Raw genomic sequence first — 72,089 nt, forward strand, 5'->3', positions numbered from 1 at the left:
CAACAGATAGAGGGCTTATATCCAAAATAGACAAAGAACTCAAGAATTTAGACCGCAGGGAGACAAATAACCCTACTAAAAAATGGGGTTCAGAGCGAAACAAAGAATTCACAGCTGGGGAATGCTAAATGGCTGGGAAAAAAACTAAAGAAATGTTCAACATTTTTAGTCATAAGGGAAATGCAAATCAAAACAACCCTGTGATTTCATCTCACACCGGTGAGAATGGCTAAGATCAGAAACTCAGGTGACAGCAAATGCTGGCGAGGATGTGGTGGGATTGCAGACTGGTACAACCATTCTGGAAATCAGTCTGGAGTCTCCTCAGAAAATTGGACATTGAACTACCCGAGGACCCAGCTATACCTCTCTTGGGCATATACCCAAAAGATGCCCCAACTTATAAAAAAGACACGTGCTCCACTATGTTCATAGCAGCCTTATTTATAATAGCCAGAAGCTGGAAAGAACCCAGATGCCCTTCAACAGAGGAATGGATACAGAAAATGTGGTACATCTACACAATGGAATATTACTCAGCTATCAAAAACAATGACTTTATGAAATTCATAGGCAAATGGTTGGAACTGGAAAATATCATCCTGAGTGAGGTAACCCAATCACAGAAAAACACACATGGCATGCACTCATTGATAAGTGGCTATTAGCCCAAATGCTTGAATTACCCTAGATGCCTAGAACAAATGAAACTCAAGATGGATGATCAAAATGTGAATGCTTCACTCCTTCTTTAAAAGGGGAACAAGAATATCCTTGGCAGGGAATAGAGAGGCAAAGTTTAAAACAGATGCAGAAGGAACACCCATTCAGAGCCTGCCCCACAAGTGGCCCACACATATACAGCAGTCCAGTTAGACAAGATGGATGAAGTAAAGAAGTACAGGCCGACAGGGGCCGAATGTAGATCTCTCCTGAGAGACACAGCCAGAATACAGCAAATACATAGGCGAATGCCAGCATGAAACCACTGAACTGAGAACGGGACCCCCGTTGAAGGAATCAGAGAATGGACTGGAAGAGCATGAAGGGGCTTGAGACCCCATATGAACAACAAGGCCAAGCAACCAGAGCTTCCAGGGACTAAGCCACTACCCAAAGACTATACATGGACTGACCCTGGGCTCCGACCTCATAGGTAGCAATGAATATCCTAGTAAGAGCACCAGTGGAAGGGGAAGCCCTTAGTCCTACTAAGACTGAACTCCCAGTGAACAAGATTGTTAGGGGGAGGGAGGTAATGGGAGGAGGATGGGGAGGGAAACAGGGGGGAGGGGCTAGGGGGACGTTGGCCTGGAAATCGGGAAAGGGAAATACAATCGAAATGTAAATAAGAAATACTCAAGTTAATAAAGAAAAAAAAATAAAAATAAAAATAAAAAGTACCTGAGTTCCATGTCTTTGCTAAGTTCTTCCTAGAATAAAAATTACTCAGGTTCATCACCTGTAGTAGTTAATTGGAAACCAAATTGATCTAGGCATAAACGAAGAGCATTTGAGTTTGGTTTCTATAAATTTACAGTTTCTAATGATTCCATTATGTGTAATAATTATATCTGAACTTCCTCTTTCCTAATGATGAAATTAGAGGTCTAGAGGAAGGTAGTTAGCTACGTGTTGACAGTATGCAGTGGAGTAAGGAGTAAGTAGTGTGTGTAAGATCAGCAGACACACCCTTCTGCTTGCTTTGTAACTTCTGAAAGGGGATTTAAACAGGAAAGATGGCTGTTACTTTTGAATTTGTTTCTGTACTTTCTGTGACAAAATATCTGATGGGGAAAACCAGTCACTTATTTCAAGGAAGGAACAGGGAGGCCTGACTTTTGGCAGTACATTATTGGTTCTCACAGGCTGGTAGACCGGGAAGCAGATAACACAGTACTGGTACCACAAGTAGTCACAGCCATTAAAATCTACCACTGAAAACCTTCTGCTAGCGAGGCCAGACCCCAAAAGTTAAACAATCTCCCAAACAGTGGCCAAGTGTTCAAACACATGAACTCACATCTCTTTGTCTGATCCTCCCATGCACTGCTTAGCATTTGTGTTAATGTTAAATAACCCCGCCCCACACACACACATGCAGAGTTTATCTACTGTTTGTCTGTTAATGCTAACCAAAGTGTAAATCATGCTACAAATGTGATAAACCTACTTGGAAGCCTGACTGATAACTTGAATTTGATACCTGAGACTGGAAACAGAGGAAGGGAAAGATTCATTCATACAAGTTATCTTTTGATACCCACAATTCAACTTACATTCTCCTACTCCCCAAATAAATTAAGAACAGGACGTCCTTGAACTGACAGAGACCACCCTGCCTGCTTTATGAGTTCGTGAATTAACTCTGTACTCCAACATACCCAGCCACATGTTGTGGGCACCCTGCCTATAAGTACTTTGGACTTCAATGGGTAAAACCAGAATGCTGAGGTCCTGTCCAGGAAGTTAAGAAATATCAGAAGACTGACTTCTTATTTCCCCTGATGATAATTTTAATCTTTTTGCCTATCAAACATATTAAATCTGTGTGCTGGAAAAGGGGCTGAGGAGTTTAAAACATTCATTGCTCCTCCAGGACACCTGGCTTTGCTTTGTAAAACACATAATATTGGCTGACAAAGTTCTGGAACAACAAGAACAAAGGATGAAATGACCTCTTCTGATTTTTGTGGGGAGCACACGCACATGGTATACAGACAGAATACACGCAAAACATTCACACACATAAAGTCAGTCAATCCAAAGTAAATGAAACACAACTATGGTGGTCGCTTTCATGTTGACTGTACCTATTTCCAGGAGCATGTACTATTTGGTTTCTGTATTTTTATGAGTTCTCCTCAGTGAGTTAAAAACATGCTCATTTTCTGTTTTTTCTTCTGTTTCCATAGTCTAATTTACTATTATTACATTTTATGACAGTGATTCTCAACCTGTCTGTCATACCCTATTGGAGGAGGGCATAGAACAGTCTCACACAGGTTGGCAAAGACCTTCTGAAAATACCAATACGACATTACAGTTGATGATATTATCAATCTGACACTGATGCAGTAGCAACAAAACAGTTGTATGGTTGGGAATCACCACAGCATGAGGAACTGTATTAAAGGTCACAGCATTAGGAAGGTTGAGAAGCACTGCCTAATGCAGTGACTGGCAAGGAGTGAGGATATGGAGAGTGTGAAGGGAATGCTCAAGGCTGATCTTTCTCTACTCGTTCACTACTTGCACTAGGAAGGCATAGGCACAAACACCCATCACTCCCCTTCACAAAAGGAAATAGGTTACTTCTCACATCAGTGGGGATTACCGTTGCAGATGTATTTTCTTCCCATACTTCAAGAATTGGGTCTACCCGAGAAGACACATAAACTCCAGATTTTCTAAAACTGTTCTGGCTCTTCTTAGGTTTTATGTGGATCTTTCTCCCTGATTCTCCCTGCAATGCAGAGGGGACAGTTAACTTTTTATTTGGTCCCGAAATTAACTCTTTTCTTTTAGGATGCATGCTTTTAAATCAACTTTATTACTTAGGAATTACAGGATATTGACACATGAAAATTAAAATTCATTATTAAATATAAAATATCTTCTAATATGCCTACTTACAACTTAGCAGAGGAGGACGGTAATGGGGGGAGGATGGGGAGGGGAACACACATAGAGAAGGCGACAGGGAGGGGCTAGGGGGATGGGGAGGTTTTAGGGAGATGTTGGCCAGAAACCCGAAAACAGAATAAGAATCGAAATCTAAATAAGAAATACCCAAGTTAATAAAGATGAAAAAAATTGCATGCATTTTCCTGAGGGTCAAGTCACTTAGGAGATTCCTGGATTATAGAAATGTCTGGACTTACTAAGAAGTACTTATTATATATAAGTACACTGTAGCTGTCTTCAGACACACCAGGAGAGATCATCAGATCTCATTATAGATGGTTGTGAGCCACCATGTGGTTGCTGGGAATTGGATTCATCAAGACCTCTGGAAGAGCAGTCAGTGCTCTTAACCACTGAGCCATCTCTCCACTCCAGGAAAACCCGTATGGGAGAGGGTGAGGGGGAAGGGATGGGGGCTCATGGACAGGAAACCGGGAAGGGGAAAAACATTGGAAAAGTAAAGAAATATATCTAATAAAGAATTTTAAAAAAAGAAATATTATGGTCTAGTAAGAGTCACATTTTAAAATCAGTCAAATGTGTACTCATCTCTGCAAACAATACTTGTCAAACATCAGACTTCTTCTATTGTACAAGGACTGTGCTCAATCTTCCACTCACTATGTATTTTGAGTCCATTCTCTTATTGGCCACCACTACCCACAAGGACTTACTGCTCACTTGCAGTTTGTAGAAATCTCCACATCTACAATGTAGACTCCCTTGAGCAATCTTTCCATATAAAACTGATCCCAGTTACACTATTGCTGAATTATAACAAAATTCATAAGAAAATTAATTTCACAAAGAAGCATTTTACCTTCACAGAGGAGGTAGAGCTGACATTATCCACATTCACACACCTAGGAACAACAAAGGAGGGCTTGTCAGGGAGCCTTTAGAATAACAGCATGCAACATTCTTCCAACCTCAGTTAGGTGGCTCAATCCCTTCTTCTTGAATAAGAAACCCACGCAAACTATCCAGTAAACTTCAGGGGATTCTCTGTCACCACCTCCTGCCTCATCGTACGTGCCCCAGGATTCAGATGCACGTGAGATCATCAGACTTCATGTGGATTCTGAGAATCCAACCTTCATTCTCACAGACTCATGGCAAGCACTTTATCCACTGAATCATCTCCCTACCTAAGGATGTTTGTCCATATCTCATGCTGTGTGGGAGATAGGTCTAGTAGTTTGAACATGGTTTGCTCTACAAATAATTGTTTAGCTTGTGATTATAGAAGAAATAAAGAAGCTGAAATCGTTGTACACAAAGGCAAAGACAGTGTCATGTTCTGAACATTATACTTTTTACAGATTAATGTATTGTACAATGCACACATTCTTACCACGGTGATCTTCCTGTAAGTTGCATACCAGCTTCTAAATAGGGAAGCAAAATTTGTCACTAAACAACTATAGGAAACATGACAATAAGTGCAAAGGCTAATATTTGTGACCCTATATCTTTTGGCACCATTTATGAAAAGCATTTAAAGTGAATAATTATTTGTAAATAATAAATATATGCAAAAACCTTCCTTCCCATTTCCTAGTATATTTTAAAGACAAAGAGAAAATTTCATCAAAAGTTACTACTTATAAAAATTGTTGTGCAAATTACCTATGATCCTGATCACTATCAGACAAAGAAATTACCATCTTAGCCTGAATTGTTGTCCCATAGTGAAGGGTTAAAAGGACAGCGTCATGTTGCCACTGCAACTTTTTGCCTCTGGACTAGGGTTGTTTGCAGCGCTCTAAGTGAGCATGCTCATCTCATACAGTAGTGAAAGGGGCTGCTACAAAGGTCGACTTGAACTTCCTTCACTGTGGAGGAACATTCATTGCTACCACCGGGAAGCACAGTCTCTGGTGACTGTCATTGCAGGACAGTCAAGTATAGGAGACCCAAAGAACTTTACAAAACATTTCCAGCTGCAAGTGTGACAAAGCTCTTGAGAGATCAGTGTGTTACTGTAGTCGAGATCTTCTGAAGAAGATGTTAAGGGCCCTCAGATCTAGCATTGACCCCTAGCTCATTTCCAGCAAAAAGAAGTTCAACATCAACTTCCATTGCCGGCCATGGCAAGAGCAACTGGAAAGACTTCCTTAGTAGTTATGCAACATGAATTATTACTCCAGAGAGAGAAGCATGAAAGAAACTTGCAGATAGAGCAGCAATCTCACATAAAACATTTTTAAAATATATTTCCACATATAAACCATAGTGTGTCTCAAGTTTCACTCTCTGGATAAAGCCTGCCCTCGAAACATGCTTCAGAGAATGAACAACCCTAGTTCATTTCCTTTACAGTATGTAAAACTCCACTGCACACCCCTTGGCATTGCCCATGACCAGAGCAAGTTTTTTGTCCTATCAACAAATGGGCTGAGAAAATGTCTCTATGGTGGACCGTATGCTCAGCATGTGTGGGGCCTCTTTCAGTCCTCGACAACACAAACAAAACTCCAGTGCTGAAATACATTTTTAAAAAAGACACCCACATTATGATAATTCTGTTTCCCTCAGGGTTATGTGAAGAGGGTCATTTAGGTTCCTCTACACTATTCTCTGGCTGGCTCTCTCCAAAGGCACAGTAGGTATGAGAGATGCTGTGGTGTAGGTTGCTGAAAGGATAAATTCTGTGGTGCTTCTCCCACTGTTGGAATCTAATCTTATTCAGACTCAATCAAGGGATCATTCAGTGCTGTGTACTGGAGAATGATGTGGTTTTTCAACCTTCCATCTACTGTGTCAATGTTGTTTTTACTGGAAATTTTGTCTTGCAGCATATAAATCAAGTAGCACTATATCTTTTGCTAATTAATAGGACTACAGGGAAGAGGTGCTGTCAGAGTAGCCCATATGGAGGCCGCTTTCATTGAATGCTAAGAATATCAGTTTTTATTCCCCAGCACTACCTACAAATCTCACACACTATTCACTTCTCCAAGGGTTCCTGAGTGAGCCAGATATTTATAATATCAAGATAATTACATTAAATGGAAGACATCTAAAAATAACTATAAGATAATCTATGAATTATCAAATAAGTATGATTGAAATATTATGAAGGGAAAAATTCCAGATTATGCTAAAAACATTTAGTCTCCAAAACATAATGAAAGTAATTGAATATTGTTTTGGTTTGTTTTTTAACCTTATCATATTTTACAGACACTAACACCTATAATACGTAGCATTAATCATATATATATTATATATAAAAACTGAAATAAAAATGTATTTTATTACAAAGTCAACTTACTGCTATGTGTCTAGAGAAGACACAAATCATGGAATAGTGTATTTTTTGTATCATAAGACACTACACGCATGAGTAGTTCAATTTGAAGAAGCTAACACGTCAGACGGTATAATTTGAATTTGACATTTCTTAGAAACAATACCTTAATAAATCTATAGTCTAAAAATGGTTGCCAGCAAGTGAACAAAGAATATAAATATATTCGTATTTGATTTCCTTATTCTTTTTATAGTAAGGGTAGAATCAGTAGAGGACTTACACTTAATCTTACCTGAATTATGCTGGATAGATGTTTTCAGAATGGATTTTAGCTGTCTTGGTGATCTTACTCGACTGTGGGGTATTTTAAGAATGTTATGTTAATATTCATATTAAACATTAATCCAATGCATTGAATTACTTCTTGTTTGATTTCCTAACTTATATTACATTACAAGTCTGGGGATACTTTCCTTTCAACTTTTCCCCATGTGGAAAAAAGGGAAGGAATTTAGCAACACAAATGAAACCATTACACAGTTACACACACACACACACACACACACACACACACACACACACATACACACACCTTTCCAGCTTTTGCTCTCATAGCTATACCAAGTGATATTTTTAATCTGTAGATGCAATGGAATTAGTCCCCTGACTACATTAATCATAACAGTCTCTGCCCCTGATGCAACAAAGCACCTTTTCCCATGATACTTTGTGAATATTTCACTATCTATGATGGTATCACCCAAGTGGTTTGCTTGTCGAACATCAAATAGATTTCTGTTGCTGCTAGAACTCTTCAAAACCCACCACTGCTTTTGTAATGTTCAAGCTGCTCCTTCTTAACTCATGCATGAATGAATCCTGAAGTCACAATATGCCTGTTTCTGTGCCATTTATGCGTTTTTATGAACATAAGAAGGTAATAACAGAAAAAAAGAACAATAAGACTAAGCGCATTGAGACTGTGAAACTGTTTGCACTTCCAAGTATAAGTTAAAATGCATATTTTGCAAGGAGTCTTTGAACAGTTTTAGTATGGAAAAGTTTGAATCTTGATTTTTGACATTAGCTTGTATGATTTAGGAAATTTTAAACATGGAGGAAATAAGTCATTTGATAGTATTTATAAAATGTTTTCCTGATGTAGAGCCCAAATAAAGAGAACAACATAATTGTCTTCTCTTGTGGAGGTAATTACTCTTAATGAGCACAGAATTAGCTTGAAATACACCTTTTAATTTTCTACCAAACCAGTGTCTAACCTAGCATCCTGGACAGGAATGGATGGGCCTTCACCTGTATGTTCATGTCCAACTGATGTGGAAGGCAAAAACCCCTTTTATACAGAGATAAATAATTGTCACATGGTCATTTAGTTCTATACATTCAGCTAACCTATTGAGATTCAAAGGATCTGTTACTGTGGAAAGCAGATCATATGAATGGATAATTGACGGGTGGAACTTTCAGGAAGACATTGGACTTGTGGAATAATTAAAAGGTGAATGATTCCCTCGAGTTCCAATGCCAGGTGGAATCATATGCTCTAGATGTTTCTCTGTCCTCCATTTTCACACACTGTCTCCATAAAGGGTTGTTCCCAACCTGAAACCCACATCACGTTCCGTGGGCCATGCTAGTGTGGCCAAATGTCAAGCTAGCCCCAAGCATTCTATAGCCTAGCACGGCTTCCTGTCACAGACTCTTCTCACACTCCCAACAACCCAGTGAAGTCATGACTCAACAAACTGTAGCCCAGCAACCAGAGTCATATGTTAATTACTTAATGAACAATACATTCGCACAATTAACTTATAACTAACTTATAAGGACATAAACCGCCCACCAAGATAAGATATAGTTTGTTCATCTAGACACCCAAAATCCTGTACATATCCATCCCTTCAGAATAACCATAACACCCAATAAATGTACAGAGAGAATTCTTAACATCCACCTTCAAATTCTCTCAGCCTGTCATTGGATGGACTGCAACTCATGGGTGTCTTCCAACATCTATGATATATGCTACACCTTTGCATTCATAGCTGGTGCCAAAGGAGGAAAGAAATTGTTGCCATCCTCTAGTAATGACTGACTGAGAATCATTCCAAATTATGTAACATGTCAGACAAGATGAATGACTGAAATGATAACTATGAGTGTGGGTCTTAGTGTACAAGTATTTAGTAAGGCTTTGAAAAGCCAAAGAATCTTAAGTAGACACTAACTTGCACAGTTAATCCTAGCAGGCTCTTTTTAAAAACTGTATAGTTTGTTCTTGGAAATGGTGGGTGAGTATAATTTTCATTTTCTTATGAAATACACCGAACAAGTTTTCAACCTAAAATTATATTCAGAATATTGTGGGACCTGTACTACACAAGTCTCAAAGTATACCCAAAATAATTTACTTATTATCTTTGCATTTCTCTAGTATTAATGTATTGTTAAACCTTACCGGGACAAAGGCCTTTCATTGTTAAAAACAAATACTTCTGAAAATAAAAACAAAGAATGTATTATTATTAGTATAGAAGAATATTACGAATAATCAGACTCATTATTAGTATCAATGTCTATAAGAGCAATCTAGAGAGTATTCTAGAGTAAATATTCATTTGTAGCCAATTACTTCACTTAGAACCAATCCATTCCCTATATATTTCAAATCAAGGATGACAGCAATTTATCAAACATTAATGTCTAGAAATAAATAGCCGTAAACAATTGCGATGATCCTAACTGAACTCTCTCAGAATGACAGGAAGCCCAATCCTTACCAGTATGAATATAATCAACTGTGATTCTTTTTACTCTGGGCTAATGATTCTGGAAAGAATAACAGATTGGGTCTGGTGGTGCATAACATGAATACCAACACTGAGGAAGCAAAAACACATTGATCACTGTGATTCCTTAGACAAACAGAACTACAATTTAGTGAGACAATGTCTCAACTTCACCCGTAAAAAGAGAAAAACCCAGAGCCCACCTCAGGACACTGCACCTGAAAAACACCCAGGGATAAACAGTTGGCTGAGGGCCAGCATGAGAATACATTCAACAAGAGCCAAATCAACATGACACATCCTGAGCCCAGATATCCTACTACAGCAAGACCTGGATATCCTAACACAATCAAAGCACAATGAAATTACTTTGAAACCAATCTTATTGATATGATAGAGGAATTTAAAGGAGAAATTAATAAATCCCTTAAAATGTACAGGAAAATATAATCAAACAGGTGAAAAATGAATAAAACATGTCAATACCTGCAAATGATAAAAAAAGAAATAAAGGAAACAAACTGATGGAACCTTGGAGATGGAAAATCTACAAAAGAGAACAAGAACAGAAGCACAGCCAACACAATAAAAGAATTGGAAGAGATGATCTCAGGCATAGAATATATACTTTAAGAAATTAATACATCATCCAAAGAAAAGGTTACCTAAAAAAATGACTGACCCAAAATGTTCAGGTAGTCTGAGACACTGTGAAATTTCCTACTAAGAATAATAGCCATGAACAAAAGTGGAGAGTACGAGCTCCAAGGATGAGAACATATGTTCAGCAAAATCATAGAAGATAATTTATACAACGTAAAGAAAGAATGCTTATGAACATAAAAGAACCTCACAGAACACCAAATTGATTAGTGTTCCCAACACATAATAATCTCTTCACAAAACGAGAATGGTAGGAATTAACACTCATTGGCTATTAATATCTCTCAATATAAGTGAACTCATCTTCCCCACTAAAAAGACACAGCCTGACAAGCAGGATGTGAAATTAGGACCAAATCTATGAAAAATAGGAATGGAAGAAGTTTCCCAGATTAAAGGCACAGAAAATATCCTCAACAACATCATAGAAGAAAACATCCCAAACTTCAAGAAAAAGATGCCTATCTACACACAAGAAGCTTAAAGTACAAATAGTACTTTATTGTGCCAGAAAAGAAAATCCTCCAGCTACATAATAACCAAAACAGTAAATCCACCAAAAAAGAGAGAAAATTAAAAAGCGGCAAGGAGAAAGAGGCAAGTAACATATTACATATAAAGGCAAACCAATCAGAAATATACCGAACTTCTCAACAGAGAATTAAAAGCCAGAAGTGCCAATGAGATGTCTTCTAGAACCTAAGAGACTACAACTGTCAGCCCAGACTACAACACTTAACAAAATTTTCAAACAACATACATGGAGTAAAAAGATATTTTGTGACAAAACCAAATACAAACTATATCTTTCTACTAATCCATACCTACCAGGGATGCTACAAGCAAAACTCCAAGACAAGTAGAGTAACTGAACTCAACAAAACAGAAGAAATTAATAATCACACAGCAAAACCAATAGAAGAGAAAGACATGCAAACCAACATCAAAATAATAAGTAAAAGCAATCGTTAGTCATTAATACCTCTGAACAGGAACAGATTCACTTGCCAAACAAAAAGACAGGGTCTAAGAGAGCAGATGTATAAACAGAATCTATCGTTCTGTTGCATATCGAAACGGAACTCAGCCACAAAGATAAAAACTACCACAAAATAAAGGGCTGAACCAAAGGACTGAAAAGCAAATGGACCCAAGACACAAGCTGAAGCAGTCAATCTAATAACTGGTAAAATAGACCTTCGATCAGAAATAATCAAAAGAGATGGGAAAGGACACTGCATACAAATCAAAGGAAAATACACCAACATGATGTCTCAATTCTGAACAATGCCTGAGATGCAAGGGCATCCTGCTTCATAAAAGAAACATTTACTAATTTGGCTAATGCTTAAACCACACCTCAAACCTCACAAATTAAGAGTAGGGGGCATCAACTACATATTATCACTATTATGACCAAAGGACATGTCACCAAAAGAGAAACTAAACTGAAAAATTATGCAACTCATAGATGGCATGTACCAAATGGACCTAACAGATATCTACAGAACCTTTCACACAAATAAAAAATATGTACCGTCTCAGCATCTCATGGAATGTTCTCCAAAATTGAACATATATAGATACAGATCTACATCAACAGATAAAAGAAAAGGGAAAAAAAGAACCAACAACAATCCCCCCAAAAAACTCTTGCATCTAATAAGGTCACCATGGACTAAAGCTGGACTACATCAACAAGAAAACAACAGAAAGCATACAATCTGATAGAAACTGAACAATGCTATGCTCGGTGACCACTGGTGCAAGAAGAAATCGAAGACTTTCTAGAATTCAATGAAAATGAAGGCACAAAACATCCCAACTTAGGGAACACAATAAAAGCAGTGCAAAAGGAAAGTTCATAGCACTATGTCCCTTCATAAAATGGAGCAATTTCATAAAAGCAGCTAAACATCAAATCTGAAATATTGAAAAAAAGAAGCAAACAGGCTCAAGAGAAGATGGTATGAAAATTAAACATAGAAACATGGCAAACAATACAGAGAACAAAACCAAGGGCTGCTTACTCAAACCCACTGACATGTGATTTGACACCCATCACAAAACAAGGTGACAAACTCAAGTGAGAGTAAATGCTGGCAGGATGTGGAGCAAAGGGAAGTCTACTCCATCACTGGTGGGTGTCAACAATAACTGGATATCAATTGGGTGGTTTCTCAGAAAACTGAGAATAGTTCTACCTCCAGGGCCAGCTATAACTCTCCTGGGTGTAGTCAGAAAGATGTCACACGATACCAAAGAACCACATCTTAAACTATGTTCTAGTAGCTTTGCTATGAATTTCATAAAGGCATTGTTTTTGATAGGTAAGTAATATTCCATTGTGTAGATGTACCACATTTTCTGTATCCATTCCTCTGTTGAAGGGCATCTGGGTTCTTTCCAGCTTCTGGCTATTATAAATAAGGCTGCTATGGGCTGGAGAGTTGGCTCAGCAGTTAAGAGCACTGTCTGCTCTTCCAGAGGTCCTGAGTTTGATTCCCAGCAACCACATTGTGGCTCATAACCATCTGAAATGGGATCCGATGCCCTCTTCTGTGTGTCTGAAGACAGCTACAGTGTACTCATATAAATAAAATAAATCTTAAAAAAATAAATTTTTAAAATGAAAAAAGACAATGTGGGATACCATTCACCTACTAAGGACAAAGATAATGAATTTTGCTGGTGAATGAATAGAACTTGAGAGTATCTTCCTGAGTGACATAACCCAGACCCAAAAGACATGGATGGTGTATACTCACTTCTAAGTGGATATTAGCAATAAAGTACAGGATATCACTACTATACTCAGGACCGAAAGAAGATGAGCAAGAAAGAACCAAGAGAGGATTTTGAATCTAACTTAGAACATACTGTAAAATAGTCAGAGGAGGCAGAGGAAGGAAGGAACTAGGTGGGAGTGGGTAAATTTGGGACAATTGAGTGTTTCAGGATCGGGTCTGGGGAGATACAGAGGAGATGGCTTGACAGCCATGAAAATGAATGGATAGCTGCAGCTGGTAGGGGTGGGGTTATGGAAAAATTTTACTTGATCATCACATTAGATGCTGATAAAGCCATATAAAAACAAACACCCCTTCATGTTAAAAGTCTTAGAGACCTCAGTGATCAAATTTGCATACCTAAACCAGCCAATAGACAATAACAACTTAAATGCAGAGAAACTTAAAACCAGAGAGTAAGCAAAGCTGCCCACATACAAAGGAGACCTCGCAAAATCTACCAAAGTACACCTACACCAAAGGTGATAAACCCTTACAGAAAAGTGTCTGGATACAAGATTAACTCTGAAAACCAGCAGCCCTCCCTCATACAATAGTTAAAAGAGATAAGAAAAAATTTAGCCAAGCAAAACCCTTCACAGTAACCACAGGGAACATTAAATAGCCCAGTACAACTCTAATCAAGCTACTTAAAGTCCTGTCTGTCAAAAACATTATGTCTCTGAAAAAGGAATTAACAGGACATCTGAAGATGGAAAGGTCTCCTATGCTACAGATGGATAGGATTAACAAGGTGAAAATGGCCATCTTATAAAAAGCATCATCACATTCACTGCACTTCCCATCAAAATTGCAAGACAGTTATTTACAGACCTTGAAAGAGCAATTCTTTCAAAAAAAAAAAACCCAAGATCGCTAAGACATAGATAGATAGATAGATAGATAGATAGATAGATAGATAGATAGATAGATAGATAGAGTTAGATATCGATATAGATATAGATCTTGAATAATAAAATAATTCTTGGAGGTATCACCATCCCTGATCTCAAGACATATCACAAAGCAATCATAACAAAAGTTGTATAGAATTAGTACAGAAACAAAAAGTTGATAGGTGGAATCAAATCAAAGAAAAGACACACATATCTACCAACACATGATTATGACAAAGAAGGCAAAACCATACAATGGGGGAAAAATGAAAGTATCTTCAACAAATGATGCAGGTGTAACTGGATGTCTGCATGAAGAAGAATGCAAATAGATGAGTATTTATCACCCTGCACAAAACTCAAGTTCACATGGATGAAAGACCTCAGCATTGAAGCAGAAACATTAATATCCTTGGAACATTAGTACAGTAGACAATTTCCTAAACAGAACACCAATGTCCCAGCCTCTAAGACCAACAACTGATAAATGGGGACTCATGAAACTGAAAACCTTCTGTAAAGCAAAGGAAACCATTAAAGGACAAAACAGAAGCCTACGCATTGGGAAAAGATCTTCACCAGTCCTGCACTTGAAAGAGAAATAATGGTCAAATTATATATAAAAACCCAAGGAGTTAGACACCAATAAACCAATTGGAAAGTGAGGTAAAGTGGTAGATGGAGAATTCTCAACAGAGGAATCTCAGGAGGCAGAGAAATAGTAAATGTTCAGTCTTCAGTCATCACTGAATGCAAATAAAAAGAACTCTTAGATTCCATCCTACCCCAGTCAGAATGGCTAAAATAGAAAACACAAGTGACAGCACATGCTGGCAAGGATATTGAGCAAAGGAAACACTCCTCCATTGTTGGTGGGAGGACACATTTACAACCCCCTTTGAAAAGGAACTTGACAGTTTTTTTTTCTAAAAATTAAGAATGGATGGGATTGGCAAACATCATAATGGATGAGGTAACTGAAACCGAGAAGGACAGGCATGGTATGTACTCACTTAAAGGTAAGGACCTTAGCAGCCATAAATTACAGAATAACCAGGCCACAGTGCACAGACCTAAAGAAGCTAAGTAATGAGGGCCCAAGGGAAGATGCGTGAATCTCACTCAGGAGAGAAAATGAAATAGATATCAGGATTCAATTGAGGGAGGGAAATTTGTGGGAGATGGGGAGGGGAACTAAGGTGCAGAGCAGGTGTGGTGTGGGAGCTGGGACAGAAGATACCAGTGGAGAGGCATCTCTATCGTGAAACAAAGACCAGGAACCATGGGGGCTCTTAGCAGTCTATCTATGGAGCTGAGACTCGCGGAGCCTACTAGCAGCAGGTGATATGCAGCTTTCAGTGGTCATCTTCTGTACACAGGGGAGACTTCCAGGAGAAGGAGGAGAACACCAAAGCACTTAGAAAAACATCAACCCAAAATTTATCCTACCAGCAAGATAGGCAGGTTAAAATGGAACGGACATTAAGGAGATACCAAACCAATAACTGGACCAACTTGAGACCCACCCTGTGGAAGAGAGCCAATCTTTGACTCCATTAATGATATTTTGCTATGCTTGCAGACAGAAACCTTGGCTAATTGTTCTGAGAGTCTTCATCAAGCCCTGGATAGAAACAGATGTGCACACCCACAGCCAAATAAATATCAGGTGGAGGTTGGAGCGTCTTGTGAAAGAGTTGGGTGAAGGATATTGAATTCAAAGGAGGACAGTGCCATTGAAGGTTCAGAAACACAACAAGAAAACCTACAGATTAACCAACAGGGGACCATGAGGGCTCACAGGGACTGAACCACCAATCAAAGAGCACGCAAGGCTGCACATAGACCCCATATTCACAGGTAGCAGATGTGCAGCTTCATGTGCTCTTCATGTGGACTCCTGGTTTACTGAACTGAGGGCAGGTTCACATTCTGTTCACATTTGGATTCCTTTCTGCTAGCTGGGCTGCCTTGTGTGGTCACAGTAGGAGAGGAGCTAAAATGTCTGCACTATTTTATCTAGGGTGAATAAGACCAGCTACAATATAGTAAATTTATATATGATATAAAAATCTTACCTTTGTTAAATCTGACATGCTTCACTTTTTTTTTTTTTTTATGTGCTGGTGTTCTTGCACTGTGGCATAGATTTTAAAGTTATGGTTATCGTACTATTCATAAGAAAAACATTTAGCGAGCATTTGAAGCCCTTTATATTTGAGTCCCCTGTGTCTTAGTTTAGATGTTTACAAACATTCTTTTTTGAAACCGGATCTCACTATGTAGCCATGCTGGTCTGAAACCCACCCCATAGACCATGTTGGACTTAACTCACAAAGGTCTGTGTGTCTCCTACCTCCCACAGTCTGGGATGTAATTCATGGAACTACAGGTCTAGGCAAATAATCTTTAATTCATTTTTCAGCAAATGATTATGATTATTGACTGGTATCCTCCCGAATTTCACAAGAGAAAACATGAGGCATGGTTAAGTTTTAAATAGAGCACAAACTAAAAGGCTCGAGAAAGCATACACACAATCTTTCCCTCTTTCCCTCCCTTCCTCCCTCCCTCCCTCCCTCCCTCCCTCCCTTCCTCCCACTTAAAAACTCTAATGACAAGATTTGCCTTGCTCAGGGATGTATGGCATTAGACTCTTAGGGAACACTAGGAGGAAAGATTCCAGGTCTGCAAGGAGATAAGAACTCCAGAGGACAAACAACAGAGTGAAATAACCTGGACACCTGGGGCTCTCAGAGACTGAACCACCAACCACAGAAAATACACGGGCTGGACTCACACCTTCCCACTCATATGTAGCAGAAGAGTAGCTGGATTTTCATATAGGTCCCAGTCAACTGGGATGGGGCCTATCGAAAAGCTTTTCCTTATACATGGGATACCTCCTTCTAGCTGAGCTGCCTTGTCTGACCTTGGAGAGAGAGGAAGTGTCTACCCTTGCAGAGACTTGAAGTGCCTGGGTGTGGGGATATATAGGGGATCCATGACTGCTCAGAGGTAAAGGGGAAGGGGAACCGGAAAGGACTGTAGAATAGGGAGACTGAGACAGGGTCAGTGAGTTTGATGTAAAGTGAATAAGAAAAAATAAAATTAAATATTTCAAAGAGCATTAAAGTTTTGAAATGAGAGTGAGCTCTCTCTAGAAAGGCTCACCTTAAAGCACAGATCTGTTGTCTGGAAATAATGGCTCAACATAAACAATAGGTAAACATGTGTACTAAACAGGGAATTTCAGCATAAACAATTTTATTTCATATGGAAAGGAATATAGCTTTGTAAGATCATTTTGTAGAGCTAAACATTAACAAAGTCTAGGACAAGATTTATAATTCTACAATACCAGAATATATGGAAGGAAATGAACTATTTATATATCCACATTGAAAGCTCCATCTGAAATATGACAAAAAAATGTCTTGGACTGCAGTATCAAGAACATTGCTGGTTCATTACAGGATGAAAGTTTACAGAAAACCTCCTAGCAAAAGGTAGTTTTCTGCTGCATTGGACATTTCAAAACTCAAACAGATCATTAGGAAACACTATTTATTACCTGTGATTATGTATGTATAATTCTAAACATGTGGCTTATGCTGTCATTTTTAGAGTCAGAAATTATAAAATTTCAGACTCAGGGACTGGGGGTGTTTATTCATGGTAGAACATTTGCCAATGACACACATGACCTTTAATTCAGTGGCAAACTGTGTCAAAATAAAAAATACTGAAGTGGACCAACAGCTGATCTAGCTTATTCTTTGTCTTGGTTCATGACTCATGAACTGAACTACTGAACTATGTAGTAATCCTGGTACTGCTGTTCTTTTGTTGTGTTGGAACAGTCTCCGTATTTCCTGTGTCATAAGCTTTCTAAATATTTGTCTCTGAGTTTTTCAAATCATTTAATATCATTTTAATATTCATACTTAAGTAATTGTCACCATCAAGAACAACACTAAGATTGTAGGGAAGGGAGAGGTAGCAATGAATATCCTAGTAAGAGCACCAGTGGAAGGGGAAGCCCTGGGTCCTGCTAAGACTGAACCCCCAGTGAACTAGACTGGTGGGGGGAGGGCGGCAATGGGGGGAAGGTTGGGAGGGGAACACCCATAAGGAAGGGGAGTGGGGAGGGGGATGCTTGCCCGGATACCAGGAAAGGGAATAACACTCGAAATGTATATAAGAAATACTCAAGTTAATAAAAAAAAAAAAAAAAAAGAACCTATTCTGCATACAGGCAACATCCTTTAGGATAACCCATGCTGTAATTGTTTGGGACTCACACAAAGATCAAGCTGCACATCTCCTACCTATGTGTGTTGAGGCTTAGGACCAGCCTCTGTATGTTCTTTGGTTGGTGGTTCAGTCTCTAAGAGCCCTAAGAGTCCAGGTCAGTTGATTTCGTTAGTCTTCCTGTGGCGTTCTTATCGTCTGAGGGACTGCAATCCTTCCACTTATTTTTCCATGACAGTCTTCAAGATCCATCCAATTTTAGCTGGGAGTGTTCATCTAAGTCAGCTTCTGGGTGAACCCTCTCATGGGACAGCCTATGCTAGACTCTGTCTGCAAGCATAACAGGATATCATTAATAGTGTCAGGGACTGTTGCTTGACAATGTGATGGGTTTCAAGTTGGGTAGGCTAGTGGTTGGCTTTTCCCTCAGTCTCTCCTCCAGTGTCCCGCGCGAGCTCGCCAGCAAGAATACATGGGAACACACGAATTCTTACTGCAGCTAAACATTTTTTGAATCTTAAGGAGAGGCCCGGGACGCCGGCAGGGCGAGGCTTATATACACCCTAGCGCGGCACATCCACACCTGATTGGTCGCTTACCCAAGATCTCATTAGGCACGCCCCGGAGTGGGCAAAGACCTGGCACGAAGGCACTCTTGCACATGCACACACAGTTAACTTCCTGAAAGGAAGTCGGCTGGCGCGGCGGAGGCCCGCGCCATCTTGTGGTGGCGAATGTTATTGCGGCCCTCTACACTCCAGCCCTGTTCCTTCATTGACTGTAGACAGGAAAAAAATTGGATGTAAAGTTTTGTGGTTGGGTCGATGTTCGAATTGCTCCAGTGGGCTTGCTGCGTAGCTAGAAGAGCCAGTCACCCCAGGTTCTGTATCCCCAAGGCTATGATTCACAACCTCCAGTGATTCTTGTGTGCCTCCCCTATCCCATTCTCTGTCTCTCTCTCTGAGGTTGTACCCTCACTCAACACCCTTACAAGTTACAGATCTCCATGTAAGGTTTGTATGTAAGCTTGTGGACATGACCTGTGGATGATTAACAGACTATGGCCATTTTTTATGCGTGATTGACAGGCTGTGAAAATTTCTTCTGGATGACAGAGAGTTGAGAGTTGCTTGTAGATGACTGACAGGACAAGGAGGTTTCCAGTGGATGATTGACAGGACTTAGGCAATTCTTATTGATGATTGCCAGGCTGTGGGATTTCCCTATGGATAATTGACAGACTATGGAGGGTTTGCGGACAGATTTTTTGATAAGCTGTGTGTCTTGTGGATGAGTGACAGGCTGTGGGTCTTAGGCTGGATGATTGACACAATGTAGACATGACCTATGGATGCAGTTTTCAGACCACGTGTATCTATGTAAATTCTTACCAACAAATGAACAAGGAAACCCCCAGTCACTAGTACTTTGATTTTTTTTTCATTTCCAAATTTCATTTTTTATGCCCAGGAGTAATGTTTCTGTATTTGCTTCCATCAGGATCACAACATGCTTCTTAGGTAATAGATACAGTATCAATGGTAACACAGGGACTAAAAGGTAGCAAAGCAGGACTTCACGCTTTATGGTAAAATGGTCAGTGTGTGCCTGGACTTACACCAAAATTGGTAAATATCACTATGAGGTGAGAAACAATGGCACCCCAGCTCCTGGATTTTAGATTCAAAATGGTTTAAGCAAAATGAAATGAGGGTCCCAAAGACCAGGGTTCATTTCATAATATTTAAATTTATGAACTGTAAGGATCTTGACTGGCTAAAGAAACAAAAAGGTGTAAGAATGGGACAATCTTGAGAAATAGTAGAATGGGGATTCTACACAGTACATGTGGGAAGTTACATGTGGGGAGTAAATGGACTGACAGAATGAAAAACTACAGTTCATCAAGTCGGAGTATTTAAAGAATATGTTCAATAAACAGAGGAATATTTTGGAATTAGAATGCATAATTTATTATTTATATGAAACTGCAGCTTAAAGACTAATTAATTAAGCCTTTAGAACTACAAGATGATCAAGAAGCATGTGGACAATGGAATGTCTACTACTGTGCTACTGGTTCTCCTTCCTAAGCTAGTACAGCCTAAAAATAGGAAATAAGGGATAGAGACTGGGGTGCTTGGTAAAACTCAATTGGCAAAACACTTGTCCTGAAAACCTCATTGCAGATGTGGGTATAATGGGATCCCCAAAGCTTACTTTCCTGCAAGTATGAAGATAATTTTGCTCCAAGACAGAAAATCAAACACACTAGGGATTTGAGTGAGTGAACAGTCTCCAAAATGGAGGGACCAGGGGTGGAACGAAAATGAGGGTTGATGGTCTGTATTCAGTCCCTAGAACCCACAGTATAGCAGAACAGAACTGTAAAGTGGCATTGTCCTTTGGCCCAAACACAGTAATCCACGTGTGGGGGGTAAAGTGAGAGAAAGACAATATCAGTCTCTATCTTTCATATGTGGATCAATGCACAAACAAGATGTACACATGTACACAATGTGAGTACTGGGGTTCAGGGTCATAGATCCAATTCAAAATGTCTTTGACCCATCTGCAAACACAGGTCATATTAGAGTAAAATGTTCTTAGTGAATTTTTTTTTTACATAAACTAGACAATGTATTGAAATTTCATAAGATTTTATGATAAAATTTACCATGTTGAGATATATATATATATATATATATATACATACATACATACATACATATATACATACATATATATATATATATATATATATATATATATATATATATATATATATATATATATATACCTTTAGAGATGGATGGGCTGTTAAGAGTTCTAGTTTTGACTGTAGAGCTCTCAGTTTTAATTGCTAGCACATTGCTGGTCACTCACAACTATCTGTAACTCCAATTCCAGGGGAACCAGTACTGAATTCTATCACACATACTGCATAGAAAATGCACAGCAGCAAAATCTCCTACATATAAATCTAATCAATTTAATGATATAAAAAAATGTAATTTCTTTAACTTAAACATGTTAAAGTGCTGAATAGATGGGCTCTAAAAGAAACATTGGAAAAGTATTTATGACTTAATTCAATGATTATGTTTTCTTATAGAAGGCCTAGGATTGGCTCTCTTTAGTTATACAGGCCTCTTATGCCTAGGAGCCCTAAATAGGAATGCAATCCAGTGGGGCTCAGTGAAAAGGAAGGTAAGCATGACCCCTCCCTCTCAGGAGGCAGCCCATAAAATACAGGATGCCCATGATAGACTCTACAGACCCAAGAAGGTAGAAAAAGAAGGGCACAAGAAAGGATATTTGAGAATATAGAATGGTCATGGAAGGCATATGGATGTATGAAAGGAGCTGATTAAGAAAGGAGATAGAAAGGGATAGGGTCAGGCAGGGTTCAGTGTGGGAAGGAGGAGGGAACCATGATAATGAATGGAGATCTGTAACTTGTAAGGGTGTTGAGTGAGGGTACAACCTCAGAGAGAGAGACAGAGAATGGGATAGGGGAGGCACACAAGAATCAGTGGAGGTTGTGAATCATAGCCTTGGGGATACAGAGCCTGGGGTGACTGGCTCTTCTAGCTACGCAGCAAGCCCACTGGAGCAATTCGAACATCAACCCAACCACAAAACTTTAAATCCAATTTTTTTCCTGTCTACAGTCAATGAAGGAACAGGGCTGGAGGAGAGACTGAGGGAAAAGCCAACCACCAGCCTACCCAACTTGAAACCCATCGCATTGTCAAGCAACAGTCCCTGACACTATTAATGATATCCTGTTATGCTTGCAGACAGAGTCTAGCATAGGCTGTCCCATGAGAGGGTTCACCCAGAAGCTGACTTAGATGAACACTCCCAGCTAAAATTGGATGGATCTTGAAGACTGTCATGGAAAAATAAGTGGAAGGATTGCAGTCCCTCAGACGATAAGAACGCCACAGGAAGACTAACCAAATCACCTGACCTGGACTCTTAGGGCTCTTAGAGACTGAACCACCAACCAAAGAACATACAGAGGCTGGTCCTAAGCCTCCACACACATAGGTAGGAGATGTGCAGCTTGATCTTTGTGTGAGTCCCAAACAATTACAGCATGGGTTATCCTAAAGGATGTTGCCTGTATGCAGAATAGGTTCTTCTAGCTAGATTGTGTCCTAGATTAGTCTCACAGAGACTTCATGTTCCAGGGTGGGAAGATAACCAAATGGCCCCTACCCACTGAGAGGAGAAGGAGAGTGGGGCACAAGGGAACAATTATGGGAGAGGCTGACAGGGAGGGGGCAGTGAGCAGGATGTAAAGTAAATAAGTAAATATTAAAATTGAAAATATTAAAATTGAAAATAATTGAAAAAAGTTTCCAGGAAGCATCACATGGCACAACTGAGACTCCAATGAAACAATCAATTTTTACTTCAGTCTACAATCAGACTGAACATTTTATTTTAAAATTTATATATATGATCAATTCTCCCACACAGACTGTGTTTTGATATTCCAATCGATCCTGGAGGAGCATCAAGGGTCTAGGGATCAGGAGCCGCAGCCACTAGAAGAAAAAGAAGAATTATTAACAGTATCATCAGGCACATCTCTGGTGATATTGTCATGCCCAGCATCAACAACATCAGTGTCATTATCATGTAGATATCAATGTAGACATATCAATGTAGAGAGAAACAGTGAGAAGGTGGATGCTTCTCTTGTTATTTTTAATCTCAGAAGTTGCTTCTTTTGGAATGTTGCGGTCAAAGGCTATGCTAACTTCAGAAGTCAGAGTTCAGAATGACAGCGATAAATAGACAATAACATTTAACAGGAAGTTTTCCCGGCTTAGTCATTCAGGAAACACATGTTTTCACTGGAAGTGACAATAATCTCCTCATTCTAGAATAGGAAACATCCAAGTAGGAAAAAATATTACCTGGTCAGTTGTATTTCTCTAAACTGGATTTGTTACATTATGAAAATTATTTTCTATAAATTGAGAAAAATAAAGTTTTCAGGTTCTAGGTTATGCGTAAATAGCCCTATAGAAGTATGAAATTTATTAACAAAAGAGACCTAGGTTTCTAGTAAAACAATCTTAATCTATTTTAAGCTACTATTTTAGTTTAACTTACCTGGTCCGACTCTCTTCTTAGTGGGAGCTCCTTGGCCATTTTCTTCATGCCATGCTTGTTGAATTTGGATTTTCATCCATGTTATGATGGATAAGAGTGAGGATATAAGCCATATGAAGAGCAAAAAAGGTATGCGTGGTATCTCTGTTGCCCGAAGATATCCACTCTCCCTGAGAAGGATCAAGCTGTGGTTTATTGGTTCAGCTCGTGCGGAAGCATGAAAAATATCCTCAGCACCCTGAGTAGCAGGCAGACCTTCTTCTACGTCAGGAGTAAAAGAAGATTCCTCATCTGAAGTAGCAGAATCAAATATTTCTTCTTCACTAAGGGATATCAAAAGAGTCAGGTTAGTCATTTGAATGGAGTCAAGGGAATAACAAGTGCAGGAACCAGGAGTGGGCTCTGGGTCAGCATGGGGTTTGTACCTTGTACTCTCCTTGTAAAGAGGTAAATCAACTACATAATCCAATCCAATGTGACTAGCTGGTCCTGAGTCATGACTCTCAACTAACACACTACTGTCAGCAGCACATGTAACAGACAGCCGAGGTTCAAGAGCAGCCAGACAGTCAGCAACAATGGCAGGATCTGTAGGCTCAGCATCAATAGCAGCCATACTGTCAGCAGGGTGGGTGGACATACTGGACTCAGGCTGAACAGCAGGCAGACAGTCAGCAGTACTGGAGCAATTAGTATGTTCAGGCTCAACAGCAGTCAGAATGTCAGCATGGTGGGTGGCCATAGTTGGCTCTGGCTCAGCAGAGTCCAGACAGTCAGCAGCTTTGGTGGAATTAGTCAGTTCAGGCTCAATAGCTACCAAACTGTCAGCAGGGTGTGGGGACATAGATGACTCAGGCTGAACAGAATCCAGACAGTCAGCAGGGTGGTTTGACCTAGTTAGCTCAGGCTGAACAGTAGCCAGACAATCAGCAGCTTTGGTGGAAAAAGTAGGCTCAGGCTCAACAGATGCCAAAGTGTCAGCAGGCTGGGTGGACATGGTTGGCTCAGCCTTGAGAGAAGCCAGACAGTCAGCAGCTTTATTGGCATGAGACAGCTCATGCTCAAGAGCAGCCAGACTGTCGGAACGGGGGGTGGGCATAGCTGGCTCTTGTTCAATAGAGTCCAGACCGTCAGCAGCATTGGTAGAATTATTATGTTCAGGCTCAACAGCTGCCAAACTGTCAGCAGGCTGGGTGGACATGGTTGTCTCAGTCCCAACAGAAGCCAGACAATCAGTAGCATTGGTGGAATTAATCAGCTCAGCCTGGAGAGAAGCCAGACAGCCAGCATCTTTGTTGGCATGAGACAGCTCATGCTCAAGAGCAGCCAGACTGTCGGCACGGTGGGTGGACATAGCTGGCTCTGGCTCAACATAGGCCAGGCAGTCAGCAGCACTGGAGGATTTAGTCGACTCAGGCTCAAGAGCAGCCAGACAGTAAGCAGCATTGGTGGAATGTGTAGGCTCAAGCTCATCAGTAGCCATATTGTCAGCAGGGTGGGTGGACATAGTTGTCTCAGTCCCAACAGAAGCCAAACAATCAGAAGCATTGGTAGAATCAATTGACTCAGCCTTCTGAGAAGCCAGACAGTCAGCAGTGTTGTTGGAATTAGTCAGCTCATGCTCAAGAGCAGCCAGACTGTCGGCACGGTGGGTGGGCTTAGCTGGCTCTTGTTCAACAGAGTCCAGACCGTCAGCAGCATTGGTGGAATTATGTTCAGGCTCAACAGCTGCCAAACTGTCAGTAGGCTGGGTGGACATGGTTGTCTCAGTCCCAACAGAAGCCAGACAATCAGTAGCATTGATGGAATTAATCAGCTCAGCCTTGAGAGAAGCCAGACAGTCAGCATCTTTGTTGACATGAGACAGCTCATGCTCAAGAGCAGCCAGACTGTCGGCACGGTGGGTGGACATACCTGGCTCTGGCTCAACATAGGCCAGACAGTCAGCAGAATTGGAGGATTTAGTCGACTTAGGCTCAAGAGCAGCCAGACAGTAAGCAGCGTTGGTCGAATTTGTAGGCTCAAGCTCATCAGTAGCCATATTATCAGCAGGGTGTGTAGACATAGATGACTCAGGCTGAACAGAGTCCAGACAGTAAGCAGGGTGGTTTGACCTAGTTAGCTCTGGCAGAACAGTAGCCAGAAAATCAGCAGCTCTGGTGGAAATTGTAGGCTCAGGCTCAACAGCTGCCGAACTGTCAGCAGGCTGGGTGGACATGGTTGGCTCAGCCTTGAGAGAAGCCAGACAGTCAGCAGCTTTGTTGGCATGAGACAGCTCATGCTCAAGAGCAGCCAGACTGTCGGCATGGTGGGTGGACATAGCTGGCTCTGGCTCAACGGAGTCCAGACTGTCAGCAGCATTGGTAGAATCATTATAGTCAGGCTCATGAGCAATAGGAATATCAGCAAGGTGGGTAGACATGGTTGTCTCAGACCCAACAGAAGCCAGAATATCAGCAGTATTGGAGGAATTAGTCGACTGGGGCTCAAGAGCGACCAGAAAGTAAGCAGCATTGGTGGAATGTGTAGGCTCAAGCTCATCCGTAGCCATATTGTCAGCAGGGTGGGTGGACATAGTTGTCTCAGTCCCAACAGAAGCCAAACAATCAGTAGCATTGGTAGAATCAATTGACTCAGCCTTCTGAGAAGCCAGACAGTCAGCAGTGTTGTTGGAATTAGTCAGCTCATGCTCAAGAGCAGCCAGACTGTTGGAACGGTGGGTGGGATTAGCTGGCTCTTGTTCAACAGAGCCCAGACCATCAGCAGCATTGGTGGAACTATTATGTTCAGGCTCAACAGCTGCCACACTGTCAGTAGGCTGCGTGGACATGGTTGTCTCAGTCCCAAAAGAAGCCAGACAATCAGTAGCATTGATGGAATTAATCAGCTCAGTCTTGAGAGAAGGCAGGCAGTCAGCATCTTTGTTGGCATGAGACAGCTCATGCTCAAGAGCAGCCAGACTGTCGGCACGGTGGGTGGACATACCTGGCTCTGGCTCAACATAGGCCAGACAGTCAGCAGCATTGGAGGATTTAGTCGACTCAGGCTCAAGAGCAGCCAGACAGTAAGCAGCGTTGGTCGAATTTGTAGGCTCAAGCTCATCAGTAGCCATATTGTCAGCAGGGTGTGTGGACATAGATGACTCAGGCTGAACAGAGTCCAGACAGTCAGCAGGGTGGTTTGACCTAGTTAGCTCTGGCAGAACAGTAGCCAGAAAATCAGCAGCTCTGGTGGAAATTGTAGGCTCAGGCTCAACAGCTGCCGAACTGTCAGCAGGCTGGGTGGACATGGTTGGCTCAGCCTTGAGAGAAGCCAGACAGTCAGCAGCTTTGTTGGCATGAGACAGCTCATGCTCAAGAGCAGCCAGACTGTCGGCATGGTGGGTGGACATAGCTGGCTCTGGCTCAACGGAGTCCAGACTGTCAGCAGCATTGGTAGAATCATTATGGTCAGGCTCATGAGCAATAGGAATATCAGCAAGGTGGGTAGACATGGTTGTCTCAGACCCAACAGAAGCCAGAATATCAGCAGCATTGGAGGAATTAGTCGACTGGGGCTCAAGAGCCGCCAGAAAGTAAGCAGCATTGGTGGAATGTGTAGCCTCAAGCTCATCAGTAGCCATATTGTCAGCCGGGTGGGTGGACATAGTTGTCTCAGTCCCAACAGAACCCAAACAATCAGTAGCATTGGTAGAATCAATTGACTCAGCCTTCTGAGAAGCCAGACAGTCAGCAGTGTTGTTGGAATTAGTCAGCTCATGCTCAAGAGCAGCCAGACTGTCGGCACGGTAGGTGGGCTTAGATGGCTCTTGTTCAACAGAGTCCTTACCGTCAGCAGTATTGGTGGAATTATGTTCAGGCTCAACAGCTGCCAAATTGTCAGTAGGCTGGGTGGACATGGTTGTCTCAGTCCCAACAGAAGCCAGACAATCAGTAGCATTGGTGGAATTAATCAGCTCAGCCTTGAGAGAAGCCAGACAGTCAGCATCTTTGTTGGCATGAGACAGCTCATGCTCAAGAGCAGCCAGACTGTCGGCATGGTGGGTGGACATAGCTGGCTCTGGCTCAACATAGGCCAGACAGTCAGCAGCATTGGAGGATTTAGTCGACTCAGGCTCAAGAGCAGCCAGTGTGTCAGCAGGGTGATTGGACATAGTTGGCTCTGGTTCCACATCAGGCAGACTGTCAGCAGGGTGGGTGGACATGTTTGGCTCAGGCTCAAGGTCAGCCAGACAGTCAGCAGCTTTGGTAGAAGTATTATGTGCAGGCTCGTCAGCAGTCAGAATGTCAGCAGGGTGGGTGGACATAGTTAGCTCTGGTTCCACATCAGGCAGACAGTCAGCAGGGTAGGTGGACATAGTTGGCTCTAGTGCAACAGCAGCCTGAAAGTCAGCGGCATTGGTAGAAATAGTCCGATCAGGCTCAAGGTCAGCCAGACAGTCAGAAGTGTTGTTGAAATTGGTCAGCTCAGGCTCAAGAGCAGCCAGAGTGTCAGCAGGGTGGGTGGACATAGTTGGCTCTGGTTCCACATCAGGCAGACTGTCAGCAGGGTGGGTGGACATGTTTGGCTCAGGCTCAAGGTCATTCCGACAGTCAGCAGCTTTGGTAGAAGTATTATGTTCAGGCTCGTCAGCAGTCAGAATGTCAGCAGGGTGGGTGGACATAGTCGGCTCAGGCTCAACAGCTGCCATACTGTCAGCAGGGTTGGTGGACATAGCGGGCTCTGGTGCAACAGCAGCCCGACAGTCAGCGGCATTGGTAGAAATAGTCGGATCAGGCTCAAGGTCAGCCAGACAGTCAGCAGTGTTGTTGGAATTAGTCAGCTCAGGCTCAAGAGCAGCCAGAGTGTCAGCAGGGTGGGTGGACATAGTTGGCTCTGGTTCCACATCAGGCAGACAGTCAGCAGGGTAGGTGGACATAGTTGGCTCTAGTGCAACAGAAGCCTGAAAGTCAGCGGCATTGGTAGAAATAGTCGGATCAGGCTCAAGGTCAGCCAGACAGTCAGCAGTGTTGTTGAAATTGGTCAGCTCAGGCTCAAGAGCAGCCAGAGTGTCAGCAGGGTGGGTGGACATAGTTGGCTCTGGTTCCACATCAGGCAGACTGTCAGCAGGGTGGGTGGACATGTTTGGCTCAGGCTCAAGGTCAGCCCGACAGTCAGCAGCTTTGGTAGAAGTATTATGTTCAGGCTCGTCAGCAGTCAGAATGTCAGCAGGGTGGGTGGACATAGTCGGCTCAGGCTCAACAGCTGCCATACTGTCAGCAGGGTTGGTGGACATAGCGGGCTCTGGTGCAACAGCAGCCCGACAGTCAGCGGCATTGGTAGAAATAGTCGGATCAGGCTCAAGGTCAGCCAGACAGTCAGCAGTGTTGTTGGAATTAGTCAGCTCTGGCTCAAGAGCAGCCAGAGTGTCAGCAGGGTGGGTGGACATAGTTGGCTCTGGTTCCACATCAGGCAGACAGTCAGCAGGGTGGGTGGACATAGTTGGCTCTGGTGCAACAGCAGCCTGAAAGTCAGCGGCATTGGTAGAAATAGTCGGATCAGGCTCAAGGTCAGCCAGACAGTCAGCAGTGTTGTTGAAATTGGTCAGCTCAGGCTCAAGAGCAGCCAGAGTGTCAGCAGGGTGGGTGGACATAGTTGGCTCTGGTTCCACATCAGGCAGACTGTCAGCAGGGTGGGTGGACATGTTTGGCTCAGGCTCAAGGTCAGCCAGACAGTCAGCAGCTTTGGTAGAAGTATTATGTGCAGGCTCGTCAGCAGTCAGAATGTCAGCAGGGTGGGTGGACATAGTCGGCTCAGGCTCAACAGCTGCCATACTGTCAGCAGGGTTGGTGGACATAGCGGGCTCTGGTGCAACAGCAGCCCGACAGTCAGCGGCATTGGTAGAAATCGTCGGATCAGGCTCAAGGTCAGCCAGACAGTCAGCAGTGTTGTTGGAATTAGTCAGCTCACGCTCAAGAGCAGCCAGACTGTCGGCACGGTGGGTGGACATAGCTGGCTCTGGCTCAACATAGGCCAGACAGTCAGCAGCATTGGAGGATTTAGTCGACTCAGGCTCAAGAGCAGCCAGTGTGTCAGCAGGGTGATTGGACATAGTTGGCTCTGGTTCCACATCAGGCAGACTGTCAGCAGGGTGGGTGGACATGTTTGGCTCAGGCTCAAGGTCAGCCCGACAGTCAGCAGCTTTGGTAGAAGTATTATGTGCAGGCTCGTCAGCAGTCAGAATGTCAGCAGGGTGGGTGGACATAGTCGGCTCAGGCTCAACAGCTGCCATACTGTCAGCAGGGTTGGTGGACATGGCAGGCTCTGGTGCAACAGCAGCCCGACAGTCAGCGGCATTGGTAGAAATAGTCGGATCAGGCTCAAGGTCAGCCAGACAGTCAGCAGTGTTGTTGAAATTAGTCAGCTCAGGCTCAAGAGCAGCCAGAGTGTCAGCAGGGTGGGTGGACATAGTTGGCTCTGGTTCCACATCTGGCAGACAGTCAGCAGGGTAGGTGGACATAGTTGGCTCTGGTGCAACAGCAGCCTGAAAGTCAGCGGCATTGGTAGAAATAGTCGGATCAGGCTCAAGGTCAGCCAGACAGTCAGCAGTGTTGTTGAAATTGGTCAGCTCAGGCTCAAGAGCAGCCAGAGTGTCAGCAGGGTGGGTGGACATAGTTGGCTCTGGTTCCACATCAGGCAGACTGTCAGCAGGGTGGGTGGACATGTTTGGCTCAGGCTCAAGGTCAGCCCGACAGTCAGCAGCTTTGGTAGAAGTATTATGTTCAGGCTCGTCAGCAGTCAGAATGTCAGCAGGGTGGGTGGACATAGTCGGCTCAGGCTCAACAGCTGCCATACTGTCAGCAGGGTTGGTGGACATAGCGGGTTCTGGTGCAACAGCAGCCCGACAGTCAGCGGCATTGGTAGAAATAGTCGGATCAGGCTCAAGGTCAGCCAGACAGTCAGCAGTGTTGTTGGAATTAGTCAGCTCTGGCTCAAGAGCAGCCAGAGTGTCAGAAGGGTGGGTGGACATAGTTGGCTCTGGTTCCACATCTGGCAGACAGTCAGCAGGGTATGTGGACATAGCAGGCTCTGGTGCAACAGCAGCCTGAAAGTCAGCGGCATTGGTAGAAATCGTCGGATCAGGCTCAAGGTCAGCCAGACAGTCAGCAGTGTTGTTGGAATTAGTCAGCTCAGGCTCAAGAGCAGCCAGAGTGTCAGCAGGGTGGGTGGACATAGTTGGCTCTGGTTCCACATCTGGCAGACAGTCAGCAGGGTAGGTGGACATAGTTGGCTCTGGTGCAACAGCAGCCTGAAAGTCAGCGGCATTGGTAGAAATAGTCGGATCAGGCTCAAGGTCAGCCAGACAGTCAGCAGTGTTGTTGAAATTCGTCAGCTCAGGCTCAAGAGCAGCCAGAGTGTCAGCAGGGTGGGTGGACATAGTTGGCTCTGGTTCCCCATCAGGCAGACTGTCAGCAGGGTGGGTGGACATGTTTGGCTCAGGCTCAAGGTCAGCCCGACAGTCAGCAGCTTTGGTAGAATTATTATGTTCAGGCTCGTCAGCAGTCAGAATGTCAGCAGGGTGGGTGGACATAGTCGGCTCAGGCTCAACAGCTGCCATACTGTCAGCAGGGTTGGTGGACATAGCAGGCTCTGGTGCAACAGCAGCCTGAAAGTCAGCGGCATTGGTAGAAATAGTCGGATCAGGCTCAAGGTCAGCCAGACAGTCAGCAGTGTTGTTGAAATTAGTCAGCTCAGGCTCAAGAGCAGCCAGAGTGTCAGCAGGGTGGGTGGACATAGTTGGCTCTGGTTCCACATCAGGCAGACAGTCAGCAGGGTGGGTGGACATAGTTGGCTCTGGTGCAACAGCAGCCTGAAAGTCAGCGGCATTGGTAGAAATAGTCGGATCAGGCTCAAGGTCAGCCAGACAGTCAGCAGTGTTGTTGAAATTGGTCAGCTCAGGCTCAAGAGCAGCCAGAGTGTCAGCAGGGTGGGTGGACATAGTTGGCTCTGGTTCCACATCAGGCAGACTGTCAGCAGGGTGGGTGGACATGTTTGGCTCAGGCTCAAGGTCAGCCAGGCAGTCAGCAGCTTTGGTAGAATTATTATGTTCAGGCTCATCAGCAGTCAGAATGTCAGCAGGGTGGGTGGACATAGTCGGCTCAGGCTCAACAGCTGCCATACTTTCAGCAGGGTTGGTGGACATAGCAGGCTCTGGTGCAACAGCAGCCTGAAAGTCAGCGGCATTGGTAGAAATCGTCGGATCAGGCTCAAGGTCAGCCAGACACTCAGCAGTGTTGTTGGAATTAGTCAGCTCAGGCTCAAGAGCAGCCAGAGTGTCAGAAGGGTGGGTGGACATAGTTGGCTCTGGTTCCACATCTGGCAGACAGTCAGCAGGGTAGGTGGACATAGCAGGCTCTGGTGCAACAGCAGCCTGAAAGTCAGCGGCATTGGTAGAAATCGTGGGATCAGGCTCAAGGTCAGCCAGACAGTCAGCAGTGTTGTTGGAATTAGTCAGCTCAGGCTCAAGAGCAGCCAGAGTGTCAGCAGGGTGGGTGGACATAGTTGGCTCTGGTTCCACATCTGGCAGACAGTCAGCAGGGTAGGTGGACATAGTTGGCTCTGGTGCAACAGCAGCCTGAAAGTCAGCGGCATTGGTAGAAATAGTCGGATCAGGCTCAAGGTCAGCCAGACAGTCAGCAGTGTTGTTGAAATTCGTCAGCTCAGGCTCAAGAGCAGCCAGAGTGTCAGCAGGGTGGGTGGACATAGTTGGCTCTGGTTCCACATCAGGCAGACTGTCAGCAGGGTGGGTGGACATGTTTGGCTCAGGCTCAAGGTCAGCCCGACAGTCAGCAGCTTTGGTAGAATTATTATGTTCAGGCTCGTCAGCAGTCAGAATGTCAGCAGGGTGGGTGGACATAGTCGGCTCAGGCTCAACAGCTGCCATACTGTCAGCAGGGTTGGTGGACATAGCAGGCTCTGGTGCAACAGCAGCCTGAAAGTCAGCGGCATTGGTAGAAATCGTCGGATCAGGCTCAAGGTCAGCCAGACAGTCAGCAGTGTTGTTGGAATTAGTCAGCTCAGGCTCAAGAGCAGCCAGAGTGTCAGCAGGGTGGGTGGACATAGTTGGCTCTGGTTCCACATCTGGCAGACAGTCAGCAGGGTACGTGGACATAGCAGGCTCTGGTGCAACAGCAGCCTGAAAGTCAGCGGCATTGGTAGAAATAGTCGGATCAGGCTCAAGGTCAGCCAGACAGTCAGCAGTGTTGTTGAAATTGGTCAGCTCAGGCTCAAGAGCAGCCAGAGTGTCAGCAGGGTGGGTGGACATAGTTGGCTCTGGTTCCACATCAGGCAGACTGTCAGCAGGGTGGGTGGACATGTTTGGCTCAGGCTCAAGGTCAGCCAGACAGTCAGCAGTGTTGTTGGAATTAGTCAGTTCAGGCTCAAGAGCAGCCAGAGTGTCAGCAGGGTGATTGGACATAGTTGGCTCTGGTTCCACATCAGGCAGACTGTCAGCAGAGTGGGTCGACATGTTTGGCTCAGGCTCAAGGTCAGCCAGACAGTCAGCAGTGTTGTTGAAAGTAGTCAGCTCAGGCTCAAGAGCAGCCAGAGTGTCAGCAGGGTGGGTGGACATAGTTGGCTCTGGTTCCACATCAGGCAGACAGTCAGCAGGGTGGGTGGACATAGTTGGCTCTGGTGCAACAGCAGCCTGAAAGTCAGCGGCATTGGTAGAAATCGTCGGATCAGGCTCAAGGTCAGCCAGACAGTCAGCAGTGTTGTTGGAATTAGTCAGCTCACGCTCAAGAGCAGCCAGACAGTCAGTAGCATTTGTAGAATTTGTTGGGTCAGGCTCGGCAGCATCCAGGCTGTCAGCAGTAGAGGTGGAAGCTTCACGATCAGCAGTATCCTTAGGAATAGAATTTCTATGCTCAGAAGACACCGCATAGAAATTATCTGTTTTATATTTTTCATCCTAAAACGAAAATTAGCAGTGATACTTTTGATTGAAAATTTACTGATTTTATTCATTCTATCACCCTTCTGATAATGTCAGAACCTGGATTCATAGTCCCCAAACTATTTGTGTATTCTGTCGAAAGTTAGCACGACATTCAGTGACATTCAGTGAAGTCTGCTTCCTGTCTGCTTGAGTAATTGGCCCAGAGTTTTTCAAAGTCTTTACTGTGGATCTCTTTAGGTTTATACTTAGATTTCTTCTGCTCTTTGCTACCTGAAGTCATTTTTCCTTGTAAGATGGAAATATATAAATAGAAAGGACAAAATGTGACTCTTGGCCTCTGATGTTTTGCTCTACTCTTCCTCTAAATAGTGATTTTGTAATATTCTCTTTCCTTCATATTCTATGGTTCATTCTGCACTGTTTCTCTCTAAAACTCTCCAAGTAAAAAGGCCACCTCCCTCCCTCCGCCCCTCCCTCCCTCCTCCCTCCTCCCTCTCTCTCTCTCTCTCTCTCTCTCCCCCCGTCTTTTTGTACTTTCTGCTGCACTACCCCTCAAGTAGCCACTTTTCTTATTTCTTCGTGAGAGAGATGGGAATATTCTTTATACCAAATCTTTCTCTGGATAATCACCTTCTCTTTCATGCAATTACGCATCACTTTTAAACGAGGTACTTCATTCTATAAACTAAGGTTACATTGATTACTTAGCATTAAGGGTGGGTACTAAGGAAATGTCTACATTCCAGTTTGAGAGATTAAAGGTCTGTGCAAAGGCTGAACCACAGCAATTAGTAGAAATTTGTTTATAAGTAAACAACGCAATCTGGGAGGAGGGCACAGTATCGTCAACTATTCTGTAACATCATGACTATTGCTACACTTACAGGATGTATATTAAGACCTCATCCAGCACCTCTGTGGTGGCTTGAATGTCAACAGCCCCATAGGCTCACATTATGCTTGCTGTGCAGAGCGCTGAATTATTTTCAAAAGGAGTAGGTGGTGGGGCTGTTTTGTAGTAAAACTGTTGCCAGGATGAGGTTTAAGATTTCAATAGAGAGACAGAGCTGGAAACAGAGTAGAACAACAGTGCTTTCTTTTGGCATCTGAGACACTGCCAGAACCTGAAGGGACTGACCATATAAACAGTTCTCTACACCCAAATCCTGTGGGAGGGAGAGCTAAACCTTCAGAGAGGCAGACATGCCTGGGAAACCAGAAGAGACTGCACTCTGCACACATTACTGACTCCAGAGGAAAACACCAAACGCCATCTGGAACCCTGGTGCACAGAAGCTCCCAGAAAGGGCGGCTCAGAACTTCCTGGTGGCTGCCGCCGCGGAGAGCTCATAAGCAACACCCCATGAGCAACCTTGAGCCTCCGGATCACAGGTAAGACCAACTTTTCTGCTCCAAGTGACCTGCCTGGTGAATTCAGGGCACAGGCCCACAGGAACAGCTGAAGACCTGTAGATAGGAAAAACTACACGCCCCAAAGCAGAACACTCTGTTCCCATAACTGGCTGAAAGAAAACAGGAAAACAGGTCTACAGCACTCCTGAAAAACAGGCATATAGGACAGTCTAGCCACTGTCAGAAATAGCAGAACAAAGTAACACTAGAGATAATCTGATGGCGAGAGGCAAGCACAGGAACCCAAGCAACAGAAACCAAGACTACATGGCATCATCGGAGCCCAATTCTCCCACCAAAGCAAACACAAAATATCCAAACACACAAGAAAAGCAAGATCTAGTTTCAAAATCATATTTGATCATGATGCTGGAGAACTTCCAGAAAGACGTGAATAACTCCCTTAGAGAACAAGTAGAAGCCGACAGAGAGGAATCGCAAAAATCCCTGAAAGAATTCCAGGAAAACATAAATAAACAAGTAGAAGCCCATAGAGAGGAGTCACAAAAATCCCTGAAAGAATTCCAGGAAAACACAATCAACCAGTTGAAGGAATTGAAAATGGAAATAGAAGCAATCAAGAAAGAACACATGGAAACAACCCTGGAAATACAAAACCTAAAGAAGAGACAAGGAGCTGTAGATACGAGCTTCACCAACAGAATACAAGATATGGAAGAGAGAATCTCAGGAGCAGAAGATTCCATAGAAATCATCAACTCAACAGTCAAAGGTAATGTAAAGCGGAAAAAGCTACTGGTCCAAAACATACAGGAAATCCAGGACTCAATGAGAAGATCAAACCTAAGGATAATAGGTATAGAAGAGAGTGAAGACTCCCAGCTCAAAGGACCAGTAAATATCTTCAACAAAATCATAGAAGAAATCTTCCCTAACCTAAAGAAAGAGATACCCATAAGCATACAAGAAGCCTACAGAACTCCAAATAGATTGGACCAGAAAAGAAACAGCTCCCGTCACATAATAGTCAAAACACCAAACGCACAAAATAAAGAATATTAAAAGCAGTAAGGGAAAAAGATCAAGTAACATAAAGGCAGACCTATCAGAATCATACAGACTTTTCGCCAGAAACTATAAAATCCAGAAGATCCTGGACAGATGTCATACAGAACCTAAGAGAACACAAATGCCAGCCCAGGTTACTGCATCCTGCAAAACTCTCAATTAACATAGATGAAGAAACCAAGATATTCCAGGACAAAACCAAATTTACACAATATCTTTCTACAAATCCAGCACTACAAAGGATAATAAATGGTAAAGCCCAACATAAGGAGGCAAGAGATACCCTAGACGAAGCAAGAAACTAATCGTCTTGGCAACAAAACAAAGAGAAGAAAAGTGCACAAACATAACCTCATATCCAAATATGAATATAACAGGAAGCAATAATCACTATTCCTTAATATCTCTCAACATCAATGGCCTCAACTCCCCAATGAAAAGACATAGATTAACAAACTGGATACGCAACGAGGACCCTGCATTCTGCTGCCTACAGGAAACACACCTCAGAGACAAAGACAGACACTACCTCAGAGTGAAATGCTGGAAAACAACTTTCCAAGCAAATGGTCAGAAGAAGCAAGCTGGAGTAGCCATTCTAATGTCAAATAAAATCAATTTTCAACCAAAAGTCATCAAAAAAGATAAGGAAGGACACTTTATATTCATCAAAGGAAAAATCCACCAAGATGAACTCTCAATCCTAAATATCTATGCACCAAATACAAGGGCACCTACATACATAAAAGAAACCTTACTAAAGCTCAAAACACACATTGCACCTCACACAATGATGGTAGGAGATTTCAACACCCCACTCTCATCAATGGACAGATCATGGAAATAGAAATTAAACAGAGACCTAGACAGATTAAGAGAATTCATGAGCCAAATGGACTTAACGGATATTTATAGAACATTCTATCCTAAAGCAAAAGGATATACCTTCTTCTCAGCTCCTCATGGTACTTTCTCCAAAATTGACCATATAATTGGTCAAAAAACGGGCCTCAACAGGTACAGAAAGATAGAAATAATCCCATGCATCTTATCAGACCACCATGGCCTAAAGTTGGTCTTCAATAACAATAATGGAAGAATGTCCACATATACGTGGAAATAAAACAATGCTCTATTCAATGATAACCAGGTCAAGGAAGAAATAAAGAAAGAAATTAAAGATTGCTTAGAATTTAATGAAAACGAAGGTACAACATACCCAAACTTATGGGACACAATGAAAGCTGTGCTATGAGGAAACTCATAACGCTGAGTGCCTGCAGAAAGAAACAGGAAAGAGCATATGTCAGCAGCTTGACAACACCCCTAAACGCTCTAGAACAAAAAGAAGCAAACACACCCAGGAGGAGTAGAATGCAGGAAATAATCAAACTCAGAGCTGAAATCAGCCAAGTAGAAACAAATGGACCATAGAAAGAATCAACAGAACCAAGAGATGGTTCTTTGAGACAATCATTAAGATAGATAAACCCTTAGCCAGACTAACTAGAGGACACAGAGAGTGTGTCCAAATTAACAAAATCAGAAATGAAAAGGGAGACATAACTACAGATTCAGACGAAATTCAAAAAATCATCAGATCTTAGTATAAAAGCCTGTATTCAACAAAACTTGAAAATCTGCAGGAAATGGACAATTTCCTAGACAGATACCAGGTACCAAAGTTAAATCAGGAACATATAAACCAGATAAACAACCCCATAACTCCTAAGGAAATGGAAGCAGTCATTAAAGGTCTCCCAACCAAAAAGGGCCCAGGTCCAGACGGATTCAGTGCAGAATTCTATCAGACCTTCATAGAAGACCTCATACCAATATTCTCCAAACTATTCCACAAAAATGAAACAAACGGAGCACTACCGAATTCCTTCTATGAAGCCACAATTACTCTTATACCTAAACCACACAAAGACCCAACAAAGAAAGAGAACCTCAGAACAATTTCCCTTATGAATATCGACACAAGAATACTCAATAAATATCTGGCAAACCAAATCCAAGAGCACATGAAAACAATCATCCACCATGATCAAGTAGGCTTCATCCCAGGCATGCAGGGATAGTTTAATATACGGAAAACCATCAACGTGATCCATTATATAAACAAACTGAAAGAACAGAACCACATGATCATTTCATTAGATGCTGAGAAAGCATTTGACAAAATTCAACACCACTTCATGATAAAAGTCCTGGAAAGAATAGGAATTCAAGGCCCATACCTAAACATAGTAAAAGCCATATAGAGCAAACCAGTTGCTAACATTAAACAATATGGAGAGAAACTTGAAGCAATCCCACTAAAATCAGGGACTAGACAAGGCTGCCCACTCTCTCCCTACTTATTCAATATAGTTCTTGAAGTTCTAGCCAGAGCAATCAGACAACAAATGGAGGTCAAGGGGATACAGATGGGAAAAGAAGAAGTCAAAATATCACTATTTGCAGATGATATGATAGTACATTTAAGTGATCCCAAAAGTTCCACCAGAGAACTACAAAAGCTGATAAACAACTTCAGCAAAGTGGTTGGGTATAAAATTAACTCAAATAAATCAGTAGCCTTCCTCTACACAAAAGAGAAAAAGCTGAGAAAGAAATTAGGGAAATAACACCCTTCATAATAGATCCAAATAATATAAAGTACCTCGGTGTGACTTTATCCAAGCAAGTAAAAGATCTGTACAATAAGAACTTCAAGACTCTGAAGAAAGAAATTGAAGAAGACCTCAGAAGATGGAAAGATCTTCCATGCTCATGGATTGGCAGGATTAATATAGTAAAAATGGCCATCTTACCGAAAGCAATCTACAGATTCAATGCAATCCCCATCAAAATACCAATCCAGTTCTTCAAACAGTTAGAAAGAACAATTTGCAAATTCATCAACAAAAAGCCCAAGATAGCTAAAACTATCCTCAACAATAAAAGGACTTCAGGAGGAATCACTATCCCTGAACTCAAGCACTATTACAGAGCAATAATGATAAAAACTGCATGGTATTGGAACAGAGACAGACAGATAGACCAATGAAACAGAATTGAAGACCCAGAAATGAACCCACACACCTATGGGCACTTGATTTTTGACAAAGGAGCCAAAACCATCCAATGGAAAAAAGATAGCATTTTCAGCAAATGGTGCTGGTTCAACTGGAGGTCAACATGTAGAAGAATGCAGATCGATCCATGCTTATCACCCTGTACAAAGCTTAAGTCCAAGTGGATCAAGGACCTCCACATCAAACCAGATACACTCAAACTAATAGAAGAAAAACTAGGGAAGCATCTGGAACACATGGGCACTGGAAAAAATTTCCTGAACAAAACACCAATGGCTTATGCTCTAAGATCAAGAATCGACAAATGGGATCTCATAAAACTGCAAAGCTTCTGTAAGGCAAAGGACACTGTGGGTAGGACAAAACGGCCACCAACAGATTGGGAAAAGATCTTTACCAATCCTACAACAGATAGAGGCCTTATATCCAAAATATACAAAGAACTCAAGAAGTTAGACCGCAGCGAGACAAATAACCCTATTAAAAAATGGGGTTCAGAGCTAAACAAAGAATTCACAGCTGAGGAAGGCGAAATGGCTGAGAAACATCTAAAGTAATGTTCAACATCTTTAGTCATAATGGAAATGCAAATCAAAACAACCCTGAGATTTCACCTCACACCAGTGAGAATGGGTAAGATCAAAAACTCAGGTGACAGCAAATGCTGGCGAGGATGTGGAGAAAGAGGAACACTCCTCCATTGTTGGTGGGAAAGCAGACTGGTGCAACCATTCTGGAAATCAGTCTGGAGGTTCCTCAGAAAATTGGACATTGAACTGCCTGAGGATCCAGCTATACCTCTCTTGGGCACATACCCAAAAGTTGCCCCGACATATAAAAAAGACACGTGCTCCACTATGTTCATAGCAGCCTTATTTATAATAGCCAGAAGCTGGAAAGAACCCAGATGCCCTTCAACAGAGGAATGGATACAGAAAATATGGTACATCTACACAATGGAATATTACTCAGCTATCAAAAACAATGACTTTATGAAATTCATAGGCAAATGGCTGCAACTGGAAAATATCATCCTGAGTGAGGCAACCCAATCACAGAAAAACACACATGGTATGCACTCATTGATAAGTGGCTAGTAGCCCAAATGCTTGAATTACCCTAGATGCACAGAACAAATGAAACTCAAGACGGATGATCAAAATGTGAATGCTTCACTCCTTCTTTAAAAGGGGAACAAGAATACCCTTGGCAGGGAATAGAGAGGCAAAGATTAAAACAGACACAGAAGGAACACCCATTCAGAGCCTGCCCCACATGTGGCCCAATCATATACAGCCACCCAATTAGACAATATGGATAAAGCGATGAAGTGCATGCCGTCAGGATACGGATGTAGATCTCTCCTGAGAGACACAGCCAGAATACAGCAAATACATAGCCGAATGCCAGCAGCAAACCACTGAACTGAGAACGGGACCCCCGTTGAAGGAATCAGAGAAAGAACTCGAAGAGCTCGAAGGAGCTCGAGACCCCTTATGAACAACAATGCCAAGCAACCAGAGCTTCCAGGGACTAAGCCACTACCTAAAGACTATACATGGACTGACCCTGGACTCTGACCTCATAGGTAGCAATAAATATTCTAGTAAGATCACCAGTGGAAGGGGAAGCCCTTGGTCCTGCTAAGACTGAACCCCCAGTGAACGTGATTGTTGGGGGGAGGGCAGCAATGGGGGGAGGATGGGGAGGGGAACACCCATAAAGCAGGGGAGGGGGAGGGATTAGGGGGATGTTGGCCTAGAAACCAGGAAAGGGAATAACATTCGAAATGTAAATAAGAAATACTCAAGTTAATAAAAAAAAAGATTTCAATAGACTGGTGTCATTTCCACTAAGTTCTCTCTTTCCTGTGTAGGTCAAGATGTGATCTCTCAGCTGCTGCTTCATCGTCATGCTTGTCTGCCTGAATCATGATGGTGATTTCTGTATCCAATTTAACCAAGAGACCCACTTCACACCATCTCTTTCTTCTAAACATTTTCTTTCCCATGATATTTTTTACAACTATAGAAAGTGACTAACATAAGCATCAGCTAGTTACAATAAGAGTGTATTTAACAGAGTCTGAAGGATTCATTCAAAGCTGTGAAGTGGTGTTACCCAGGGGATTTGGTCACAAAATGTGTTATCAAATTCCATAAAGCTAGCTTAGATAGGATGCCCGGAACACTCGTTGATTTAAATAGATAAATTCAGGAAGTTGGGCTTGTGAATGGGTTTGATGCTGCATTGTAAATGGGAAGCCTCATTGACTCATACTGCATAAGAAATAAGATCTTCACATGTTTGTTCTTCCTTACACCTCAGGGAAACCCATAACATGGCAGTCTACTTTTGACTTTCAGTGCCAGGTTTGAGGATGATTTACGTTTCTTACTTGCAAAACTGACACGTCAAACATTCTCTGCATCAACAAGCAATATATCACAGAGAAGATTCAACAGAACAGGTGAAGGAGGACTGTTGATCAAAGAATAATGTTGAAGAAGCATGCATTTCCTCTTAGTGTTCACACTATTAAAATGGATCATGAGAGAATTTAAGTTCCTTGGATTTCCTGAGAAAGACAGACTTGAATATAGCAAACCATGGGGTATGTTACACACATAGTCATGTTTTCATATGCAATGTGTTACCAGACTACTTATCACTACCCCATTGAACCATCTGGCTGGCAAATATGCATATACACATGTGTGTGCACTTATACGCATGTATGTATTTGTAACTACATATGTGTACGTGAGAAGATGTGTATACATGCATATATATGCAAGTATATGTATATATGTATATATATGTATATATATTTACTGCTTTTAAAATAAAAGGAGAAAGATTGGTGTATAGCCGTTTAGAATAAAAATGAAATGTAGTAAGTGTGAATTTCTCATTCATGTGATCTTTTTCTTTCAGCCAAACTAGGCATCACCTTTGAAATGTGCCTGTGTCATTGTAAATCCTGCTGGCTGTACTTGTTTATAATGACTTATACCTGGTATTCCGCTAGCATGGGGTAGAGAACTGGTATTAACTAGCTAAGGTCTTTCATTTTTTTATTTTATACTCATTACACTGCATTTCCCATGTAGTCTTGTGGGAAGTCTTGTGTTCGTTTGGTTTTATTCAAATTTAACATCAGAAATGATGTTTAGTTTTACTTCAGTGACATTTATTCCTTGGAAGAATGGAAACTACCTTTGTCTTAGTTGTCTCTGTAAGATCCCACTGCTGTAATGATATTGTGGATTGTATTCTAATCATGGGCATATAAAATTTAGTTACTATATTCATCACCATTATTTGTACATTCCATAGCATCATAAAATTCTAGTTAGGATAAAATGTGTTTGCATTAGAAATTTTAGTTTAGAAAATTCTAATGACTTTTCACTGCAATAGAAGGTGATTGCCGAGTGAATTTCTGTTTATTAAAGTACCTGAGTTCTATGTCTTTGCTAAGTTCTTCCTAGAATAAAAATTACTCAGGTTCATCACCTGTAGTAGTTAATTGGAAACCAAATTGATCTAGGCATAAACGAAGAGCATTTGAGTTTGGTTTCTGTAAATTACAGTTTCTAATGATTCCATTATGTGTAATAATTATATCTGAACTTCCTCTTTCCTAATGATGAAATTAGAGGTCTAGAGGAAGGTAGTTAGCTACGTGTTGACAGTATGCAGTGGAGTAAGGAGTAAGTAGTGTGTGTAAGATCAGCAGACACACCCTTCTGCTTGCTTTGTAACTTCTGAAAGGGGATTTAAACAGGAAAGATGGCTGTTACTTTTGAATTTGTTTCTGTACTTTCTGTGACAAAATATCTGATGGGGAAAACCAGTCACTTATTTCAAGGAAGGAACAGGGAGGCCTGACTTTTGGCAGTACATTGTTGGTTCTCACATGCTGGTAGACCGGGAAGCAGATAACACAGTACTGGTACCACAAGTAGTCATAGCCATTAAAATCTACCACTGAAAACCTTCTGCTAGCAAGGCCAGACCCCGAAAGTTAAACAATCTCCCATCAGTGGCCAAGTGTTCAATCACATGAACTCCCATCTCTTTGTCTGATCCTCCCATGCACTGCTTAGCATTTGTGTTAATGTTAAATAACCCCCCCCCACACACACACACACACATGCAGAGTTTATCTACTGTTTGTCTGTTAATGCTAACCAAAGTGTAAATCATACTACCAATGTGATAAACCTACTTGGCAGCCTGACTGACAACTTGAATTTGATACCTGAGACTGGAAACAGAGGAAGGGAAAGATTGATTCATACAAGTTATCTTTTGATACCTACAATTCAACTTACATTCTCCTACTCCCCAAATAAATTAAGTACAGAATGTCCTTGAACTGACAGAGACCATCCTGCCTGATTTATGAGTTCATGAATTAACTGTGTACACAAACATACCCAGCCTCCTGTTGTGGGCACCCCGCCTATAAGTACTTTGGACTTCATTGGGTAAAACCAGAATGCTGAGGTCCTGTCCAGGAAGTTAAGAAATATCAGAAGACTGACTTCTTATTTCCCCTGACGATAAATTTAATCTTTTTGCCTATCAAACATATTAAATCTGTGTGCTGGAAAAGGGGCTGAGATGTTTAAAACATTCATTGCTCCTCCAGGACACCTGGCTTTGCTTTGTAAAACACATAATATTGGTTGACAAAATTCTGGAACAACAAGAACAAAGGATGAAATGACCTCTTCTGACTTTTGTGGGAAGCACACGCACATGGTATACAGACAGAATACACGCAAAACATTCACACACATAAAGTCAGTCAATCCAAAGTAAATGAAACACAACTATGGTGGTTGCTTTCATGTTTACTGTACCTATTTCCAGGAGCATGTACTATTTGGTTTCTGTATTTTTATGAGTTCTCCTCAGTGAGTTAAAAACATGCTCATTTTCTGTTTTTTCTTCTGTTTCCATATCTAATTTACTATTATTACATTTTATGACAGTGATTCTCAACCTGTCTGTCATACCCTATTGGAGGAGGGCATAGAACAGTCTCACACAGGTTGGCAAAGACCTTCTGAAAATACCAATACGACATTACAGTTGATGATATTTTCAATTTGACACTGATGCAGTAGCAACAAAACAGTTGTATGATTGGGAATCACCACAGCATGAGGAACTGTATTAAAGGTCACAGCATTAGGAAGGTTGAGAAGCACTGCCTAATGCATTGACTGGCAAGGAGTGAGGATATGGAGAGTGTGAAGGGAATGCTCAAGGCTGATCTTTCTCTACTTGTTCACTACTTGCACTAGGAAGGCATAGGCACAAACACCCATCACTCCCCTTCACAAAAGGAAATAGGTTACTTCTCAAATTAGGGGTATTACCATTATGGATTTTTTTGCTTTCCATACATCAGGTACTGGCTCTCCTCGAGAACACACATAAACTCCAGATTTTCTAAAAATGTTCTGGATCTTCTTAGGTATTATATGGAATTTACTTCCCGATTCTCCCTGCAATGCAGAGAAGAGAGTTTACTTTTTATTTGGTCTCGAAATTAACTCTATTCTTTTAGGATGCATGCTTTCAAATCAACAATGTTCTGTAGGAATTACAGGATATTGACACATGAAAATCAAAATTATTAAATATAAAATATCTCTTATATGCCTATTTACAACTTAATAGGATACCATCAAGAAGTTAAAATATTTATGCTAGCCTAGATTAAGAGAAAATCATTAACTGACAAACTTGACCTTGTTCTTGTTGAGACTAAGCTTAATTCACTATCAGTCAATTATTCTGCTTCTAGTTTAAGATGATTATTAATATTAATGAGGCCCCTTCTAACAGTCTTACTCTTCCATTGTGGGGAATCACAAAATGCACATTTTTCATTTACAAATAAATGGCAATTTAATTGCTAGCACTGTCCATACCATAGAACCGGTGAAACTGCTTTATAGAAACACATTGGTCCACTGAGTCACATTCAAAAATCATTAAATTGCCACTCTTCATTCACACAGCCCCTCACTATAGGGCTATAGGTTATATAGAAACAGGTTTCTTAACCTTGAGCAGCTCACAGTGATAAAGCATCCTCAGACTGGATATGGAAATATCTAAGTAAAGCACTACAATATTTTAACTGTTTGAATGTGGCACAAAGAATATAAGTTTATATTATTTTAAAATCCATAAAGAAGAACTTAAATGGAAATATACAGTAATTGACTCCCTGCATCTAAAAATGCTGGATAATTGGGAAAAACACTTGTTTTTCTAGATGAAGAGCTTTCAACATACCCTCATAGAATCAAATAGAAAATGCTCTATTCTCATAAGACAAATTTGATGAACATATTACAAACTGCTACATAGCCACAATTTCTCCTTAGTGTAAATACACATGAAATAGAGAAACCAAGGAGATTCTCTCATACAGGATCCTAAAATAGCAGTGTCCAAAGGTAGATAAAAATTGCATGCATTTTCCTGAGGGTAAAGTCACTTAGGAGATTCATGGATTATAGAAATGTCTGGACTTACTAAGAAGTACTTATTATATATAAGTATACAGTAGCTATCTTCAGACACACCAGGAGAGATCATCAGATCTCATTATAGATGGTCGTCAGTCAACATGTGGTTGCTGGGAATTGGATTCATCAAGACCTCTGGAACAGCAGTCAGTGCTCTTTTTTTTTTTTTTTTTTGGTTTTTTTTTTTTTTTTTTTTTTTTTGGTTCTTTCAGTCAGTGCTCTTAACCACTGAGCCATCTCTCCAGCCCAGGAAAACCGATATGGGAGAGGGTGAGGGGGAAGGGATGGGGGCTCATGGACCGGAAACCAGGAAGGGGAAAAACATTGGAAAAGTAAGTAAAGAAATATATATAATAAAAATTTTTTAAAAAAGAAATATTATGGTCTAGTAACAGTCACATTTTAAAATCAGTCGAACATGTACTCATTTCTGCAAACAATACTTGTCAAACATCAGACATCTTCTATTGTACGAGGACTGCGCTCAGTCTTCCACTCACTATGTCTTTTGAGTCCATTCTCTTATTGGCCACCACTACCCACAAGGACTTACTGCTCACTTACAGTTTGTAGAAATCTCCACATCTACAATGTGGACTCCCTTGAGCAATCTTTCCATATAAAACTGGGATAGTTACACTATTGCTGAATTGTAACAAAATTCATAAGAAAATTAAACTCACAAAGAAGAATTTTACCTTCACAGAGGAGGTAGAGCTGACATTATCCACATTCACACACCTAGGAACAAGAAAGGAGGGCTTGTCAGGGAGCCTTTAGAATAACAGCATGCAACATTCTTCCAACCTTGGTTTTGTGGCTCAATCCCTTCTTCATGAATAAGAAACCCAGGCAAACTATCCAGTAAACTTCAGGGGATTCTCTCTCACCACCTCCTGCCTCACCATAAGTGCCCCAGGATTCAGATGCACATGAGATCCTCAAGACCTCATGTGGATTCTGAGAATCCAAACTTCCATTCTCACAGACTCATGGCAAGCACTTTATCCACTGAATCATCTCCCTTCCTAAGGATGTTTGTCCATAACTCATGCTGTGTGGGAGATAATTGTTCAGCTTGTGATTATAGAAGAAATAAAGAAGCTGAAATTGGAGTACACAGAGGCAAAGAGAATGTCAGGTTCTGAACATTATACTTTTTACAGATTAATTTATTGTAAAATGCACAGATTCTTACCATGGTGATGTTCCTGTAAGTCTCTTACCAGCTTCTAAAGAGGGAAGCAAAATTTGTCACAAAACAACTATAGGAAACATGACAATAAGTACAAAGGCTAATATTTGTGACCCTATATCCTTTGGCACCATTTATGAAAAGCCTTTAAAGTGAATAATTATTGGTAAATAATAAATATATGCAAAAACCTTTCTTCCCATTTCCTAGTGTATTTTAAAGACAAAGAGAAAATTTCATCAAAAGTTACTACTTATAAAAATTGTTGTGCAAATTACCTATGATCCTGATCACTATCAGACACAGAAATTATCATCTTAGCCTGAACTGTTGTCCCATAGTGAAGGGTTAAAAGGACAGCGTCATGTTGCCACTGCTGCTTTTTGCCTCTGGACTAGGGATGTTTGCAGCACTCTAGGTGAGCATGCTCAACTCGTACAGTAGTGAAAGGGGCTGCTACAAAGGTCGACTTGAACTTCCTTCACTGTAGGGGAACATTCATTACTACCACCGGGAAGCACAGTCTCTGGTGACTGTCGTTGCAGGACAGTCAAATATAGGAGACCCAAAGACCTTTACAAAGTATTTCCAGCTGCAAGTGTGACAAAGCTCTTGAGAGATCAGTGTGTTACTGTAGTCGAGATCTTCTGAAGAAGATGTTAAGGGCCCTCAGATCTAGCATTGACCCCTAGCTCATTTCCAGCAAAAAGAAGTTCAACATCAACTTCCATTGCCGGCCATGGCAAGAGCAACTGGAAAGACTTCCTTAGTAGTTATGCAACATGAATTATTACTCCAGAGAGAAGCATGAAAGAAACTTGCAGATAGAGCAGCAATCTCACATAAAACATTTTTAAAATATATTTCCACATATAAACCATAGTGTGTCTCAAGTTTCACTCTCTGGATAAAGCCTGTCCTCGAAACATGCTTCAGAGAATGAACAACCCTAGTTCATTTCCTTTACAGTATGTAAAACTCCACTGCACGCCCCTTGGCATTGCCCATGACCAGAGCAAGTTTTTGTCCTATCAACAAATGGGCTGAGAAAATGTCTCTATGGTGGACCATATGCTCAGCATGTGTGGGGCCTCTTTCAGTCCTCGACAACACAAACAAAACTCCAGTGCTGAAATACATTTTAAAGAAAGACACCCACATTATGATAATTCTGTTTCCCTCAGGGTTATGTGAAGAGGGTCATTTAGGTTCCTCTACACTATTCTCTGGCTGGCTCTCTCCAAAGTAGGTATGAGAGATGCTGTGGTGTAGGTTGCTGAAAGGATAAATTCTGTGGTGCTTCTCCCACTGTTGGAATCTAATCTTATTCAGACTCACTCAATGGATCATTCAGTGCTGTGTACTGGAGAATGATGTGGTTTTTCTACCTTCCATCTACTGTGCCAATGTTTTTTTTTTTTACTGGAAATTATGTCTTGCAGCATATAAATCAAGTATCACTATATCTTTTGCTAATTAATAGAACTACAGGGAAAAGGTGCTGTCAGAGTAGCCCATATGGAGGCTGCTTTCATTGAATGCTAAGAATATCAGTTTTCATTCCCCAGCACTACCTACAAATCTCACACACCATTCACTTCTCCAAAGGTTCCTGAGTGAGCCAGATATTTATAATATCAAGATATTCACATTAAGTGGAAGACAACTAAAAATGACTATAAGATAATCTGTGAATTATAAAATAAGTATGATTGAAATATTATGGAGGGAAAAATTCCAGATTATGCTAATGATATTTAGTCTCCAAAACATAATGAAATTAATTGAATACTGTTTTTGGTTTGCTTTTTAATATGATAATATTTTCACACACTGACACCTATGACATGTAGCAATAATCATATATATAGTATATATGCTAAAACCTGAAATAAAAATGTATTTTATATCAAAGTCAACTTGCTGCTATGTGTCTAGAGAGGACACAAATCATGGAATAGTTTTTTTTTTTAATCAAAGGTCACTACATGCATCAATAGTTCGATTTGAATATAGTAGCATTGCAGATGATATAATTTGAATTTGAAATTTCTTAGAAGCTCTGGTTGGTTGGCATTGTTGTTCATATGGGGTCTCAAGCCCCTTCAAGCTCCTTCAGTCCTTTCTCTGATTCCTTCAACGGGGGTCCCGTCCTCAGTTCAGTGGTTTAATGATGGCATTTGCCTATGTATTTGCTGTAGTCTGGCTTTGCCTCTCAGGAGAGATCTACATCCGGTTCCTGTCGGCCTGCACTTCTTTGCTTCATCCATCTTATCTAGTTTGGTGGTTGTATAAATTTTTAAAAATCCCATAAAAGAAAAAAGGAAAAAAAAGAAAAAAAAAGAAATACAGGGTAAAAAATGGAGCAGAGAGGAAAGGAAAGGCTGTCCAGTGACCGGCCTAACTTGGGATCTATCCCATGCATAGGCACCAAACCCTGATACTATTACTGATGCCATGTTGTGCTGGCAAACAGGAGCCTAGCATGGCTGTCCGCTAAGAGGCTCTACCAGAAGCTGACTAAGACAGATGCAGAGACAGCCAACCACTGGATTGATGTCTAGAATGCCTATGGAAAAGTTGTGTAAAGAAATAAAATGTAATTCAATAAAAAGAATGCAAATACATAAAACAACTTTAAAAGAAAAAAAGAAATTTCTTAGAAACAATATCTTAAGTAAATCTGAATTCTAAAAATGGTTGCCAGGAAGTGAAGAATGGATATAAATATATTCATATTTGATTTCCTTACTTTCCTAGCACAAACAAAGTTCTTTCTATAGTTAGGGTAGAATCAGTAGAGGACTTACACTTAATCTTACCTGAATTATGCCGGTTAGAGTTTTTCAAAATGGATTTTAGCTGTCCTGGTGGTCTTACTCCACTGTGGTGTATTTTAAGAATGTTATGTTAATATTCATACTAAACATTAATCCAATGCATTTGATTACTTCTTGCTTGATTTTCTAACTTATATTACATTTTAAATTGTTTTAAAAAGCTATTCATTTGTTCTTTAACCAGTTGAGTATGTCTGGGAATACTTTACTTCCAACTTTTCCCCATGTAGAAGAAAAGGAAGGAAATTAGGCCCAAAAATTAGCCCAATGAAACCATTATACAGATACATATATACACACAACCACCTCTCTAGCTTTTGCTCTCATAGCTATACTGAGTGATATTTTTAATCTATAGATGCAATGGAATTAGTCCCCTGACTACATTAATCATAACAGTCTTTGCCCCTGATGCAGTAAGGCACCTATTCCCATGATACTTTGTGAATATTTCACTATCTATGATGGTACCACCCAAGTGGTTTGCTTGTCGAACATCAAATAGATTTCTATTGCTGCTAGAGCTCTTCAAAACCCACCACTGCATTTGTAATGTTCAAGCTGCTCCTTCTTAACACACGCATGAATGAATCCCGAAGTCACAATCTGCCTGTTTCTGTGCCATTTATCCATTTTTATGAACATAATAAGGTAATAACAGAAACAAAGAACAATAAGACTAATTGCATTGAGACTGTGAAACTGTTTGCACTTCCAAGTATAAGTTAACATGCGTATTTTGCAAGGAGTCTTTGAACAGTTTTAGTATGGAAAAGTTTGAATCTTGATTTTGACATTAGCTTGTATGATTTAGGGAATCTTAATCATGGAGGGAATAAGTCATGTGATAGTATTTATAAAATGATTTCCTGATTCAGAGCCCAAATAAAGAGAACAACATAATTGTCCTCTCTTGTGGAGGTAAGTAATCCTAATGAGCACAGAATGAGCTTGAAATACACCTTTTAATATTCTACCAAACCAGTGTCTAACCTAGCATCCTGGACAGGAATGGATGGGCCTTCACCTAAATGTTCATGTCCAACTGATATGGAAGGCAAAAACCTCCTTTATAGAGAGATAAATAATAGTCACATGGTCACTTAGTTCTATACATTCAGCTAATCTATTGAGATTCAAAGGATCCATTCCTGTGGAAAACTGATCATATGAATGGATATTTGATGGGTGGAGCTTTCAGAAAGACATGGGTCTTGTGGAATAATTAAAAGGTGAATGACTGGTTCCCATGAGTTCCCATGCCAGGTGCAATCACATGCTCTAGATGTTTCTCTGTCATCCATTTTCACACACTGTCTCCATAGCGGGTTGTTCTGTGGGCCATGCTAGTGTGGCCACATGCCAAGCTAGCCCCAAGCATTCCATAGCCTAGCACCGCTTCCTGTCACAGACTCTTCTCACACTCCCAACAATCCAGTGAAGTCATGACTCAACAAACTGTAACCCAGCAACTGTAACCCAGAGTCATATGTTAATTACTTAATGAACAATACATTTGCACAATCAACTTACAACCAATTGATAAGGACATAAACCACCCACTTAGGTAAGATATAGTTAGTTCATCTAGACACACACAAACCAGTACATATCCATCCCTTAAGAATAGCCATAACAACCTATAAATGTAAAGTGAGAAATGTTAATATCCACCTTCATGGAATCTCAGCCTTTCATTGGATGGACTGCAACTCATGCGTTTCTTCTAAGATATATGATATATGCTACACCTGACAAAAAGTTCCTTTGCCTTCATAGCTGGTGTCAAAGGAGGAAAGAAATGGTTGCCATCTTGTAGTAATGACTGACAACTGAGAATCATCCCACATTATGTACCGTGTCAGAGAGATGAATGCCTGAAATGATAACTATGAGTGTGGGTCTTAGTCCACAAATACAATTTAGTAAGGCTTTGAAAAGCTAAAGAATCTTAAGTGGACATTAACTTTCAGAGTTAATCCTAGCAGGCTCTTTTTAAAAACTGCATAGTTTTTTCTTGGAAATGGCATACTTGTGAGCATACTTTTCACATTCATATAAAGTACACTGAACAAATTTTAGGCTAAAATTATATTCAGAATACTGTGGGACCTGTAAGATACAAGTCTCAAAGTATACCCAAAAAGAATTTGCTTTTTATCTTTGCACTCCTCTAGTACTAATGTACTGTTAAGCCTTACCAGGACATAGGCCTTTCATCTTTAAAAAACAAGACTTCTGAAAATAAAAACAAAATATGTATTATTACAAGTATAGAAGAATATTACAAATAAAATTATGAAACTCATTTTTAGTATCAATGTCTATGAGAACAATCTATTGAGTACTCTAGAGTAAATATTCATTTGTAGCCAATTACGTCACTTAGAACCAATCCATTCCCTGTATATTTCAAATCAAAGATGGCAGTAATTTATCAAACATCAATGTCTAGAAATAAATACCCGTGAACAATTGTGATGATCCTAACTGAACTCTCTCAGAATGACAGAAAACCCCATCCCTGCCAGTATAAAAACAATCAACTGTGATTCCTTTTACTCTGGGCTAATGATTCTTGAAAGAATAACAGATTGGGTCTGGTGGCGCACAACATGAATCCCAACACTGAGGAAGCAAAAGCATATGGATCACTGTGATTCCTTAGACAAAGAGAGCTACAATTTAGTGAGACCATATCTTAACCTAACCCCTAAAAAGAGAAAAACCCAGAGCCCACTTCATGACTCTTGCACCAGTAAACACCCATGGACAAAGAGTTGGCTAAAGGCCAGCATGAGAATACACTCAACAAGAACAAAACAATATAACACACCTAGAGCCCAGCTATCCTACTACATCAAGACCTGGATATGCTAACAAAATCAAAACACAATAAAATGACATTGAATCCAATCTTATGAATATGATAGAGGAATTTAAAGGAGAAATTATCAAATCCCTTAAAATATACAGGAAAATACAATCAAACAGGTGAGCAAAATGAATAAAATATGTCAACACCTGCAAATGATTAAAGAAGCAATAAAGGCAACCCAAAATGATGGAACCTTGGAGACAGAAATACTCCAAAAGAGAACAAGAACAGAAGCACAGCCAACACAATAAAAGAATTGGAAGAGATGATCTCAGGCATACATGATATACTCAAAGAAATTAATACGTCAACCAAAGAAAATATCACCTAAAAAGTTACTGACTCAAAATATTCAGGTAGTCTGAGACACTGTGAAATTTTGTACTAAGGATAATAGGAATTGTTCAAAAGTGAAGAGAGTACCAGCTCCAAAGATGAGAACATATGTTCAACAAAATCATAGAAGGAAATTTGTACAACATAAAGGAAGAATGCCTATAAACTTAGAGGAACCTTACAGAACACCAAATTGATTGGTGTTAACAAAAATAAATAATAATCACTCATTCACAAAATGAGAATGGCAGGAATTAACACTCATTTGTTGTTAATATCTCTCAATATCAGTGAACTCATCTTCCCCATTAAAAAGGCACAGCCTGATAGGCTGGATGTGGAATCAGGGCCAAACTTAAGAAAAATAGGAACAGGAGAAGAAGATTCCCAGATTAAAGGCCCAGAAAATATCTTCAACAACATCATAGAAGAAAACATCCCAAACCTCAAGAAAAAGATGCCTACATACACACAAGAAGCTTACACTACAAATAAGAATTTACTGTGTCAGAAAATAAATCCTCCAGCTACATAATAACCAAAACATTAAATCCCCAAAGCAAAGAGAGAAAATTAAAAAGCCACAAGGAGAAAGAGGCAAGTAACATATTACATATAAAGACAGAACAATCAGAATTATACCAAACTTCTCAACAGAGAATTAAAAGCCAGAAGAGCCAGAGAGATGTCTTACAGACCCTAAGAGACTATAGCTGTCAGCCCAGACTACAATACTTAGCAAAATTTTCAATCAATTTTACTCAAGGTGGAGTAAAAAGCTATTCTGTGACAAAACCAAACGCAAACTATATCTTTCTACTAACCCATCACTAATCAGGATGCTACAAGCAAAACTCCAAGACAAGGAGAGTAACTGAACTCAATTAACACGAGAAACTAATAATCGCATAGTAAAACCAACCAAGAGAAACACATGCAAACCAAAATCAAAATACCAAGTAAAAGCAATCATTAATTATTAATATCTCTGAACAGGAACAGATTCACTTACCAAATAAAAAGACATAGTCTAAGAGAGTAGATACATAAACAGAATCTATACTTCTGTTGCATATAGAAATGCAACTCAGCCACAAAGATAATCACTGGCACAGAATAAAGGACTGGACAAAAGGTCTGTAAAGCAAATGGACCCAAGAGTCAAGCTGCAGCAGCCAATCTAATATCTGGTAAAATAGACTTTCAATGAGAAATAATTAAAAGAGATGGGAAAGGACACTGCATATAAATCAAAGGAAAATCCAACAAGATGATGCTTCAATTCTAAACATCAATGCTTGCGATACAAGTGCATCCTCCTTTACAAAAGAAACATTTACTAATTTTGTTAAAGCTTAAACCACACCTCCAATTCCACACATTAATAGTAGGGGACATCACCTACATATTATCACGTTAATGACCAACAGGCATGTCACCAAAAGAGAAACTAAACTGAAATGTAATGCAACTAGTAGATGTCATGAATCAAATGGACCTAACAGATATCTGTGGTGGTTTGCCCTTAAGTTTCTGTATTTTGATGCTAATTCCACTGCCCCAAGGACAGCTGCCTAGTCACATACTCAGAACTCAGATGACTTCACCAGAACCACCTCCCCACTGAATTTGTAAAATACAGGTGAGGGGCAGGTACAGGATAGTAGGAGACCTGACATTGGAGGAGAAGCAAGGTTGGGCAGGATAGAAGCTTGAAGGAAGAGAAGGGGATTAACACAGAGAAGAGGAGAGAGAGGGGGGAGGAGCCATGGCAGGTGATGTTAAGATTCTGCTCTGTGTATTTACAGGTTGTTATCAATCTTCCTAAGGGATGGATGGTACCAGGCCTTGTATGTTTAAGTGGCAACTATACCTTACCAATTGGATCAAAGATTATTGTGTTGTGTGTTCTTTTATGTGAGGGTTTGAGTGTAGGAAAATGTGCGGCTGGGCTGTGTTTCCGCCAAGATATCTAGCAGATATCTTGGGGCACCGAGGTGCGGACCTAGCGGGGTAAAAGACAACTTTTAGTTTTTATTTTAATATTTTTACAACAACAGATATCTATAGAAGCTGTCACTCAAATGAAAAAATATGTATCTTCTCAGCACCTCATGGAACCTTCTCCAAAATTGAACATGTACAGATACAGATCTACAACAGATACAAGAAAATACAACAACAACAACAACAACAACAACAAAAGAACACCAAAATGCTTTTGTGTCTGATAAGGTCACCATGGACTAAAGTTGGACTATGTCAACAACAAAAACAATGGAAAGCCTACAATCTCATGGAAACTGAACAACTCTATGCTAAGTGACCACTGTTGAAAGAAGAAATCAAAGTCTTTCTAGAGTTCAATGAAAGTGAAGGCACAAATCATACAAACTTAGGGAACACAATAAAAGCAGTGCAAAAGGAAAGTTCATAACACTATGTCCCTTCAAAAGAAATGGAGAGATTTCATAATAGCAGCTAATCAGCACATATGCAATATTAAAAATAAAAACAAGCATACACGCTCAAGAGAAGATGGTATGAAAATTAAACATAGAAACATGGGAAACAATACAAAGAATGAACAAAACCAAGAGCTGCTTACTCAAAACCACTCTGACATGTCATTTGACACCCATCACAAAAGCAAAGATGAAAAACTCAAGTGAGAGTGAATGCTGGCAGGTTGTGGAGCAAAGGGAACACTAATCCATCACTGATGGACGTGAAACTTTGAACAACAACTTTGGAAATCAATTGGGTGGTTTCTCACAAAACTGAGAGAAAAAAACTGTTCTACCTCAAGGGCCAGCTATAACGCTCCTGGGTGTGTAGTCATAAAGATGTCACACTGTACCAAAGAAACACTTGTCAAACTATGTTCATAGTAGCTTTGTTCATACTAACCAGAATCTGGAAACAACCTGGATGTCCCTCTACTGAACAATGAATAAAGAAAGTGATGTATGGCTCCCAAACCCCGTGGGAGGTCCGGACACTTCTGGTTTTTAGCGGGAGTCCGAATCTCGTGCTCCCTGCCTCCAGCTCACTGCTCCCAAACCCCGTGGGAGAGAGAGCTCACCGCCCGGACAGGTGGGCACTCCTGAGACTGCAGAGCAGAAGAGACCACCAACACTGTCCACCCCTGCCCATATACCTGGCCCAAGAGGAACGGTCTGTGGGTTCCCGTAGATAAGGGCACAGGAGCAGCAGGTCCGCTGCATCTGAGACACCGCAGGAACCTGAAGAGACCAGCCAGATAAACGGTTCTCTGCACCCAAATCCTGGGAGAGGGAGAGCTAAACCGTCAGAGAGGCAGACATGCCTGGGAGACCAGAAAAGACTACACTGTGCCCACATCTCTGACTCCAGAGGAAAACACCAAACGCCATCTGGGACTCTGGTGCACAGGGGGCTCCAAGAAAGGGCGGCGCAGGTCCTCCTGGTTGCTGCCCCTGAGGAGAGATCATGAGCAACACCCACGAGCAATCTTGAGCCTCGGGACCACAGATAAGACCAACTTTTCTGCTCCAAGTGACCTGCCTGGTGAATTCAGGGCACAGGCCCACAGGAACAGCTGAAGACCTGTAGATAGGAAAAACTACACGCCCCAAAGCAGAACACTCTGTTCCCATAACTGGCTGAAAGAAAACAGGAAAACAGGTCTACAGCACTCCTGACACACAGGCTTATAGGACAGTCAAGCCACTGTCAGAAATAGCAGAACAAATAAACACTAGAGATAATCTGATGGCGAGAGGCAAGCACAGGAACCCTAGCAACAGAAACCAAGACTACATGACATCATCGGATCCCAATTCTCCAACCAAAGCAAACACGGAATATCCAAACACACCAGAAAAGCAAGATCTATTTTCAAAATCATATTTGATCGATACTGGAGGACTTCAAGAAAGACATGAAGAACTCCCTTAGAGAAATGCAGGAAAACATAAATGAACAAGTAGAAGCCTACAGAGAGGAATCACAAAAATCCCTGAAAGGATTCCAGGAAAGCACAAACACTTGAAGGAATTAAAAATGGAAATAGAAGCAATCAAGAAAGAACACATGGAAACAACCCTGAATATAGAAAACCAAAAGAAGAGACAAGGAGCTGTAGATACGAGCTTCACCAACAGAATACAAGAGATAGAAGAGAGAATCTCAGGAGCAGACGATTCTATAGAAAACTATCGACTCAACTGTGAAAGATAATGTAAAGCAGAAAAAGCTACTGGTCCAAAACATACAGGAAATCCAGGACTCAATGAGAAGATCAAACCTAAGGATATAGGTATAGAAGAGAGTGAAGACTCCTAGCTCAAAGGACCAGTAAATATCTTCAACAAAATCATAGAAGAAAACGTCCCTAACCTAAAGGAAGAGATACCCATAAGCATACACGAAGCCTACAGAACTCCAAATAGATTGGACCAGAAAAGAAACAGCTCCCGTCACATAATAGTCAAAACACAAAACGCACAAAATAAAGAATATTAAAAGCAGTAAGGGAAAAAGATCAAGTAAAATAAAGGCAGAACTATCAGAATCACACCAGAAACTGTGAAAGCCAAAAGATCCTGGACAGATGGCCTACAGACCTTAAGAGAACACAAATGCCAGCCCAGGTTACTTTATCCTGCAAAACTCTCAATTAACATAGATGAAGAAACCAAGATATTCCAGGACAAAACCAAATTTACACAATATCTTTCTACAAATCCAGCAATACAAAGGATAATAAATGGTAAAGTCCAACATAAGGAGGCAAGCTACACCCTAGAAAAAGCAAGAAACAAATCGTCTTGGCAACAAAACAAAGAGAAGAAAAGCACACAAACATAACCTCACATCCAAATATGAACATAACAGGAAGCAATAATCACTATTCCTGAATATCTCTCAACATCAATGGCCTCAACTCCCCAATAAAAAGACATAGATTAACACACTGGATATGCAATGAGGACCCTGCATTCCCTACAGGAAACACACCTCAGAGACAAAGACAGACCCTACCTCAGAGTGAAAGGCTGGAAATCAACTTTCCAAGCAAATGGTCTGAAGAAGCAAGGTGGAGTAGCCATTCTAATATCAAATAAAATCAATTTCCAATTAAACATCATCAAAAAAGATAAGGAAGGACACTTCATATTCATCAAAGGAAAAATCCACCAAGATGAACTCTCAATCCTAAATATCTATGCCCCAAATACAAGGGCATCGACATACATAAAAGAAACCTTACTAAAGCTCAAAACACACATTGCACCTCACACAATAATAGTAGGAGATTTCAACACCCCACTCTCATCAATGGACAGATCATGGAAACACTAATTAAACAGAGACGTAGACAGACTAAGAGAAATCATGAACCAAATAGACTTAACAGATATTTATAGAACATTCTATCCTAAAGCAAAAGGATATACCTTCTTCTCAGGTCCTCATGGTACTTTCTCCAAAATTGACCATATAATTGGTCAAAAAACAGGCCTCAACAGGTACAGAAAGATAGAAATAATCCCATGGGTGCTATCAGACCACCACGGCCTAAATCTGGTCTTCAATAACAATAATGGAAGAATGCCTACTTATACGTGGAAGTTGAACAATGCTCTACTCAATGATAACCTGGTCAAGGAAGAAATAAAGAAAGAAATTAAAGACTTCTTAGATTTAATGAAATCGAAGGTACAACATACCCAAACTTATGGGACACAATGAAAGCTGTGCTAAGAGGAAAACCCATAGCTCAGAGTGCCTGAAGAAAGAAACAGGAAACAGCATATGTCACCAGCTTGAGAGCACACCAAAAACTCTAGAACAAAAAGAAGCAAATACACCCAGGAGGAGTAGAAGGCAGGAAATAATCAAACTCAAAGCTGAAGTCAGCCAAGTAGTAACAAATGGACCATAGAAAGAATCAACAGAACCAAAAGATGGTTCTTTGAGACAATCAATAAGATAGATAAACCCTTAGCCAGACTAACTAGAGGACACAGAGAGCGTTTCCAAATTAACAAAATCGGAAATGAAAAGGGAGACATAACTACAGATTCAGACAAAATTAAAAAAATCATCAGATCTTACTATAAAATCCTATGTTCAACAAAACTTGAAAATCTGCAGGAAATGGACAATTTCATAGACAGATACCAGGTACAGAAGTTAAATCAGGAACAGATAAACCAGTTAAACAACCCCATAACTCCTAAGGAAATAGTAGCAGTCATTAAAGGTCTCCCAACCAAAAAGAGCCCAGGTCCGGACGGGTTCAGTGCAGAATTCTATCAGACCTTCATAGAAGACCTCATACCAATACTATCCAAACTATTCTACAAAATTAAAACAGATGGAGCACTACAAAATTCCTTCTATGAAGCCACAATTACTCAAACCACACACAGACCCAACACAGAAAGAGAACTTAGAACAATTTCCCTTATGAATATAGACGCAAAAATACTCAATAAAATTCTGGCAAACCGAATCCAAGAGCACATCAAAACAATCATCCACCATGATCAAGTAGGCTTCATCCCAGGCATGCAGGGATGGTTTAATATACGGAAAACCATCAACGTGATCCATTATATAAACAAACTGAAAGAACAAAACCACAGGATCCTTTCATTAGACGCTGAGAAAGCGTTTGACAAAATTCAACACCCCGTCATGATAAAAGTCCGGGAAAGAATAGGAATTCAAGGCCCATTCCTAAACATAGTAAAAGCCATACACAGCAAACCAATTGCTAACATTAAACTAAGTGGAGAGAAACTTGAAGCAATCCCACTAAAATCAGGGACTAGACAAGGCTGCCCACTCTCTCCCTACTTATTCAATATCGTTCTTGAAGTTCTAGCCAGAGCAATCAGACAATAAAAGGAGGTCAAGGGGATACAGATTGGAATAGAAGAAGTCAAAATATCACTATTTGCAGATGATATGATAGTACATTTAAGTGATCCCAAAAGTTCCACCAGAGAACTACTAAAGCTGATAAACAACTTCAGTAAAGTGGCTGGGTATAAAATTAACTCAAATAAATCAGTAGCCTTCCTCTACACAAAAGAGAAACAAGCCGAGAAAGAAATTAGGGAAACGACACCCTTCATAATAGACCCAAATAATATAAAGTACCTCGGCGTGACTTTAACCAAGCAAGTAAAAGATCTGTACAAGAAGAACTTCAAGACTCTGAAGAAAGAAATTGAAGAAGACCTCAGAAGATGGAAAGATCTCCCATGCTCATGGATTGGCAGGATTAATATAGTAAAAATGGTCATCTTACCAAAAGCGATCTACAGATTCAATGCAATCCCCATCAAAATACCAATCCAATTCTTCAAAGAGTTAGACAGAACAATTTGTAAATTCATCTGGAATAACCAAAAACCCAGGATAGCTAAAACTATCCTCAACAATAAAAGGACTTCAGGGGGAATCACTATCCCTGAACTCAAGCAGTATTACAGAGCAATAGTGATAAAAACTGCATGGTATTGGTACAGAGACAGACAGATAGACCAATGGAACAGAATTGAAGACCCAGAAATGAACCCACAGACCTATGGGCACTTGATTTTTGACAAAGGAGCCAAAACCATCCAATGGAAAAAAGATAGCATTTTCAGCAAATGGTGCTGGTTCAGCTGGAGGTCAACATGTAGAAGAATGCAGATCAATCCATGCTTATCACCCTGTACAAAGCTTAAGTCCAAGTGGATCAAGGACCTCCACATCAAACCAGATACACTCAAACTAATAGAAGAAAAACTAGGGCAGAATCTGGAACACGTGGGCACTGGAAATAATTTCCTGAACAAAACACCAATGGCTTATGCTCTAAGATCAAGAATCGACAAATGGGATCTCATAAAACTGCAAACCTTCTGTAAGGCAAAGGACACTGTAGTTAGGACAAAACGGCAACCAACAGAGTGGGAAACGATCTTTACCAATCCTACAACAGATAGAGGTCTTATATCCAAAATATACAAAGAACGCAAGAAGTTAGAGTGCAGGGAGACCAATAACCCTATTAAAAAATGGGGTTCAGAGCTAAACAAAGAATTCACAGCTGAGGAATGTCAAACAGCTGAGAAACACCTAAAGAAATGTTCAACATCTTTAATCATAAGGGAAATGCAAATCAAAACAACCCTCAGATTTCACCTCATACCAGTAAGAACGGCTAAGATCAAAAACTCAGGTGACAGCAAATGCTGGCGAGGATGTGGAGAGAGAGGAACACTCCTCCATTGTTGGTGGGAAAGCAGACTGGTACAACCATTCTGGAAATCAGTCTGGAGGTTCCTCAGAAAATTGGACATTGACCTGCCTGAGGATCCAGCTATACCTCTCTTGCGCATATACCCAAACGATGCCCCAACATATAAAAAAGACATGTGCTCCACTATGTTCATAGCAGCCTTATTTATAATAGCCAGAAGCTGGAAAGAACCCATATGCCCTTCAACAGAGGAATGGATACAGAAAATGTGGTACATCTACACAATGGAATATTACTCAGCTATCAAAAACAATACCTTTGTGAAATTCATAGGCAATGGTTGGAACTGGAAAATATCATCTTGAGTGAGCTAACCCAATCACAGAAAAACACATATGGTATGCACTCATTGATAAGTGGATATTAGCCCAAATGCTTGAATTACCCTAGATGCATAGAACACCTGAAACTCAAGATGAATGATCAAAATGTGAATATTTCACTCCTTCTTTAAAAGGGGAACAAGAATACCCTTGGCAGGGAATAGAGAGGCAAAGATTAAAACAGAGACTGAAGGAACACCCATTCAGAGCCTGCCCCACATGTGGCCTATACATATACAGCCACCCAATTAGACAAGATGGATGAAGCAAAGAAGTGTAGGCAGACTGGAGTCGGATGTAGATCTCTCCTGAGAGACACAGCCAGAATACAGCAAATGCATAGGTGAATGCCAGCACTGAATTGAGAATAGGACCCCCATTGAAGGAATCAGAGAAAGGACTGGAAGAGCTTGAAGGGGCTCGAGACCCCATATGAACAACAATGCCAAGCAACCAGAGCTTCCAGGGACTAAGCCACTACCTAAAGACTATACATGGACTGACCCTGGACTCTGACCTCATAGGTAGCAATGAATAGGCTAGTAAGAGCACCAGTGGAAGGGGAAGCCCTGGGTCCTGCCAAGACTGTATCCCCAGTGAACGTGATTGTTGGGGGGAGGGCGGCAATGGGGGAGGATGGGGAGGGGAACACCCATAAAGAAGGGGAGTGGGAGGGGTTAGGGGGATTTTGGCCTGGAAACTGGGAAATGGAATAACACTTGAAATGTAAATAAGAAATACATAAGTTAATAAAAAAAAGAAAGTGATGTATACTTTCAAAATGGCATATTATCCCACTATTACAAACAAAGGCAGAATGAATTTTGCAGGTAAATCAATGGAACTTGAGAATATCCTCCGGAGTCCAAACAGGACATGTGTGTTATGTACTCACTTATAGATGGTTATTGGCCAAAAATACAGACACCATGCTATTATCCACAGACTCAGAAAAGCTACACAAGAAGGAATGCACAATTGAGGATGCCTGTATCTCACTTAAAGGAGTGCATAAAGCAGTCCTAAGAGGAAGACGGAGGGAGTGAACTGAATAGAGAAGAGATACAGAGGGCTATGGGATGGGTTCGGAATCAGGTGTGGGTAAGGAAGAGGAGAGATGGATGGATGGTCCTGAAAGTGAATGGAAATCTGCAACTGACAAGGGTGAAGTTTTTTTTTTTTTAATGAAAAAAGACAATGTGGGATACTATTCACCTACTAAAGACAAAAACATAATGACCTTTGCAGGTGAATGAATAGAACTTGAGAATAACTTCCTGAGTGACATAACCCAGACCCAAAAGACATGGATGGCGTATACTCACTTCTAAGTGGATATTAGCAATAAAGTACAGGATATCAATACTATACTCAAGACCAAAAGAAGATGAAGAAGAAAGGACCAAGAGAGGATTTTGAATCTAACTTAGAACATACCGGAAAATACTCAGAGGAGGCAGAGGAAGGAAGGAACTAGGTGGGAGTGGGTAAATTTGAGACAACTGAGTGTTTCAGGATCGGGTCTGGGGAGATACAGGGGAGATGGCTTGACAGCCATGAAAATGAATGGATAGCTGAAGCTGGCAGGGGTGGAGATATCAAAAAAATTCACTTGGTCATCACATTAGATGCTGATAAAGTCGTTGATAAAATCAAGCACCCCTTCATGTTAAAAGTCTTAGAGACCTCAGTGATCAAATTTGCATACCTGAACCAGCCAATAAACACTAACAACTTATATGCAGAGAAACTTAAAACCAGAGAGTAAGCAAAGCTGCCCACATACAAAAGAGACCTCACAAAATCTACCAAAGAACTCCTACACCAAAGGTGATAAACCCTTACAGAAAAGTGTCTGAATACAAGATTAACTCAAAAAACCAGCAGCCCTTCCTCATGCAACAGTTAAAAGGGATAAGAAAAATTTAGTCAAGCAAAACCCTTTACAGTAACCACAGATAACATTAAATAGCCCAGTACAACTCTAATCAAGCTACTTAAAGACCTGCCTGTCAAAAACTTTATGTCTCTGAAAAAGGAATTAACAGGACATCTGAAGATGGAAAGATCTCCTATACTACAGATGGATAGGATTAACAAGGTGAAAATGGCCATCTTACAAAAAGCATCTTCACAGTCAATGCATTTCTCTTCAAAATTGCAAGACCATTATTTACAGACCTTGAAAGAGCAATTCTTTAAAAAACAAAAAACCCATGATAGCTGACAGATAGATGATAGATAGATGATAGATACATAGATGATAGATAGATGATAGATACATAGATAGATAGATAGATGATAGATAGATAGATATCTTGAATAATTAAATAATTTTTGGAGGTATCATCATCCCTGATATCAAGACATATCACAGAGCAATCATAACAAAAGCTGTATAGAATTAGTATAGAAACAAAAAGTTGACCGATGGAATCAAATCAAAGAAAAAACACACATACCTACCAACACATGATTTTGACAAAGGCAAAACCACACAATGGGGAAAATAGGAAAGTTTCTTCAACAAATGGTGCAGGTGTAACTGTATGTCTGCATGAAGAAGAATGCAAATAGATCTGTATTTCTCAACCTGCACAAAACTCAAGTTCATGTGGATGAAAGACCTTGACATTGAAACAGAAACTTCAATATACTGAGGACATCGGTACAGTAGACAATTTCCTGAACAGCACACCACTGTCCCAGCCTCTGATATCCATGATTGATAAATGGGGACTCACAAAACTTAAAAACCTCTGTAAAGCAAAGGACACCATCAAAAGGACAAAAGAGAAGCCTACATTTTGGGAAAAGATCGTCATCAGTCTTACACTTCACAGAGAAATAATGGTTAAAATATATAAAAAGCCCAAAAAGTTAGACAGCAATAAACCAATCTGAATATGGTGTACAGTGGTAAACGAAGCATTCCCAGCCGAGGATGCTCAGGAGGCCGAGAGACATCAAATGCTCATCTTCAGTCATCACTGAATGCAGATCAGAAGTACCCTGAGTCCATCCTACACCAGTCAGAGCAGCCAGAATCAAAACCTCAAGGGACAGCCATGCTGACAAGGATATTGAGCAAAGGGAACATTCCTCCATTGTTGGTGGGAGAGACATTAAAATCCCTTTTCTTTTTTTTTCTTTTTCTTTTTTTCAGAGCTGGGGACCGAACCCAGGGCCTTGCGCTTGCTAGGCAAGTGCTCTACCGCTGAGCTAAATCTCCAACCCCTAAAATCCCTTTTGAAAAGCAATTTGGCGGGTTTTTTTTTCCAAAAATTTTGAAATAGTTTTTACCTTAAGACACAACTATGTCAATCATGGGCATATACCCCAAACTTGCTCCACCATACCACCCAAGCACACTTGCTTAGCTATGTTCATAAAACCTCTCCTTGTAATAGCCATGGACAGGAGACAACTGAAAAACTGATTAAGGAAATGTGGTATATTTGCACAATGAAATAATACTCAGCTATGAAAAACATGGAATTTGAGAAAATTGCAGGCAAATGGATGGGATTGGCAAACATCATATTGGATGAGGTAACTGAAACCGAGAAGGACAGGCATGGTATGTACTCACTTAAAGGTGAGGACCTTAGCAGCCATAAATTACAGAATAACCAGGCCACAGTGCACAGACCTAAAGAACCTAAGTAATGAGGGCCCAAGGGAAGATGCGTGAATCTCACTCAGGAGAGAAAATGAAATAGATATCAGGATTCGATTGAGGGAGGGAAATTAGTAGGATGGGGAGGGGAACTAAGGTGCAGAGCAGGTATGGTGTGGGAGCTGGGACAGAAGATACCAGTGGAGAGGCATCTCTGTGGTGAAACAAAGACCAGGAACCATGGGGGCTCTTAGCAGTCTATCTATGGAGCTGAGACTTGCAGAGCCTACTAGCAGCAGGTGATATGCAGCTTTCAGTGGTCATCTTCTGTACACAGGGGAGACTTCCAGGAGAAGGAGGAGAACACCAAAGCACTCAGAAAAACATCAACCCAAAATTTATCCTACCAGCAAGATATGCAGGTTAAAATGGAACGGACATTAAGGAGATACCAAACCAATAACTGGACCAACTTGAGACCCACCCTGTGGGAGAGAGCCAGTCTTTGACTCCATTAATGATATTTTGCTATGCTTGCAGACAGAAACCTTGGATAATTCTTCTGAGAGTCTTCATCAAGCCCTGGATAGAAACAGATGTACACACCCACAGCCAAATAAATATCAGGTGGAGGTTGGGGCGTCTTGTGAAAGAGTTGGGGGAAGGATATTGAATTCAAAGGAGGACAGTGCCATTGAAGGTTCAGAAACACAACAAGAAAACCTACAGATTAACCAACAGGGGCCCATGAGGGCTCACAGGGACTGAACCACCTATCAAAGAGCACGTCAGGGCTGCACATAGACCCCATATTCAGAGGTAGCAGACGTGCAGCTTCACGTGCTCTTCATGTGGACTCCTGATTTACTGAAGTGAGGGCAGGTTCTCATTCTGTTGCCTGCATTTGGATTCCTTTCTGCTAGCTGGGCTGCCTTGTGTGGTCACAGTAGGAGAGGAGCTAAAATGTCCGCACTATTTTATCTAGGGTGAATAAGACCAGCTACAATATAGTAAATTTATATATGATATAAAAAATCTTACCTTCCAAAAATCTTACATGCTTCACTTCTTTTTTATGTGCTGGTCTTCTTGCACTGTGGCATAGATTTATAAGTTATGGTTATTGTACTATTCATAAGAAAAACATTTAGCGAGCATTTGAAGCCCTTTATATTTCAGTCCCCTGTATCTTAGTTTAGATGTTCACAAACAATGTTTTTTGAAACCGGATCTCACTATGTAGCCATGCTGGTCTGAAACCCACGCCATAGACCATGTTGTACTTAACTCACAAAGGTCTGTGTGTCTCCTACCTCCCACAGTCTGGGATGTAATTCATGGAACTACAGGTCTAGTCAAACAATTTTGAATTTATTTTTCAGCAATTCACTATGACTGTTGACTGGTATCCTTGCGACTTTCTCAAGAGAAAACATGAGGCATGGTTAGCTTTTAAATAGAACACAAACTAAAAGGCTCAAGCATGCATACACACAATCAATCAATCTCTCTCTCTGTCTCTCTCTCTCTCTCTCTCTCTCTGACACTCTGTCTCTCTCTCTGTCTCTCTCTGTCTCTCTCTGTCTCTCTCTCTGTCTCTCTCTGTCTGTCTCTGTCTCTGTCTCTGTCTCTGTCTCTGTCTCTGTCTCTGTCTCTCTCTGTCTCTCTGTCTCTCTCTTCTCCCTCCCTCTTAAAAACTCTAAAGAGAATATTTGCCTTGCTCAGGGATGTATGGCAGTAGACTCTTAGGGAACACTAGGAGGAAAGATTCCAGGTCTGCAAGGAGATAAGAACTCCAGAGGACAAACAACAGAGTGAAATAACCTGGACGCCTGGGGCTCTCAGAGACTGAACCACCAACCACAGAACATACACGGGCTGGACTCACACCTTCCCACTCATATGTAGCAGAAGAGCAGCTAGGTTTTCATATGGGTCCCAGTCAACTGGGATGGGGCCTATCAAAAAGCTGTTGCTTATACATGGGATACCTCCTTCTAGCTGAGCTGCCTTGTCTGACCTTGGAGAGAGAGGAAGTGTCTACCCTTGCAGAGACTTGAAGTGCCAGGGTGTGGGGATACATAGGGGATCCATGACTGCTCAGAGGTGAAGGGGAAGGGGAACCAGAAAGGACTGTGGAATAGGGAGACTGAGACAGGGTCAGTGAGTTTGATGTAAAATGAATAAGAAAAAATAAAATTAAATATTTCAAAGAGCATTAAGTTTTGAAAGGAGAGTGAGCTCTCTCTAGAAAGGCTCACCTTAAAGCACAGATCTATTGTCTGGAAATAATGGCTCAACATAAACATTAGGTAAACATGTGTACTAAACAGGGAATTTCAGCATAATAATTTTATTTCATATGGAAGGGTATATAGCTTTGTAAGATCAATTTTTTTAGAGCTAAACATTCACAAAATCTAGGAGAAGATTTATAATTCTAAAATACCAGAATATGTGGAAGGAAATGAACTATTTATATATCCACATTAAAAGCTCCATCTGAAATGTGATACAAAAATGTCTTGGAGTGCAATATCACCAACATTGCTAGTTAATTACAGGATGAAAGTTTACCGAACACCTCCTAGCAAAAGGTTGTTTTCTACTGCATTGGACATTTCAAACAGATCATTAGGAAACACTATTTATTACCTGTGATTATGTAACATATAATTCTAAAGATATGGCTTATACTGTCATTTTTAAGGTCAGAAATTATAAAATTTCAGACTCAGGGACTGGGGGTGTTTATTCATGGTAGAACATTTGCCAATGACACACATGACCTTTAATTCAGTGGCAAACTGTGTCAGAATAAAAAATACTGAAGTGGACCAACAGCTGATCTAGCTTATTCTTTGTCTTGGTTCATGACTCACGAACTGAACTACTGAGCTATGTAGTACTCCTGGTACTGCTGTTCTTTTGTTGTGTTGGAACAGTCTCTTTTCTAGCTCATATTTCGTGTGTAATAAGCTTTCTAAATATTTCTCTCAGAGTTTTTCAAATCATTTAATATCATATTAATATTCCTGACTTAAGCAATTCTCACCATCAAGAACAACACTAAGATTGTAGAAGAGAAGAAACTGTACCTGTTTGACACTTGCACGGCCTGTGCATCTGCACTCATTGATTCTAAGAAGTTTATCATTTCAGTCTGATTTTCATATGTTGCAAGTTGCAGTGGTGTCAAGCCATACTGTAAAGAAAACAATATTACATTTTATAAAACAACTTGTTTCTCAACTGAAAGTTCATCACAGATTTTGTGAACATAAACACACACTGTACTGAGTCACAAGGCATCATTTTTCCTACAACACCTGCTGTGCTTTCCACACACAGCTCTCTTCTTCCCTTTGACACATCTTTTGTCTACACAACACTGCATATGAACACCAATCCCTTCCAGAATTTTCCCCAAACACTCAATGGTTCCAATCTTCTTAGCTCCAAAAACTAGGACCTCCATGGACACAACCCCAAAATATAAAGTTTGGTATGCCCCTGTTGAAGGAGTGTGCTCAAGAGGTATCTGGAGCAGAGTTTCTCAATCTGCACTCCAAATATATTTCTTTTCTAAACTAAGAATTATCTCCCAAGGGCAATAGCATCTTCTATGAATACCAAAACTTTTGAAAATCATAAAAATGTTTTGTATATTTTCTCAATGATCAGATTTTCTAATTTGCCTGACACCTCTCTCCTTTCCCAGTCTGCCCTCATCCCTGAGCCAAACACACATCAATACCTTCTTAGCAGCAACCCAGTTCTATATATTCTACAATCATTAAACTTGAAATGTATTTCTTTTCCTTGTTGGTGTAGATGTGATGTGATGTGATGTGTGTGTGTATGTGTGTGTGTGTGTGTGTGTGTGTCTGTGTGTGTGTGTGTGTGTGTGTGTGTGTAATCCTAAAGCCTATAATCTTGAATTTCAAACTTAAAGTCAACGCTGAGACAAAGTATGCTATTCTGTGGGTTTTTTGGCACTAATTATAAATACACACACACACAGACACACACACACACACACACACACACACACACACACACACATATATATTTAAAGAGAAAAAGCGTTCCTCTGAAAACATTCAGTGAGAATGCTTGAGGTTCTGCATGTAGAAAATAGGTCTGAGTGTCCCAGCTAGAAGTAGCTAGAAGTGCATTGGGAATGAAGTTGAATGACCTTTACCTCTGTTTTGGCTTCAATATCTACGTTGTACTCCAGGAGCATCTTTACAATTGCTATGCTGCCCCTGGAAATGGCATGGTGAAAGGCTGTATTCCCACTGTAATCCATCAAATTTGGATTAGCATTGTGCCTGAGCAATACACAAACACAATGTGTGTTGTCCCGCTGCGCAGCCTGTGGAAATTGTACAAAGAAATACATCTTCACTTCAAGGAAGCCAAGGGAGACATTTCTACAATGGCACTGAATAGTTTCTCTGAAATCAGACAGAGTTTTAGTTATTCATATTTTCCTTCCATTTTGACACAAGGTCTTCTTAAATACTCCAGGCTTGACTCATTTAATGATCTCCCCACCACATCTTTTTCCAAGTGGTAGAATTAAGGGGTTCTACCAACCCACCTAGATGTCCTAAGCACTCAGGTCTGTGTGGTTGGCTGTCACAATGCAGAGATTGCTTGTTTGCTTAGATTTTGTTCTTTTTGCCAATGTGATACATGCTTAATACTCCTGGAAAGATCCTCACTTGAGGAATTGGACTGGCCCTTGGGGCACTGTGTGGAACTATTTTTTTTTTTATTTAGACAGAAGTAGGAAAGCCCAAAGTCTTGTGGTAGGGGCATGCCTGAGTTCAAAGTTGTATAAAAAAAAAGCTGAGCAAACCTGGGTAAAAGCCATGGAAAGCTGCATTCTCCCCTGATCTCTAGTTTAGTTCTTCCCCCCAGTTCCTGATTTGAGTTCCTGACCAGGTTTCCCATGAGGATCAACTGGGATGAATAAATGTAAGCTAAATAACTTTTTCCTCTCCTGAGTAAGTTTTGGTCTGTGTTTTCTCACAACAACAGAAACCAAACAAGGACACCTCTAATCCATTTCATACCAAAACAGATGGCCAATAGCTACCTTAATCAACGGTGTGCAGCCTTCATCATCCTGGATGTTAATGTTGGACTTATTTTCTAATAACAGTGTCACTACATCTGGATGGTTGTGGGCACTCGCATAATGCAGCGATGTCCTGCAAATTGAAAACACATTTAGCAACATCTCTGAATTCCCAGTAAGACTATCATCACCTGTAAGTACTACATAATATGAAGGTGATTTCTATCTGATGGAAGAAAGTAACTACAATGTTCTTATTTATTGAGGTCTACTCGAATGTTCATTTACTGTGCTAGGGATATGGTACATGACTCTTCCTATTTAAGGCAGGTGTTCTATCCTGACCTTCTTCGCTGCTCAAAGCAGCCTGTCTGAATCCTAGAAAAGTTCCCAAATTGATCTCAGCTTGAATTTAAGTCATACTCTAATATCTGGAACTTACTAGTTACTCCTCGGTATTTTCAGGAGCTCCATGACTCCATGTCCCCATCCAAGGGATGAACATTAAACATATCTTAATAGGGGCTACTCTGATGTTTCAGTTCGAATGGGGAAGAAATCTGCTACAACACTACAAGCATTTCCAGCTCCTGAGAGCTCAGCATTTCCTGATCATGGTAATGATTTCTCTTCCTAGTGATAACAAACAGAACTATTCTGTGAGAGAAAAACAGGATTTTATCAGCAGTACACATAAAAAAATTCATATAAAAGAAGTTTACATTTCTTAATCCTCCTATCTTATCCATTGTGGTTACCTTCATTTTCATTCACATTTTACCCTCTCTAAGAATGGAAGGTCATTTAACCTTTTTATTAGTTTACAACTATAATTAGCAATACTTTTAGCACTTTACAAAATTAAAGGTAATTATCATGCAACCCATTGTGGCCTACATTAAACAAAAATATGTCACAATCGACAGGTAAGTGGCAATTTTACCGGTCACTTGCATCTATGTACATTTTTAACAGTGAACAAAATATAAGCCCTCAGTCCTCAATACTTTCTTTTATTTTTATTTTCACATTTCATTTTTTATGCCCATATGTAACACTTCTATACTCGGTATAGAAACCAGGACCTCATGCTTTGCCATATATTGATCAATGTGCCCATGGACTCACACCAAAATCAGGTAAATATTGCTACAAGGTAATAACCTATGGTGGCATAGCTGCCTTGCTTGAGATTCATAGAGTTTCAGTAAAATGAAAGAAGGGTTCCAAAGAGTAATGTTCATTTCATGTTATATTTAAATTTATAGAATGTAAGGAAGCTTGACTGGGCAGAGAAATGAAGTTTTACAAATGGGAAGATCTTGAGAGATATTAGAACGTGTATTCTACACAGGGGATATCTAAGTTACATGTGGGGAATAAATGGACTGACAGAATGAAAAATTACCATTGGACAATTCAGTGTTTTTAAAGAAAATATTCAATGAACAGAAGAATATTTTAAAACTAAACTTCATTCTTGTATTCTTTATATGAAGCTCCACCTTAAAGACTAATTAACATCTTAGAATAACAAAATGATCAAGAAGCATGTGAACTAGGGAAAATATGCTGGTGTGTCATCGATTCCCCTTCAACCATAAAGACAGGATATAAGAATGAGGTGCTAACCTTTAAAAGTCTTGGAAAAATCAGGAATTCAAAGCTTACTATAAACATAGGAAAAGCAATATACAGCAAACCAATAGCCTACATCAAACTAAATTGAGAGAAAGTTGAAGGAATACCACTAAAATCAGGGAGTAGTCAAGGATGCCCCCTTAAACAAATTCAGCAAAGTGGCTGGATACAAAATTAACTCAAACAAATCAGTAGCCTTTCTCTATTCAAAGGATGAACAGGCTAAGAAAGGAATTAGGGAAACAACACCTTCAGAATAATCACAAATAAAATAAAATAACCCAGTGTGACTCTAACCAAGCAAGTGAAAATCCTGTTTGGTAAGAACTTCAAGTCTCTGAAGAAAGAAT

General features: G+C 40.8%; 1 protein-coding gene across 1 annotated transcript; it reads right to left on the reverse strand.

The window, feature by feature from the left end:
• Positions 1-22,775: 22,775 nt before the first annotated feature.
• LOC134482349 (mucin-3B-like) lies at positions 22,776-45,629 on the reverse strand. Its single transcript, XM_063275841.1, has 3 exons — positions 44,347-45,629; positions 33,015-33,437; positions 22,776-32,861 (listed from the first exon to the last, which is right to left on the reverse strand). Exons 1-3 carry the CDS (start codon positions 44,347-44,349, stop codon positions 23,475-23,477), a joined length of 9,813 nt encoding a protein of 3,270 aa, XP_063131911.1. The 5' UTR covers positions 44,350-45,629; the 3' UTR covers positions 22,776-23,474.
• Between the last annotated feature and the right edge of the window lie 26,460 nt (positions 45,630-72,089).

Source organism: Rattus norvegicus, chromosome 16 (assembly GCF_036323735.1).
Source record: "Rattus norvegicus strain BN/NHsdMcwi chromosome 16, GRCr8, whole genome shotgun sequence".
NCBI lineage: Eukaryota > Metazoa > Chordata > Mammalia > Rodentia > Muridae > Rattus > Rattus norvegicus.

Excerpts from the sequence above, each read along its gene's own strand:
- LOC134482349 (XM_063275841.1), bottom strand. Across the intron at positions 32,862-33,014 it reads CTGCTGACTGTCTGGCTGAC|CTTGAGCCTGAGCCAAACAT; the intron begins CTTGAGCCTGAG and ends TGTCTGGCTGAC.